This window comes from Ornithodoros turicata, unplaced genomic scaffold (assembly GCF_037126465.1).
Source record: "Ornithodoros turicata isolate Travis unplaced genomic scaffold, ASM3712646v1 Chromosome25, whole genome shotgun sequence".
Taxonomy (NCBI): Eukaryota; Metazoa; Arthropoda; class Arachnida; order Ixodida; family Argasidae; genus Ornithodoros; species Ornithodoros turicata.
Window position 1 is genome coordinate 965,041 of NW_026999346.1, and position 72,089 is coordinate 1,037,129.

Sequence of the window (72,089 nt, forward strand, 5' to 3'; positions counted from 1 at the left end):
AAGAATTGCGTGTTTATGTGCAACGTTTTATGCAAGGTTTTCACAGGCATAGGGACGTCTTGCAGTCAAAACAGTCGTGCTGTGACAATAGCATTTCAGGGTAGTCTATAGTCAAGAAGTACGAAATAGATCGCGTGCGTCTACAGCACGGGTCGGCTTGGGTATATCAGTACTAGAGCTTTTTAGGGCTCATATCCGGTAGGGTACCGCTACAATGTGGCCGACCTTCCCCTTTGCCGATGAGCTGGAAAACTCCTCCGTTCATCTTCTTTGCTCTTCCCTCTTGTGCACCTCTCCCAGCTTCTCTTTTAATCTCTTTCCTTGTGGTTTCTATGCTGGGCGTTTACGATGCTAGCGTTGCAAGGAGCGGTAACGAATTGTTGTAGGTTTCCTCTTCCGGAAGCAGTCGAGAAGATTGATCTTGGTTCTAGCCTGCCTTACTGACGTGGCGCACAATTTTCGTTTCCGTTCACAGTAACGACTTCCCGCGACGGTTTCCGGCAACAAGTACATGCGTGTGCATGTGTGTTGCGTCTGTTCATCTATCACGACCTATCTTGTTAAAAACAACTTATTCACGACGCACAAGAATGATGACGAAAAGTGTACGACAGCGACATGTTGTTTGGGGTGTCAAAGTACCAAAATAAATGTGAACTCGTTACGCAGTAGTTAAACAATATACTGTAAAACCCACTAAAGTGCCACTATACCAAGTGAATCTTGTGTCTTCAGTATGCAATCTTACCGAATTTATTTTTATTTGTATTTTTTTATTTCTGCACATATAGTGATGGAGCCCGGAGCAAAAAGCTAGATTCTAGATTGGCCAAGGCCTCGGACATATTATATTACATTGGAACCCTGACTGTATTCTGACACTGACCCTGAGTCACTGAGTCTGTATAGTCTCTTAAAATGTTATGTCTGTATGTGAAGTGGAATTATCATGAAATTAACTTCTAGTATTGAGAAGTATGACGTCATGTGGGGCCCAATCTACCCGGGCGTCTGGCAACAGTGTTTCTCGAAGGTTGATTTCCGTCTCCTCGCCACAGCTGCTGGCAGACTTCCAGGATTGGACCAAGAGCGGAGACACTGGTGCAGTTCCTAGGAGAAAGACTCCTACTCTCGACGACGTCACGTGCTCTTGGAGAATCCGAAACCATGAAGCTTTGCAGCTTCTTTCGAAATTTCTGGGAAACGCGTCATCTTCACTGATGCAAGTTATATTTCACGTACCGCGTCTTGACTACTGTGTAGTGCGTTCTGACTAGCGTTCGGAATCCCGAGCCGTTTCTGTAATCCCGGGATCTCGGGATTTTTAAATGTGAATATTGGGATCCTGGGACGAAATCGGGATTTTTTTTTTCACTGTCCCCAGGTTGCAGTATAGGACTTTATTCACCTGCTCATTCATGGTATGATATAGATAGTTACCAATGCGCCAATCAAAATACGAATTATCGTCATCATCATCATTCATGCTATGACAAATTGCGATACAGTGCACGTTTCCTGTCATCCCCAGGGAAGCTTCTAGTGGAAGAGAACGCACCAAAAAGAGAAGAAAAAAAAGTGCTCACCAGGCACAAGTTTCGCCGCGTGTCATATTGGACATTCGCACCGTGCCGGGATATCGACTTCACGTTGGCATGCGTCCCTTCTTGTCGCCTGCTACGGAATATCTCGTGGCTGCACCTCAGGATATTTATCGCGGTTAACGGTGCACGAGGAAATATGACGTTCAGCACTTGTGTTTTCTTTTAAATTCCGTGTTAGCGCCACGAAGCAACTGTGGCTATGTGTGGCGTACAGACATGGACAGATGTAGAGAGGACAGCAGTTAGGAGAGGGGGACAGGGGTGACAGCACGTGTACTTACGTGGCAGCTAAAATCGATGGCAGTAAAACGTCCATTTGGGCCTATTGGTATAATGCTCGCATTCTAGCAGCTCAGCAGCTTAGAATAAAATTAATAGATTTTTTTTTTAGTCCGTGGTGGCACTTCAATTGCTCTTCGCGTATTTTTCATGAATCGGGCGCATGGCACATATCCGGCAACCCCGAACTCCGCCAATCTAATTGCTAAACTTCGAGGTTTGATTGCCATGTACTTTGTGATACACCGGAGGTTGGCCTTGCACCGCAGCTAAATTTAACTCTGGGGGCTTTGCACATGACGGAGCGGCTAAGCAGTTCAAATGCTTACTAGCAACCAACTAGTGAAAATGAACATCAGAGAACTGATGTTCTGAGGCTGGAACAACATAGAAGGGACAATCACATACAAGGCGTGTTAGCTTAGCTCAATTGGTAGAGCCCTGGATCGGTAATCCACAAGATGTGGGTTCGAGTCCTACAGCTGGCTAACCTTTTCAGTGACTTTCGTCTTTCATAGTGAAAATGAAGTTTGCGATTGTATTCCAAGTGCCGATTCTTGTTCGAAATTTTCCCGCGTCCCTAAAATCTCGAAAATTAGGGATGCGCGAACACTAAGAGTTTTGCAGTGTTTCTGAGCAGTATACGTTGTCGGGCTAGTTGGTGCATTGCAGTACAGAAGATAGCGGTAAGAACAGACGACCACTCAGAAGAAGTCCCGTCTACGTCTTCTGAGTGGTCGTCTGTTCTTAGCGCTGTCTTCTGTCTGTTTTGGCGCACTATAGCCTTATTGGCTCGCGTGCCATAAAAACTGCAGTCATCATCATCAGCTGTCCTCTGTATTACAGTGTTTCTTTGGACTGAGGACACACACGATTGAACTCCTGCTTTCCGACTTAAAAAAAAAAACTCAAACATGTCGGTTCCCTATGAAATGAACCCAGCCACCCGATGCCCTCTACACCCGGTGGTGGTGACGCGACTGCCTTCCCATTGTTGGCCTCATAATTGTCACAAGGCGGTAGTGGTGGTGATGGGACTGACACAAAAAGGTGTACGCCCCACGTTTTGCACAAATCAGGAGTGATAACGATATAATTATGTGCAACGGTTGGCCTTCACCGTGCTATGTGCTGAAGTTCTGTTTTGCGACTGCGGATGACTGTTGCAGCAAAGTTTGCACAGCGCCATTTCGTGCCCAAGCGGCCACGGATCCAAACAGTAGGGGGTTCCATCAGCGGGCCCTGTGTGGTGGTTCAAGCGGTATGGGTCAAAGGCTGTAAGAAATCCACAGAAAAAGCGGTGCATCTTGCCAAGCGCGGAACAACTCGAGACTATGTATTTGAAAGTGTCACGTCGTGTGCTACCGCACGTTGCATATTTTGGGGCGCTGACGTTGCTGCTCACTCGCGCCACCTGGCCCACAGAAACAGGCCTATAGCAACGTGGGGTTATATGGGTATGCACACGACCGGGCAATAAGACCCCTCCCAACGAATCAACCTACAGCCAGTTGAAACATTACAACTCGGGTCATCCGCTCTAATGTGATTGGAGAGATTTGCACCGCCAATGCACAGCTGTCTTGCATGACGTCACATAGCACGTCGCGCTGAAATCACAAACGATGTCAAGCAAGCATTATTTGAAACCTCCGCGACTTACGAACGTTTACTATGGTACTTGACATGGGACATGCTTTCATTATATCAAAATTCATGTAACAGCGTGTGCGAGCCATCTAAAAAGAGTGCGACGTCAGCTATTCATAAGTTGAAAATATGCTTTGCCGGCATGTGGTTCTGCGCCGCAGTGCACGTGGGGTGCTTGCATAATTGAAGCGCTTACAATGCGGGCCTATCGCATGCACGACTGAGCAGATCCCCGCATGAAATTATGCTGCTGATTATGTAAAGTCACGGGCTCATGAGCGCCATAATTTTCTTTTAAATGTTTCAATGTGTCCGCAAGTGCAAGGCTAGCGTTGACATTTTACGTTCCAGTCGTGTTTTAACAAGTTTCTCCCGTCTTGTTTGCTCAAGCGCATTCCTCCTTTCTTTTCGTTGTACTTTTATTTACTTATTTGTCGTTCATACGTTGCATATAGACCCGTAATGGCCGTACAACGTAACGAACGCGTCCACGAGAAATCGACTGCGACACAACTATATACAATGAACACTCGTTATTATGACCATGGTCGTTCCCGAAAAGTTTGGTCATAATGCGGAATTGTCATATTAACGGGGGGATTTGCAGAGGATTCACTGCATCCCCAGGAGTATGGTCCTAAAGCGCGTATATCATATTATCGGGGGTCGTATTAACCAGGGTTCACTGTACTATACAAAGGCAGCGATATAATAAGCCAATATAAGCTACGACGTGTGAGTCATTACTTCTTCTTCCGATGAAGTAGGAGCTTCCACCGAAGCGTGTGCTGGTAACTGCGCTTTTGCATGAACTAATTACGCACCCCTTTTTAAATTAACAACACATTACTAACGTTCTATAATTTCCCCTATAAACGTCTTTCAATGTCTCACTTATGTATCCATTGTCTCATATATACGGCGTACGTATGTATGTTCATCACACATTATGACATCACCTGTGCATTTCACTGAATAGCATTCTGGACCTGGTGGTAAAACTTCCGGCTGGTGCGACCTTCCCGATCATGACGTCATTTGACAATTCGTTTCCCCCACTTCCAACCCCCTACCGTACTCCCTGTGTGAGCTTTTGCTGTTGTTATGCACATCAACCGTAGCGTGGCGCATTATGGCCACAGTTGCTCTTGAGCAAAAACAAGCGGAATCATCGTTGTCATTGTCATCACCTTGTGTTTGTGCGTCGTGTCTTATACCTTTCGTCATTTTACGATTTTTGTTACTTTTTGTGCTCTCTTTCGCTTACTACATGTGTATTCCACTGTGTGGTCAATTTTTTCACCTGATTAAATGCAGATTCTGCACGAAAGCTCATTAATGAAACTGGATACTCCTTGCCGTTCGAACTCTATTCTTACCACCTCCTTCGTTTGTTAACATTTAAAAGCACTAAGTGATAATTGTAAGTTTTTGTCCTGAATATGGCGGAGCCCCATCGACAATTTGGACACTCCCTGTTAACCAACCTCCCCCTAAACTTACTTCTCTGTCTTAATAGTTCAACTTACTTTCCCTACTACTGTTTTCCATATCTAATTTCTTTTCTACCTACCTATTGACACAGGCCTCTGCTCCACCTGCGGTGTCGTGGCGACCGCCCAGCACATTCTTGTGGAATGTGCACTCTACTGCCCGCAAAGGCGGATATTGTGCGGTGAGCTTGACCTCATCAGAGAGACGCCGCTCACCTTAGCTGCACTCATTGGCCCCTATGAAGATCCTGTGCTCCACCGTCGGGTTCTTCACCTGTTCATGGACTTCCTGTCGTCCATACTGGATTGCTCCAGACGCTTTAGTTCTTTCTCGTACTTTCATCCTTCCTTCATCACCTTCACACAATGTTCCACGTGCAATTGGGTAGGGTACCACACCACCGCGGTGAAACACTCCATCTCATCGTCATCATTTATTGTTGTTGTACCTACCTATTCACTTCAACATCATTTTGCTCCCTTTTATATAAACTTTTTACCACTCCACCCAACGCTTCTGCTGGGTGATGACAGTTTTGTTCCTTTTGAGAACGTGTATAGGTGTTTTAAAGATACTGGGTTTTTAAAAGATCTGCGATTTTGAATACTAATGTAACAGTTACGCCAGTTTTAGTCCTGCACGTGCTTTGACTAGCTAGTCTCCAGTGGTAATCGGAGCATTATGGCCTTAGTAGCTGATGCGCCACTAAAACCCGAATCAAATCAAACCTATCTGTTCACTACATAGACAAAACACACAAACTACAGAAAAGTAATCAGTAAATGACTCCCGCGTGGAGGTTACAGTAAAGAGAACAAAAGACGTTAGTATTTTATTAAATGAAAGAGCATAATTGAAAACTAGTAGGTTTATAAAGTCTTATCGACGTTTTCGATGAAGCATATTGGGGAGGTTGAAATACGTACATAGCGTAGCGTGATGGAAAATGGGAGACTGTATAGCAGTGTATAAAACAATGATAGAAGTTTCCAAAAATTAGAGGAACTATCCGGAGGCAATCCTGTAGGAGCTTTATGTTTTTTTGAAAGCTTGTAGCTTGGACGCGTCAGATACGTAATAGTTCTGTTGTTTGTTGAACACTTTTTGAGCAATCGAATTTCAAGGATTTCTGCGCAAAAGAAGCTAGCGGATTCCAGAAGCGCCCCAACCCTGACGCGACTCGCGCGCCATATATTGAGAACGCAAGCAACTAGACGAGGCGAGACCGTGCGTTTCTCGCGAGTGCAGTATGCATTTCATTGCGAAGGTGCACGGTTTGTGTATTCCGGAACACAAGAACGCAAACCAGTCATTCGTTTAAGTCACTTGGATGAGAGGTGTTGCAGACAGCAGAAATACAGCGAGCAGACGATGCAGAGAGAGAGAAAGGCCAACAGATGGCGCAGATCACCTCGCACTCGCAGGCACGGAACTCGCATGTTACAACGTTAACAGTTTCAACCGAACTTCGCAAGAGTTGCTCTTGTTCTTCAAAAAAAGAAAAAAAAGGAGTCTCATGGTAGATAATAAAGTGTCTCAAATGCGTTACATTGTATACTTCAATATCACGTGGTGTCTTTCCGCCAATCCGGGGCCGACTTCAACTTTGTTCTTTGCGAACGTTTAGGGTCGCCACTTTTCAGTTTCTAAAAGTGTTCAAAATTACTTAGTGCGAAAAGTATATACGCAGAACAGAGAGGTGATGGCATGTGTGTGTGTGTGATTGTGATCACACAGCCAAGTTCTACGTGATGGTACCTTGAAACTATGGGCGTACAGAGAGGGGGCAAGGGGGCCGTGCCCCTCCCCGTGGAACTCCAAGATCGCTTGTGAAAATAGTGCACTCTTTACTCATAGGTCGTAATGATTATTCCCGGATGTCCCAATAGGAACCTCTGAACACCCACACAGTGCCAACGTCCGCCTCCAGAAAAAGATGTGGTAGGGGGTGGGGTTTGCACTCTTGTTCCACACCCCCAGAAGCGCTTTGTTCCCCATTGGAAAAACTCCTGGGAACGCCCATGCTTGAAACATTGTGGTTATATTTCACTTTACAGTTCCTTTAATACCGACAGACAGCAAAGGACGACAAAAAGGAGCATCCCAGGGGTCGATCCCATTTCTCCCGTGCCTCTCGTGAAAAATATCGACTTGTCTGCATCTTTCCAGAACAACAACATTTTCTTCCACCGATAACGAGTCCACCTCGATAAATAAATAAAGCGCCACAGAAACAACCGTTTGTGGAAGATCGGGTGTGATTCGTCTGCGGACCTCTAAGTGCCTGCTTGGCTGGTATCGGCGTTCCAAGCGAGAGAGAGAGAGAGAGAGTTCAACGGTGGAGTCAAGATCGTCCCGTCTAGCCGCGAAATGCGAGCCTGACGGATGAGGGCGGCCGCCCGGCGTCCAGCACAATCCGGCCAAGCGATGGCTGGGTATCCGTCTTCCCGGAGCTCGGATATGTGAGGTGGGATTCCACGAATGCTGGCTGCCACTCGTTTCGAATGGATGCCCGACTTTTCTGGAAGAAAATTCTCCAGACTTCGCTCGATCAGCACGCGTGCCTCAGATTTTGGCTCGACTGGACCGAAATCGAACGTATTACTTTTTTTTTCTTCTTCCTTGGGTCGTCTCACTCTTTTTTAGTTACATTTCTCGTCCCAGTTTTCTGAAGAACAAGCTTTGCAGTACAGGAATTCTTCAAAGCTGGTATAGTGGCTTTTTTGTGCGAGTCCTTTTCAGTTCTTTCTTTCATTCTTTATTATTTTTTTTTTTACATAGTGACATATCGCGGAAGGTGACATCGGCTGCGGAACTAAGAAAGAGGACACAAATTCTACAACACCTTTTTTTTTTCTTTTTGTATTTATTTCACCGATCTACATCGTTGAAAAAATAGTGGAAACATATTTTCGAAGTCACTTGAACTCGTCGTTGATACTGATGACATTCAGGTCATCATTCGCTACAGAAATAAGAAGCGGCCTTTCAGATAGCGCCTCTCTTGTGCGTTTTGTGAGCCTCATACAGTATAGTGTAGCGTTATTTTTTTAGCGCTCAACCTAAACCCTTTTGCTGGGTGATGAGGCTCTTCTACCATTTGAACGGGTTTTTAGCTTCTTTGAAGACATTAGTCTTTTAAACACATTGTAGTTTTAGCTATTTGATTTTTATGTCCTTTGATACTCTAACTGTAAAGTTTTATCTTAACTGAATCACTATACTTTGAACTAGTACTTTCCTTACCATTGTCTTGGCGCATTATGGCCTCCGTTGCTTATGCCTCAAGAATACCTGAATCATCATCATCAGCTAAACTTCGCCGAAAGATTGCGAAACTTGGAATGCCGGCAGAGGCAGATCTAGGATTTTTCTGGGGGGGGGGGGGGGGTCCGGTCTTGAACAACACCATACCACACTATACCTAATGTCAATTCGAACTCTATGCAACGGCAGAAATTGAGCGGGGAGTCAGGACATCCGAGCCTCCCCCTCATACTCCTCGCACTGACAACCTTCGTTCCTGCAACGGCACCTACAGGGTGTCTTCCGGCCGTCAGTATAGATGCAACCAAGAATAACGCGTCATAACTTTAACAAATGAGGAAGCGCGCGTCGCAAACATGTGCATAACGTCGTTGGGTAAGCGTAACGCGTAACGGTAAATTTGCGTATGCCGAACGACGACTGTTCTTAGAATAGTAAGCGCTTGGAGAAGTGCAGCCACAGTAAGTGGACCATCGGCATTTCTAGAACTCATTGTAGTTGAATCATGCACATTGATCGATCAATCAATTGGTCATTTCGAACCCATCACAATGGTTTTTGAGCACTGGTACGATGAACGCGCCCAGCTTAGACTTTCCTACTTTCATGACCGCTGCCGTAAACTAGGAAATACTGGAAAAATGGCGGTCAGCTTTCGGCTTAGGACACTCTAGGCTTAACGTACTGGTAAATACGTCCCCCCGGATGAACGTGTCATGTTTCAACAAACAAACAAACATCAACTTCCAGACTAGGTACCCCAATAATTTTCAGCGAATGACGTCCTCATCGCGCTCGCCTACTCCAAAGCCGATGCTTTCAGAAGGCCGCAGCTTGACAACGAGCACCATATAATTTGATCGATGGTCCACCACCAATTCCATCGAGAAGCTGCGAGGGACCAAATCCGTCTTAGGCACGTTTCCGGATTTTCTGTTCGCCCGAGGATTAGGTTCGACCAGAAGCAAAAATGCGACTCGGCCGGAAGGATTTCTTCTACATCCCTAGAAGCCGGGAGGAAACGTAGACTTTCGCTTCGCCGAATGTCAACGCCGGCCTCGCAACTAAAAATATGTTACCGTGTATGGAGCAAGTTTTTATGCGGAGGTAAAATTATTGAGGCGGCTTGGCTGCTGCTGCTGCTTTATGCGAGGTTTATATGGCGTTATCGGAACGGGAGCAGGGAACTGCGAACTCTCCCTTTTACTCGTGGAAAAAGTGGGTAAAAGAGACGAGAAGACGCTCCGCGTTAAACAAATTCAAGTGTGTCTTCCTTTATTTCTGGCTATTTTTGTTTATGCGTGTGTCGTTATTTACTGACCGAAGTTCACGTGTTTCTAGGTCTTTGTGTCAGTCGGATTCCTAGAATACCAGCGGCATGGTCAAGCCAGGTTAAAACGTCAGCTCGTTGGTGATAGAGTCACTAAATAAGCTGCGCTTCAGAGTAGCGGCACTGAGGCAAAAGGGCGCCATGTTGTTTCCGTTTGACCTCCAGCGCCATCCTTAGAGCGCTCTTTGAAGTGCTGCCTTCTTCCACTGCCGAACTTCATCTTCATATATTTCTACTGCCAAAGTAGACGTTGGGCTTGAGGTCAACGGAAACAACATGGCGGCTCGAACTCGCCCGTTTGCCTCGTTGACTGCGCCCTGAAATGTAGCTTAGTTAGTGACTAGTTGGTGATAGCCAAGGTCGTGCTGAAGACTAGGAGGTAGTGGGTTCGAATCCTACCTCCGTGCCCTTCTGAGGTCTTCCCCAGGGTTTTCCGGCGGCTTCCCGGACGAATGCCGGCACAGATCCCATTGAAGTCAGCCCAGGACGCATACAAACCCCCTGTCCCCCGACTCCTTCCTACTATCCTCTCTCCATCGGCCCATGTCTGTACGCCGCTCGTAGCCGCACTTGGTTCGCGGCGCTAATCAAAATAATCAAAAAATTCGTACCGCGGCTGCGTAGCCACAGCGTCCAATCAGCAAAAGGTCACGACAAAAAAGGGAGGTGGCGGGGTCGTCGCATCTGTGGCGGCCCGTGGACGACGACGACGCGCCTCTGCTGCCACGAGCTACTGTGCCTGGCAGCCAGTTCTACCGGCACCGTCCTAGCGTGCGGCCACGCATATCTGCCCGCTGGGACAAGCACCCAACCACTCAGTACTCACACTTCATATCTGGAACCCGCCCGGATCGCAGCGCTCTTGTTCCCGCCATCCCGCTGCTGCTGCATCAACTGACACAATCACAAGCCGTGTGTCCAGTCGTCCACATTTTCCTCTTCATGGTATCGACGCGACCTCAACCGCATGCACCGTTCCGTGTCTGAGGGGGGAGTGATGTGGCGGCCCGTGGACGACGACGTCGCGCCTCTGCTGCCACGAGCTACTGCGCCTGGCAGCCAGTTGTACAGGCACCGTCCTAGCGTGTGGCCACGCACATCTGCTCGCTGGGACAAGCACCCAACCACTCAGCACTCACACCTCATCTCTGGAACCCGCCCGGATCGCAGCGCTCTTGTTCCCGCCATCCCGCTGCTGCTGCATCAACTGACACAATCACAAGCCGTGTGTCCAGTCGTCCACCATCCACGAGTCGTCCTCATTTTCCTCTTCATGGTATCGACGCGACCTCAACCGCATGCACCGTTCCGTGTCTGAGGGGGGAGTGGTGTGGCGGCCCGTGGACGACGACGACGCGCCTCTGCTGCCACGAGCTACTGCGCCTGGCAGCCAGTTGTACAGGCACCGTCCTAGCGTGTGGCCACGCACATCTGCTCGCTGGGACAAGCACCCAACCACTCAGCACTCACACCTCATCTCTGGAACCCGCCCGGATCGCAGCGCTCTTGTTCCCGCCATCCCGCTGCTGCTGCATCAACTGACACAATCACAAGCCGTGTGTGAAGGTTGTGGTGTTTAATGGAATGTTATTTTTAATAGTTTGAACCGCACCGGCTATCAACAAACATAACAAAAATACAGTTAACGTTTCGGGTCCCATTCGAGTCCCATCATCAGAATGACGCTGTCCTGGTCGTCACCGGGTATTTACGCAGAAGAGGAGCGTAGCATTCTGGGAGGGGGCCTGGTTGTCGATTGATAGCTTTATAAGGAAGCAGGAGACGTCCGTAAGGATCGGTGGCAAAGCTTTTAATGACAGTAATGGCGGAAGAGAAGATCGAGGGCGGAAGCTCACGAGCTCCCGTGTTCCTGCAATCCTGTCGTCTTCCTTAACGCTCCCCGGCGCGGAAGTACAAGTCAATCAGCTTCCAATTTGTAGAGAAGTTGTACTGCCCGGCTTACGGTTTTCCCTCCTGGCAAGTTGATTCTACAGGATCTAACCCTTCCATCTGGGCTCTGTGTTACGTGACTCACATGTCCTAGAGGCCACGATGTTCGCGGCCTTGACTCTGCAGCAATGAGTACTAGGTCCCCGACGGCGACGCTGTGTGATGGTACGGGCTTGCAGACGTTGGCCGATCTCAGGAGGAGGATGTACGTTTTAACCCCCTTCTTCCAGCATTGATGAGTCAATTCTTCCCGATACATCCACCGTCGTCTCAACTGTTGCGCTGTAGATGTTGTTCCTGCTTCGGGTTCGCGACACGGAAGCGCGGTGAGCCTTTGCCCAATCAGAAAGTGTGACGGCAGAAAGGTCGTCTGGATCTTCGGACAGGTACGTCAGAGGCCGAGAATTCATCACCGCCTCCACCTCTGTGAGAACGGTAGAGAGTTCTTCGTAGCGGAGGGCGCTTCGACCCAGGACTGTACGCAGGCAAGTTTTGGTACTGCGAATCAGGCGTTCCCAAAACCAACCCCACCATGCTCCTAGCTCCACTATGAATTTCTAGGTGATCCGTCGTGCAGTCAAGAGTACGTTTACCTGAGCGTTTTGTGACAACCAGGCAGGGGTGAGTTCGCGACTGGCTCGCTTAAATGTCCGAAAATTGTCTGAATATATAGTGGCGGGTACGCCCCGCCCCGTCTTGATACGAACCTTCTAAGAGCCATTAGGAAATCCTCGGTAGACATAGACTTCGTCAGCTTTGGGTGAACAGCCCTAGTGACGGCACAGGTAAAAATCTGGAGGTAGCACTCTCTTCCGCCGCCTTTTGAACACTTGTAGTACAGTGGACCCGCAAAATCGGTGCCTGTCACTTCAAATGGTGCGGACTGTGACAAGCGGTCTCGTGGTAGCGGAGCGGTAACTTCTGTGCACGCCTGAACCTTTGCTCGTCGGCAAGTGCGACATCCATTTAGGATCCTCTTCACAGCCTGACGACCACGGAGAACCCAGTACTCTTCCCGAAGCGCGGCGAGTGTCTCCTGAACTCCAGCATGCAGAAGCCTGACATGAGCCCGGAAAACTAAAAGAGCGGTGAACGGGTGGTCAGCGGGAATGACGATGGGATGCCTCTGGTTTCTTCAAAATCGCTGTACTGAAGGCGGCCCGTCAAACGGAGAACGCCATCGTCATCATGGAAGACAGACACATTTTGTAAGGACTTGTGCACCGCGGGATAAGAACCGAAATTTTGCCGCTGTGCCGCTGTGACCCAGTATGTTTCCGCTGCAACTACCTCGGCGGCCGTCAAAGGTCCCCTCCGTTCGGCTGTGGTATGCCTACAGTTGTGCAGGAATCTTGACACCCAAGCGGTAACTCTCAGCAGCCGGTGGAGCGAACTGTATTTGGCAACATCCATTAGGGTAGTAGTTGCCAAGATGGGTACGCAGCACGCCGTCTGGGCCTTTGTTTCGTTTCGTGCCTCGACGCAGGGTTCATCCGGAGTACGCCACGCTGGAGGCCAAGACTCCTGATCCATAAGCCACGAGGGCCCCTGCCACCATGCACTGTTGTTCAGCAATTGGAGGCATGAAGTGCCTCTTGTGAGAAGATCAGCGGGATTTTCTTTGCCGGGGCAGTGGCGCCACTGACTAGGCTCCGTACCAGCCCGTATCTCCGACACCCGGTTCTGTACAAAAGGTTTCCAGTCGTTCGTCGATCCGTAAATCCAGTAGAGTGTTATCTCAGAGTCCGTCCATAACACAGTGGGTACGGTGGACAGAGATAACGTCGTCTGTAAGAACCTCATAAGCCTGGTCGCGATGACGGCACCCATTAACTCGAGTCTCGGTAAGGAGACCGTGTTGACCGGGGCCACCCGAGACTTTGCCAAAAGAAGATCCGCACTGTAATGACCGTCCCTGTCGAGCGTCACCAGGTATGCGGCCGCACCGTATGCTCGCGGACTCGCGTCGCAAAACATATGCAGCGCGATGCTGCCCTCCGACATCTTCCCGCCGAGCCGCCGTGGTAACTAGACGCGAGACAATAAAGGCACCTGCTGGCACCAAGACGACCACACTCCCATCAGGTCTTCTGGTAGTTCTTCGTCTCAACTCGTCTTGGAGAGCCAAATCCGTTGTAGCAAAATCTTGGCTGTCAACACGAAAGGCGCCACATAGCCCAAGGGATCATAAATGAGAGCCACTGCTTGCAGTACATACCGTTTTGTATTCGACCGTTGCTCCAGGAACTCCGATATTGACTTCAACGGATACCGAATTTCATCTGTCTCGATATCCCAAACAATTCCTAGGACCTTCCTTAGTGGCGACGTGGTCGAACTTCCTGTCCCATCGGCGTCAAAGGTAGGCCGGAGCTGAGCATTATTGCTCGTCCACTTAACCAGTTTCATGCCCGCGTCGCGGAAGATTTGCCGCGACTCGTGGTAAACAGTAAGTTCCTCTTCCGGCGATGGCATACCAACAACGAGGTCGTCCACATAGAAATGGCTGGAAAGTAAGGACGCCGTGCGTGGGTATGTCTCTTCTGCTGCTCTCATGTGGTGACGTATAGTGGCAACGAGAAGAAAGGGACTGGACTTGGCTCCAAAAGGCACTCGTGTCATGCGTCAAATTTCTACTGGGGGCAACGGTTCGCCTCCCCGTGGCGTCGTGGCATACCACAGAAAACGCAAACAATCTCGGTCAGCACTGTCCAGCACGATCTGTAAAAACGCCTTCTCTATATCCGCTGTCAGAGCCACATGATAAGATCGAAACCGCAACAGCAATTGCAGCACGTCAGGGTTAAGGTTAGGGCCGGCGTGAAGAGCTTCGTTGAGAGAGAGAGAACCTTGAGCCTTCGACGAGGCATCAAACACAATTCGAACCTTTGTTGTCTCACGGTCCCTTCGGATGACTGCGTGCTGCGGCATATAATAGAGAGGCCCGGCCACCAACTCCGGTTGTAGGACCCGTTCAGCGTGTTGAAGACGCAAATACTGACGTATGGTGGAATCATATTCTTCCAGCAACGTTTGGTCTCTCCGTAATCGTTTGATCGTACTATCCAGCCTCTGGACCGCCAGCTTCTTGTTGTCACCCAATGCTTCAGGCGCTTCCGACTTCCAAGGCAAACGCACGGTGTAACGACCGTTTAACAACTGCGCTGTGGACCGGAACTGTCGCAGGACAGTGTCACCGTCGGAGTCGGACTGGTGCGATCAATGATGCCCAAATGCTCTAACTCTCAAAAGGCGGAGATTTGCTGGTCGATGACGTTGGTATCTTCCTGGTGCACCTCAACATGGAGAACATGAACCGACAGGATGTGACAGTGACCACCGCTGGCACCTGCCTGAGCCTTGAATCGTCCACCCAAACAGAGTTTCAACTGCCACCAGGTAATCTGATAAACGGGCGGTTGCTCCAGTCACAACTCCCCAATAAAAGTCCGCTCCAATCAATAATGAAATATCGGTGGGAGATGAGGGCCCGTCAGCAAGCTGTAGACCCATATTCTTGACGTGTTGCGCTGAGTGCGAATCGAGAACAGGCAATCCATCGGAGCAGGTGTCGGGGTATTCAACCGCCTCGATTGCCATACATGATGCCGAAAATTGGCTGCGCAAGACAACCCGCACGCATCGATACTTCGTGCAGCTTGACGCCGTGTTTCCAAGGGCCCCAACATGCAAATCTTCGGATCGAAGCAGTGTACATCCGAGCTTCGTCGACATATCCTGTCGAATAAAACTGCGTTGGCTGCCGCCATCCAGAAGTATGCGTGCGAGACTTCTCCGGCCATCAGTTCCTTCAATCCGCACATTGGCTGTTTGCAGAAGGACCGCCACGCCTGGCAAAACGGCAGAGGATGAAGAAAGAGACGTCACAACAGTTCCCGTGGACGCATGCACCGTCGACGGCTCTTGTGCTGTAGACTGAGACGACTGCGGGGACTGCTCAGTGCTGGATGAGTTGACTCCGGGGCACAGCTGAGTAAGATGACGTCTATGGCAGCGATCACACTGCAAGACCCGCCTTACCCTGCAATCCTTCGATATGTGCGACCGCGACAGTAGAAGTCCATTTCGAGGTCTCTAGGAATCTTCTTCAAGATGACCTGCCGAAGCGGAATTGCGTATTGTGCTGTCGTAACATTTAGGCTCTTCAGGTTTCTGATGCGCACTGTAACAGTCTCGTGGAGCTCACGCAACCCCTTTACGTCGGTGCTGGACCGAACAGTCCTGAGCTCGAAAAGGCGCCCCATGTTTTCGGTCACAAGAAGGTCGTTCTTCCCAAATCGCTTCTGAAGTATGTCCACGGCAGTCGTGTAGTTCTCATCGCTTGTGTTCAAGAGGGTGCCCCGAACCATAATGTAGGACGTGACCTGTGTCGCACGGTTTTCTGTAAACCGAGGTCTTCAAGTTTCCGCACGGGTCTCTTTGCACGAGGACATCCAAGAAGGCGATCTTTTTCTCTTTCTCCTCCTCGCACGTGAACTGGATGTTAGGATGAATGCTGTTCAGGTTGTCAAAGAATGCGTTGGTGAAATTCTTCTTAATAATCACAAATGTGTAGTCAACATAACGTCTGTAAAAGGTGACGAATTGTCCTGCGTCCTCTAAGGCCTTGTCTTCAACAAATTCCATGACTAAGTTGGCAATGGTCGTTGAAATTGGGCTGCCCATGGGGCATCCTCTTGAACACAAGCGATCGGTTGTTCGTTCCCTGCTTTCACGTGCCATGAAGATCCCTTCAGATCATGAGAAAAGACATGAAGAAATAACAAAGGCCAAAGCGGATCTACGAAGAAGGGCATACCCCGAGCAGTTTATCTGTGATACATACCGCCGAATGATGAATACACGCCCGGAACAGGCGGAAAGTACTCAAGAAAGACCCATGTACGTTACCATCCCCTACCTGAAGGGTGTGTCAGAACCAGTTAGACGGGTGCTCTCCCAGGTGAACATTAAAACTGCATTTAAGCCCACGACAACGCTGAGGAACGTACTAAGCCACCCCAAGGACAGAACGCCACCGGAAAAAGGACGAGGCGTGGTATACAAGGTATCTTGTCAAGATTGCCCTGCCGTGTACATCGGAGAAACAGGAAGGAAGACACGAACAAGAATGAAGGAACACAAGAGAGATATCGAGAAATCAGCAACAAACCCCCCATGGTACATAAAGAAAACAAAAGAAGCTTGTTAAGGAAGACGACAGGATTGCAGGAACACGGGAGCTCGTGAGCTTCCGCCCTCGATCTTCTCTTCCGCCATTACTGTCATTAAAAGCTTTGCCACCGATCCTTACGGACGTCTCCTGCTTCCTTATACACTGGTGCCGAAACCCTGGACCCGCTGGGTCAGCTTACGACTAGGAAGCATTGAGGATGCTATAAGGACGCACCGACTCTCATCGCTGGTAAGGAAATGGAGGATCTTGATCGCATAAGGAAATTTCGAAGTCAGGCTAGGTCGTCGATAACCCGAACGGTGAACGATCTGAAGACGCTTTTGACTACGACCCCTCTTCCTGGTGTGTGGGTGGTGTTTGGTGAGTGGCGCCACCACGGACCCCAGCCCCCAGTCCTAAGGTGTTATCCGTACCGTGCCGAGGGGATCCAAGGTGAAGGGTCAGAAACCTTGAACGGTGGCGGTCGGGGTCTTGGTCAAGCTCCGGCCGATGGGTTTTCCTTAAAACTCCGGGACCTTTCCACATGTATGAATGTGAAGTGTGGGTGACCAATGGGAACATTCATTTTCTTACACCTCATATGGTTAAAAATTCTATTTCCTCCTCGATCGCGGGCAGCAAGCGCCCGCGGACCGAAGTCTTCAAACAGGCGTTCGACGCCTTTCAAGCAAAATACGTTGTCATTAGCAGTGCAAGCACTAATAGTGAACAGAACACTCCACTTGGAAAAATGTCACCGTTTTTCATTGAGAAGGCGGTGGCATCGCTGTCAAAAAATGTGACTGAAATTAAGCGCCCCAGATCAGGTGACTTATTGCTTAAATGTACCTCGGAAGCCGACTGTGAGCGAATTCTGAACACACAGCAGATGCTCGGTATCAAAATATCAACTTTACATAGGACTCTGAATACCTCCCGTGGTGTTGTGTCGTTAGCTGAACTCATTGATGTTCCGTCAGAAGAGATTCTTGAAAATCTGAAAAGCCAAAAGGTGATCGACGTAAGAAAAATCAAAATCAGGAAGAACAATGAGTACATAACGACACGCAACACAATCCTCACATTTGACTGCCCGACTTTACCAGAAAGGCTGAAGGTAGGGTATCTGACCGCAGAGGTGCGGCCATATATCCCTAATCCACTCAGATGCTTCAAGTGTAACCGCTTTGGCCATCCTTCCGATGCTTCCAGAGGTTCTGCGTGCTGTGCCCGCTGCAGCAAGCAGGACCACGACTCTAAGGAGTGCAGAGGGCCGGATCATTGCGTCAACTGCGCAGGTGACCACCCTTCATACTCTAGGTCTTGTCCAAAGTGGAAGTTTGAGAAAGAGGTTATGCACATCAAAGTTACACAGAAACTAAGTTACCCAGAAGCAAGGAAGAAGGCATCTCCCTTCCTGTTCCAGAAATCCTTTTCATCTGTCGTTAAAGAGAAACCAAAGATGATTTCATGTGCAACGCAGACAGAAAAGTCAACACAAAGTGAAGAAACACATACACCTCTTTCTCAAACACCACCTCCCGTAACAGTGACAAAAGTTTCGCAATCCTCTTCTGTGGGGTCATTTTCACAGACGCCGCCGTCATCATCGCAAACTGTGGAGGCAAGCTCCATGGAATGCGATGATGACACGAGCTCGCAAGGCTCATTCACGAGCGTGAGCTTGCAATCTCAAAGGAAGCCTAAGGGAGATGTTTCACGAAGTGGCTCACTTCCTGATATATCTCCAAAAGAACTAGCGGCTGCTCGGAAGAAAACTCCGAGACAGCCAATAATGGCCCCAAAGAAAAAACAATGAAACTTTCCTCAAACAGTACACTGTTCTTCATACTGCAGACATGTCTTGTACATATCTCCCTAATTTTCTTTATTATGGCGATCCTTCAGTGGAATTGTCGAGGGCTGCTCTCCAATTTTGACGATTTCAATGATCTTTCGGACAGGTACGATGCACTCTGTTTTGCATTACAAGAGACCTATCTGAATCCACAACACACACAAACATTCCGGCGATGGAACCTGTTCCGAAAAGATCGAGTAGGCGCAACACGTGCATCTGGAGGTGTTGCTATTCTCACATCAAAGACCATCCCTGCAAAACACCTTCCACTGAAAACAACACTTGAGGCAGTTGCTGTTCAGATATGTCTTCATGGGATCCTAACCATATGTTCCTTATATCTACCGCCGTCAGGCCTGGTAGGACAAAAACAAATCGAAAGTCTGTTAGATGAGCTCCCACCACCCTTTCTTTTATTGGGAGATTTCAATGCCCATAACTACTTATGGGGCAGTACAAGGGCGGATAGTCGTGGCAAAATGTTAGAACGGCTATTACTCTCAAGGCCAGTGTGTCTACTCAATACTGGTACACCAACATATGTGAACGCTGCTACACAGACATTCTCTGCAATAGATCTCTCTCTGTGTAGCCCATCCATTTTCCAAATGCTAGACTGGGTAGTGGATGAAAATCCTCGTGGAATTGACCACTTCCCAGTTACCTTAAAATTACACCTGCCCTCAAATACCCTTGCAACACGTCCACCTCATTGGAAATTATCAGAGGCAGATTGGGGCATGTTTCAGAGAGAAGCCGATCTTTCACTGTCTTCTACTCAAGGTATGGCTGTTGAACAAATGAGCAACATGATTACAGACACGATCATAAGGGCAGCCACTAATTCCATTCCGCAAACATCCGGTCGTCTCCCCAAGTGCCCAAAGCCTTGCTGGACGAGTGATTGCGAGGTAGCTCGTAAAGAACAAAACCGTGCATGGGGTACCTTTCGAAGGTACCCTACAACAACAAATATAATTATATTTAAAAAAGCCAGGGCAAAAGCAAGGCGGATACGAAGAGAAGCAAAACGTGAATCGTGGAGAAATTTTGTATCCTCTTTAAGTACGAAGACTCCCACAAAAACTGTATGGGACAGACTCAGGAAAATCAAGGGTGAATATGCCAGCTTTACTGTCCCATTGTTACAAATAAATGGCACAACGTGTCAGAACATGGATGAACAGGCCAATGCTCTTGGTGAGCATTTTCAGGGGGTTTCGAGCTCCTTGCATTATAGTAGCGACTTCTTAAAAATCAAACAACAGAAGGAGAAACAGAATTTTCCTAGTGGAGCTTACGACAAGTATTCTTACAATATGCCTTTTACAATGATAGAATTGTTAAGGGCAATGTCATCATCAAAAATCACAGCGCCTGGACCAGATCGAATAACTTACTCCATGCTACAGCATTTGTCAAACACTTCTCTGGAAAGTCTTCTTGATTTCGTTAATACTGTATGGCAAAGGGGACATATCCCTTCTCGCTGGAAGGTTGCAACAGTTATCCCGCTTTTAAAACCAGGAAAAGATGCATAAAATCCATCAAGCTAAGGCCTGTAGCACTCACAAGTTGTCTCGGGAAGACTTTTGAGCGAATGGTGAATAACCGTCTCATACACCCTCTTGAGGAAAATGAGTGCATTGACCAATATCAGTGCGGATTTCGGACAGGGTGTTCCACTACGGATCATCTTGTTCGTTTAGAAACATTCATACGCGAAGCCTTTGTACGAAAACAACATTGTGTGTCTGTTTTCATTTTTCGACCTTGAAAAGGCCTATGATACCGCATGGCGATATGGAATCTTGCTTGATTTGCATTCATGTGGAATACGTGGTCGTGTGTTCCACTGCATCGCCGACTTCCTTCAAGGAAGATCATTCAGGGTCCAACTCGGCACAACCCTTTCGCGTCCTTTTGTACAGGAGAATGGTGTCCCACAAGGATCTGTCTTGAGCGTTACTCTATTTATTCTTAAAATGAACACTATCGCTAAGCTTATACCCACTTCAGTCAAGTACTCGCTCTATGTTGATGATGTCCAAATATCTTATTCTTCCTGCAACCTAGCCATGTGCGAAAGACAGCTGCAGCTCACAATTAACAGGCTAACTAAATGGTCCAGTGAAAATGGCTTTAAATTCTCCCCAGACAAGACCGTATGTGTGCCATTTTCAAGAGTTCGAGGAATGTCTCCCGAGCCATCACTTAAAGTGAACGGCAGTGATCTTGTTGTAGGGACAGAATGTAAATTTCTAGGTCTAGTCTTTGACAAAAAGCTTACCTTCCTTCCCCACATAAAAATATTGAAGGCTAAATGTGTGAAATCTTTAAACCTTTTAAAAGTTCTGTCTCACAGGTCTAGGGGGGCAGACAGAGAAACATTGTACAAGATCTACATGTCTACAGTTCGGTCCAGGCTGGACTACGGATGTGCAGTTTATGGATCGGCAGGGCAATCTGTCCTAAAGTGCTTAGATCCTATACATCATCAGGGCTTGCGACTGGTCCTCGGAGCATTCCGAACGTCACCCGTTCAAAGCTTATACGTCGAGTGCAATGAGTGGTCACTAGCAATGCGACGAGCTTATCTTAGTGTCATGTACGCACTGAACTTCGTACTTATCCACAACATCACCGAACAGTGCTTAGGAGAGCCATGCTATCGTTATGGCAGGAGAGCTGGAATAAAGAAACCAAGAACAAGTTACACATGATTAAACCAGCAGTTAATGAATGGGGTAGCAGTTACAACAAAAACAGATTTTATGAAGTTACATTTGCAAGACTTCGGATTGGACATACCAACATGACGCATCTGCACTTACTGTTAGGTGAAGAACAGCCAGAATGCCATCATTGTTGCGAACCTTTGACAGTAATACATATTCTTCTGACATGTCCTTTATATGAACATCATCGCCGCACATACTTCTCGACGTTTTATCGGTATCACATCCCTTATCACCGTTCTCTCCTGCTGAGTGAGGAACCAGTTGTGCCACACATAAATGTCATCAAATTTTTAGAGACTACTAAGCTTATGAGTAGCCTGTAAAAGCTTGGTTCATTTAACAGTTTTTAGAGCATCTATTTTATGACGTGTTAAACAGTAATTTTATTAATCCATCCATACCCATTAATTCACAATTCATTGATTTGGCGCTTTTTGGCCTTAGTTGCCCTCGCGCCACTAAACTTCCAACTACACACACACATCCACAACATGCGGCTCTCTCATGCGTTACACGGACGTCTTTTGAACAACTGTTCCTAAGCAAGTCTTCAGTCGTTCCTCCTTTTAGCATGCGAGTTTTACGAGAAGTTGAATTTTATGGTTTTACCCACTACAACACTCCGCTTTTGCAATCTGGTGGGAGCCTGCCTCCATGGCAACCACCCCCACATTCCAACTCTTCACTGACCAAGTACAGAAAAAGCGACACTTCCACGGCTGTGCTGCAGCTGGAGTTCGAGGGTTTAAGAGAAAGCTTTGGAAAGCATGTGGCGTTTTGCACGGACGAATCGAAGACAAATGCTGGTGTATCTTGCGCCATGGTAACTGGGACAGTCACAATAACTCACCGTTTACACAAAGTCATGTCGATATTCAGTGCAGAGGTTTATGCGATCATCATTACACTCAACTACATTTTACAACATTGCATTGTGTCATCAGTCATCTATACAGATTCCCTCAGCTCTTTGCAGGCAATATGTTCAGTCAAAAAAAAAAAAATTCTTGTGCAGCGAGCACGACGTCTAGCTAATACAATAACTAACAAGGGCTATCGTTTAACCCTTTGCCGGGTGCCAAGCCACGTGGGCATACAGGGTAACGAAAATGCGGATCGTGCAGCTGCCACAGCACTTTCAGCTGACATAACAGTCTTTGGTGTCCCTGTTCAAGACCTCAGGTTATTTTTGATGAATGCTATCAACATAAAATGGCAGAAGTTTTGGAGCACACAAGAGCAGAATAAGCTACACCTGGTGAAGCCTCAAACAGGAAATCGCTCACAAAGTCTTGAAAACAGGCTACACGATGTCTTAAGGTGCAGGTTAAGGGTTGGACACACATACATGACTCACGGGTTTTTGCTGCGTGGGGAGGACCCACCTGAGTGCGTGCGCTGCAGAGAGCCCCTTTCGGTCCAACACATTCTAATTACATGCCCATTACATGAAAGTTATCGTCAGCGTCACTTCACTGAATTTTATCGTTACTCTTTACCTCTTCATCCAGCTCTTTTGCTGGGTGATTTAGGCTATTGTTCCTTTTACTGCAGTACATATTTTTTTGAAATATATATTGGATATCTTGACAAACTGTGAAGTTTACAGTGAGCTCTTTTCTTACCCTTTCATGTGTTTTTAAGCCACCACTAGCCAAGTTATTTTAATATGAGCATTTCAATTTTTAACTGGGTTCATCACATTACCTTGTTGTTTGGCGCATTATAGCCCTAGTAGCTAATGCGCCAAAAAAAACCCAAATCGTCATCATCATCATACCTTTCATACCTTCTGTGCGAAGCCGTCCCATCGATCCAAACGGCATTCTGTGAGATGACTAGGGGAGTGCTTGTGTGCTGTGCTGTGTTTTATGGTGGCTAGTCGAAAGAGAAACAGTTGAGATATGGTGCACTACCAAGGCTCTGCCTTCTCGGCGAACACACACACACACACACACACACACACACACACACACACACACACACACACACACACACACACACACACACACACACACACACACACACACACACACACACACACACACACACACACACACACACACACACACACACACACACACACACACACACACACACACACACACACACACACACACACACACACACACACACACACACACACACACACACACACACACACACACACACACACACACACACACACACACACACACACACACACACACACACACACACACACACACACACACACACACACACACACACACACACACACACACACACACACACACACACACACACACACACACACACACACACACACACACACACACACACACACACACACACACACACACACACACACACACACACACACACACACACACACACACACACACACACACACACACACACACACACACACACACACACACACACACACACACACACACACACACACACACACACACACACACACACACACACACACACACACACACACACACACACACACACACACACACACACACACACACACACACACACACACACACACACACACACACACACACACACACACACACACACACACACACACACACACACACACACACACACATACATACATACATACATACATACATACATACATACATACATACATACATACATACATACATACATACATACATACATACATACATACATACATACATACATACATACATACATACATACATACATACATACATAAACGGGATGATGATGAGCTGGGTCATTCTCCGCGGTTATGGCGGTACACTGCCCCATTGCGCTTGTGGAAGGGATGAGAAAGTTATGATGATGGAAAGGTGTCCGGTTAGAGTTCGTCCTTAGTCTTAGTCCATTAGAGTTCGTCTCTCCGTAGACGTTCCAACGTTTAGTAACAGCGGAGTCTCGCACTTTACCAGAAAAAAGCCTCATCATTGTCCATTCGTGTGCCATATTGGCACAGTATCGGCTTCTGTCGCCTCACACTGTAAAATGCAGCCAGTTCGTACGCCTGCTGAGGCAGTTGTCTTCGACGCACCGTGCCATGTGACTAAATTTGCGACTTTTATGAGGACACCCACAGTGCGTCTGCGGGTGCGTCTGCCTGTTAGGCAGTCTCGATTATATACAGTACAAAAACACAAATGAAACACTTCTTGTGAGTCTTCAAAAACTAAGGGGCTACCACATCACATAACTGGAAAAAGGGAGAAATAATAATTACAACACCCGTACTTTGCTTAATGGACGCCATGTACATAAGTCATAAACAATGACGATGTGAACGAGAAAAAAAAAAGAGAAGGAAAAAGAAAGAAAAAGACGCTATGGCTCTGCCAGAAGCATTAACTTTAAGTTCTGTTTAAATGAAAACGTGGTATTTATTTTTATGCTATTTAATACGTAAACCGAAACCAGTTAATTACCCTAAAAGTCACTGAGTGTGGACGCGGTTTTTTCTCTGGAACATTTTTCGCTGAAGGTTCCGGTCGGTAAAACAAAGCTTTCGAAAGCGTCCGAAGTAAAATTTAAAAGTTAGGATGAAAGATGAAAGTCACTGGAAAGGTTAGCCAGCTGTAGGACTCGAACCCACATCTTCTGGATCGCCGGTCCAGGGTTCTACCAGTTGCGCTAAGCTAACGCACCTCCCCAGCGACTTCTAAGGGTGCGTCATCTGAAGGGACAAACCAGCCACTCTCTCTCACTCATCCTCCTTTCACTCTTACATTTTTGCTCACTCATACACAGATTCAGGTGATGGGACCGACGCAAGCGGCAACTGTTGAACATGAGGGAACTGATGTTCTGAGGCTGAAACAACATAGAATTGAGGCTTTGTATGTATTTGTCCCTTCTATGTTGTTCCAGCCTCAGGACGTCAGTTCTCTCATGTTAAAAACTATGAGTTTTACTTAATTAATGAGTGTATCAAAATGAACCGCTAAGTGCTCAGTTCTTGGCCGATGTCTCACGGATGCTCACTGACAAGGAAGTTCTTCGATAGCGCCACCTCCTTACGAATTATTCAGCCGGAGGACCTTCGTGAAATACCCCGTATAAGGAATGCGACGGCATTCAAGGATCAATGGTAACATTAGAGAAGGTTGCTGATGGATGGCCTGCAGTATATCACCGCGGCATCTTATTGACTACGGAAGACAGTACCAATATCGGCCCACCGATTGACCGATCGCTTCGGTGGTCACCGTCCTTCGAGGGCACGGCACAAGGGCGTCCATAGTGTCCACGTCGGAAACGCGTTGTGTTTGTCAGGCGTTCAGAGCGCGCGGGCGGATCATCGAAAGATGGCAGTATCCCAGTAGCTTAATTACTGTTACATTATAGGGTTATATTTTAGGGTCACTTTCACCAAAAGTAGCAACCATTCACAGTTACAAGTCACCTCCTCAGGAAGGTAAGTACAGCTACTGTAACTAGTTAATGAATAGATCATGATTCGGTGTGATAGACTCCTTAGAGCAGTGTTTCTCAAACTGCGCGTCATGACCACCAAACGGGTCATGAGCCTTTTTTTGGGGGTCATGGAGGGGCCAAGCAGTCAAGCGATATCTCTTGAGCCACACATAACAACATATGGGTTTGCTTGTATCACGAAAGCAAGTACATCCTTCTCATTAAAATACATGATTCAGTCAATCCCTGTTTAAAAAAAAACATAAATATGCATTTTTGGTAGGTCTCTCTGTGGTTAATATCTTTTAAATAAATTATACAATGTAACTGTATCTGCGTCATTGAAAAAAGTCAATTTTCGTAAGGCTTAAAGGTAGGGGTCATGGTAGGTTTAGTCAGTGATGGCCACTAACTACTTTTACAGTAGTTTAACTATAACTACTAACTGCTTTGCGATGGAGTAGTTTAACTAGTAGCTCAACTACTTTTCAGGAGAGTAGTTAAAACTACTTCTTTAACTACTTAACGTTGTCCATCAACACCAATCCCTTGTAGTGTTGTTGGACACCAAAATGTGAATCACAAGCAGTGATAATGATATTTAAAATATACTCTTGTGCCTACGTTGCTTAATTCACATACTGTCGTAAAATCCGCGGCACAATTGCTCTGCACCTCCGTTCTCATCAAACAAGTAGCTCAAGGTAAAAGTCGGAAGCACAATCGTGCCGTAAAGCCTGCGGCAAAATCGGAAGTAGTTGGCGCCTGCAGTAACCTAACTACTGTAGTTAACTCCTCGAAATAGTATAACTGGTAGCTGCCACTACATTTCTGCAAGTAGTTGATAAGTACTTTTTAACTACAATCAGGTAGTTTAACTATATGTAGTTAACTACTGGCCATCACTGGGTTTAGTACTGAAAGTACTGGAAACGTTTGAGGAACACTTGTTTAGAAGTACCGTACATCATGAGTCCATGACTAACAAATCGGAAAATTGTGGTTCCTCATCAAGTACGTCACATGCCACTCCTGAACAGAACGCTGCTGCCAACGTCGCTTTTCTTTTACGAAGCGTACACGTTAATAAAGTAAGTAACCGTGCAAAAGAAAAGCAAAAATCCTCTCAACGAAAATAAAAAAGACGGAGAGAGAGAGAGGAACCTACGACGTCGTGCTCCAAAAACAGTTGCACCATCAACCAGCGAAGTCCCCTCCACTAAAGTCTAGGCTTAAGGCTCGACTGGTCGTTACTTTGCCAGAGAAGGAAACTCTGCCGCAAACGCGGCGCGTATTTTACGTACGATGACGGGTTTGTGCTCAAGGCGGGTGTCATAAAAATCGAAACAGGGGTTAACAGCAGGAGCTCCGAGCTTCGCGCAGAGGAAAATACTAGTAGTAAAAGAATAATACGACTTAGCGAGCAACATGACACCTTCCTCCTCTCTCACCCCCCCCCTGTTACCCCCAATTTTGCAATTTGCACCCCCACCCAATTTTTTAAATTTTTTTCGATTTTTCACTTAAAATCGCTCATACACGCATAAGAATGCGATAATAGAGCGTAGAATATAATTTTCAATTAATAAATTCAATTACTATTCATTCCAACGAGAGAGAGGAGGAAAATATCAAATTATCGTTAAGTCGTGTTATTCTATAATGAGACACACGAAAAGAAGCGCACATACGCATAAATGCACTTTCTAAACTCATTTAATAATTCAAGTCATTACTATACACATTCAATTCATTAATGTGTCAGTCCAGGTTCGGTAACAGCATCAGCCCATGGGCGCCGCCATTTGCAAAGCGTCACACCAGGCAGGTCGGAAAGCATCACGTCAGGTGGCAGCACCGCTGTCATCATGGGGACTTCCGTGGAATGCAGAAAAAAACAAAAAAGTGCTAACGAGGGGAAAACACGCGCGAAAACAGGCACACACAAAATTTTCACCATCGCGAATATGTGCGGGCATGCACCGACGAGAATAGCAACAAGGGTCATTGACAGAATGGCGTACAAGGGAATTGCGAACATGTTTGGGCATGCACGGACAAGAATAATAACAACAAGGGGAAGACTTTCTGCTAATCGCAACAAGGTAAATCGACAAACATACACTACTCCAATACACGCTGACAAGTAATCGCAGTTAGGGGGTAGGTAAACGCGTCAACAGAAGAAGTATTAAAACGACAACTCACCGACATCCAAGCATATCTGTGTGCACACACACCGCCCTCCATCTTCTTTACATGACTAAAGAGTTCACCAGCACATCAACGGTCACGATACGAGCGACGCGCCAGACGTCCGCACCCGACGAGAGGCAAACAGAAAACTGAATCTGGCGCCCTCTCCGCGGAGCATAAGTCACACGCGCGCGCGCTCGCAGCGCCACCACGTCGCCGTCGGACGTTTCGGTTTTGGTCTCGTCGCCCTTCACGTCTCGCGCGCTCGCAGCGCCACCACATCTGCCGTCGGACGTTTCGGTTTTGGTCTCGTCGCCCTTCACGTCTCGCGCATGCGCTTCGAGCACGGTGGTGGTGGTGGAGGATTCGCTTTCGTTCTGACGCCCATTTCTTTACGTTTTTTATTTGGAAGCGCCGTATAAAGGGAGAGCGCGCTATCCGCGCGTTATCATCCAGACCAATACTTGGAAATGTTCAGTTACCACGCTTTGCAAACTTGTCCTCGTATCCACGCTTCTTGGGAAGAGCTGGAGAATGACTGTTTCAGCAAGGAGAGTCCCCGAAACGAGCTTGTCATCTCTGCTTTTCGCTACGTCATAGACATGGTGGCTTTTGGCAATATAGGAAAGATATCCCCAGGCCCCCTACAGGAAATGGTGCGTCGGATATACGCCCGTTACAAGAACGTCTCTATAAGCGTTCTGGATGGACCCTTCGGAGTGATCAGTGAATTTTTGAAGTCGACGAACATCGAATTCAACTACGTGTCTGCAGACATCGTGGACCTCCTCGCTCGCGCCGTTGCTCATATTAAGTATTCACTGCGGAACCAACATCATCTGCAAGCAGTCTACATTGTCAATTTTGTCACTGATTTATTGAAATACCGTTTAGTCATCGAAATGGAACGCATTAAACAGTCTGAATAACTTTGACGAGACTCTGTTGTTTTTTTCATTGAAACATCTTTATTGAATCTAAACATATACTCTTCCCTTGAGCACGTCGATAGATGCTCGCACTCTCCCTGACTTGCTCGATCCACACGAATAGAACATTACGAGAAGATCGGACATGCCAAAAAAGGTACGGGTAATCTTCATCGCAGCGACGTCATTGCGCGGGTCACTGAACCAGCACGATGTCGGAATGGTCATTCTTTTTATACATCCATTCCGCCACCACACTGCCACGATGACCCGTGCTCCTCCTGTCTTCGTCTTTTTATCGCAGTGTCGACTTTACGCTTGACTACCGGGCTAGAGTGATGGTGCAATAGACAGTCGTTTATACGTCAATTTCACCACCACCACCACCACCACCACCAACCACCTCCTCTTCCTGCGTTCGCGCGCGCGCGAAAGACAGAAGCTATATTTCTGAGCTACAATTTTATTATTTTTTAGACTCTCTCGATTATTATGACAACGCGTGCACAGACTTGGTCCTTTGTTGTATTACTCAATCCCCGATGACGTTCGAGGGCTCTCTTCCTGGTTTTCCGGTGCTGCAAAAACGAGAGTGTTTTGTTACAATGCATTGAGACACACAGAGCGGAAATTACCCTCGTATTCGCAGCTGCCGTAAGGAAAGGAACGTACGGCGTCGACCAGATAGCGCTTGTCATCGTAGGGGACCAAGCTCTTCTTGACTCTCGAAATGGTGTACATTGTTTGCTTTATGCTCTGGATGGTGCACTGCTTCTGAGAGACTGTCCTTTCATTGAATAGAGAATCTCGGTACACTTCGTGCAATAAGTGTCTCCTCACCACGTCTTTCTTAACTCCTTTCGCTCTCGCAATCTGTTTGTGTGTTCCGGCCAAGAGAATGCTGTACATTTTGGCTCGGATGGCTACGACTTCCTGAATAACTCCTCCTCCCGTTTCGTCTTTGAAGTACCCCATCTGGTTCGCGTGCTCGGCGTTGAAAAGTGGATGGTCCGGTGGATAGGAGGAGAGATCTAGCTCGTGCTGAATTTTCATCAGCTGCTCTACGAGGCTCTCGCACGTGAGAGCAAAAGTTATACTGTCCGTATCTCCATAGATCAACTGCACTGGACAGGTTAAGCGAGAAAAGAGCGACTCGTAAATGAAGCTGTACATTCGGACTTTGGATATCTCTAAAACGGCAAAGCCCACGTAAAGGGGGTGCGTGCATTTGATACGACGCTGTTTCATCTCGTACAAGATGCACTTGTCACTCAGGATGTGGAAATGCTGGAAGTCGACGGAACTAGCTTTTCTGAGCGCGCTTTCTTTGTCGTAGGCTATGGTGTACCTCTTCATGCGTCTCACATTTTGAATCGTTTTCCCGAACGTGCTATTTGTTATGGTCTTATACTGTAAACGCTCGAATTTCGTGGTTGAGGCATTCCCCAATGCGAGGTTTCTATGCACGAAGGCGGACAAAAAATTCTCTTGGCGGAACGAGAGGATGGCGTGAATGTGTTTTATTTTCATGCACAACCTCACGTAGAGAGCGAGCAGATAATAGTGCACGACGTAACTTTCTTTGTCGTAACATGTCAGTAACAATTTCCTCGTGGGTGGCGCGTTCAGTGCCAATGCCTCCTTCAAGTGAGCCAATGCCTCCTTCCCTCGTGAGCGCGTGCAGTTCTTCGGGATAGGACAGGTCTACCACGTACACGTATCCCACTTCTGAATCGTGAGGAATTTTGAGAAAATCGATATCGCCCCAGCTGCAAGGATCGACCCACTCAAAACCACCTGTCGGAAGATGGAAAGTCATGGCATAAGCGTACAAACTGTTTACATCTCAGTACTGAATAAATTTTTTCTCTTGTTGAGGGTCGTAATCGTCGCATCCCTCGTGATTAGCCCGACAATATCTGTGGAAGCTGTTACAAATGCCTCCCCTGATTCCCTTTTCGATCGTTTCGTACATTTCACGATCGCTCATGAGCTCGAGTTTGACTTTGGTGAGCTTCAGTGCGCTGCTCCACGCGTAACTGGCGAGGGATACGGTGCGTAAGATATCTATCCCATCCGTCTCTAGCGTAATCTTCCGGAAATACAGCACGACGTCGCAGAGCTGACAGGTGTCGAGCGTGACGTACAGACGCGTGTAATCGCCAAGGTTGCTACATTCAAAATATTCAAAAATATCACGGGCGTACTGATAGTCCTCGTCCGAGATATCTTCATCGTTCAGGTCATTTTTGAAAGCTTCCTTTGGCGGTAGCGCGGGCAAATCGTACGCTTCGAAACTGTCGACGAAGGTGTACGGATAAACGCCTTTCCTTAGGAGACAGCGGAAACGGTCATCAAACATTTGGCGCGTACAAAGGAAGGCGCTTTCGCCACCGCTGGTAAGTAGCGTTTCCACCAGGTTCGACAAGGAGAGGTTGAAAAACTGTGTAGTATCGCGGAAATGGAGATCCCCAATGTTGAACCCTCTTATCTTTTCCGAACTCAAAGCTAAGATCCACGGTTCACCCAGATTTAGAACGTGCATGTGGCGGAGAAGGGAGCTCAAATCGTATTGCAGGTTGTGCACTAACACGACGAGTTCTTTGGTGTTACGACACGTAAGGTTACACGTATCACACAGCGTCGCGACAAAATTTGAGGATCCGGGCTCTACGAAACGGTGTGGTCGTGATGCGAGACCTTCCGCGTCTGACGGTTAAATTCTACCCCACAATATTTACAGTGTGTTGCGCATTGGTGACAAAGGTGGTCTTCCGGACTCATGACCAACGGAGAGGGGAGGCGGTTCAGCCTATCGATTTGTTCGCTAAATCCCTTGAGCGCGAGCAAGCATCTGGCGTAATAGTATCGCTTACGGGAAACCGCCATTTTCTCGTTCAATATGACGCGCGCGCGCGCGCGCAAATTCAAATGTTAATAAAACAGTTGTTATCGTTGCTTCCAAATGATGGTTCTGACCGCTGTTTCCAAACATGTCCCAACACGTTCAAGGACGATAGAGAGAGAGGGAATAAACGTTAGTATAAATTTCGAAGCAGTAGCGACAGTTTGAGCAATCGTATAGAAAACCATGCTCAGCTTGGAAGATCCTCGTAAGTGATGCCCGTTTTGAGAAAAAAAGTTTGTTTGAAGTGTTTCGTTTTCAGTTTTCAACAACTTTGCGGCTCGTGAAGTCGGTTTCTTCCCACCTCACGCGTTTCGGGAGATTGGCAGCGCACGCTTCTTCTGCACCAACTGCGGTGGTTTGTGGTCCAAAGGTACGCTTCCTCGTTATTTTTTTTTTAATGCGTTCTATAACCAGTCACATTTTTTCAGAGCAAAAGCATTGGACGGACCGATTGATTCGACCGTTTCTCGGCTGTCGGACGGTACCGTTCGACGTGCATTGTAAAGGAATTCGTCTCGTAAAGCAACAAGAACAAGAAGAAGAAGAAGATGGAGGAGATGGATCATCAGTGTCACTCTGTGACTGAAGAAGACTGTGCGTGTATCTGTTTTTTTTTTTTTTTTTAATACGTGCTTCTTACACTCCTTTCGTGCAGATTACGAATGGCTACTGACGGGAGATCTGCCCTTGGTCCTGACCTTCAAGCCTCCTCCGAAGACGTTCTTTTTGCGGATTGGTGATCAGCTGAGAACCTGTCGTTGCGGTGGACTTTGGTCGAGAAACCCCAGCCATTGGTTAGACTCGAGCCTTCGCCCGTATTTGGGCTGTCTTCCCGGCTACGAAACCAAAGCTGGAGGCTAACTCTCTCTCTCTCATGTAACCTCTCACGACAAATAAAAAAAAAAAAACGGTTGCCTACTCTCATTCATGTCTCAGTCATGACGCCCGAGCAGCGGTTTGCAACCTTTGTGCAAATGCGAATGTATCGGGACTTGCTACGATTACGCGATTATATTCACGGTGATGGCTGCGAGGGTGACTTTCGCTCGATTCTCAAGACGATACCCTTACGTCTGTTCAGCACCAGTGGGAGGATTACAAAGAAAATGAAGCGATTCGTAGATTACAAGCTCGAGCTGTTGGAAAAGTATAAACGAGGACTGTCAATTGACCCGTGTCTCATCAACGCGGGTTTCAACCGACCTATCGTCCGTCGCTACTGGCTTCTCCACACATCCCTCGACGTCACGGTGACCGGCAACGGCGAGCGACGGGTCAGCACGTTGGAAGATCGTCTCGCAAGGGTCTTGTGTATGTCGTGAATAAATAAATAGACTATTTTACGAAACGAGTTCGCTCACGAGGAGACGTTTTATTGTTTCGTCATTCTCTTCGAGGTTACAGGAAAATATGGATACACAATTTTCCAAGCTGTAGCGTTTCGACATGCGCGTGGCTACGTAGATACAAAAAAGCCCGCAGTAAGGCGAAAAGGGTGATTGAATACACTGGTCGTTATACTCGTCCACTAGTAAAGTCCTTCGAAGGTTTGCTTCGATGGGGGGAATCCGTAGCTGTCGAAAAACACTGCAGACCCGTCGTAGTTTTTCATGCAAAGCACCCAGTGCTGCCTGCGATTTCTTCGCTCTTCGGTATTGATGATTAAATAGCCGGGCTTGCGTAAAACGAAGGCTTCGTCGGAAGCGCAAATGCCTCTCAGCATGGAGGAAGCGAGGGGGTTCAGGGACACGAGTTCCAAGATGTCGCTCTCGTACATTTGTTCTATGGGAAGGTGACCGTGCGGTCCTTGTCGACGCACATGAGCTTGGGACACTCGGAAATCAAGAGGACGGTGACCGCGTGTGGAAGGGCTTTAGCGAAACGTAATTGCAGGCGGACGTTTCCTTTTCGCCACTCGTTCAAATGCGAAGGAGAAGAACACTTGTCCACGTCCAAGTTGAAGTAGAGAAGGAACCCGTTCGTTTTAAATCGGTCGTAGCTATACTTGAAATGTTTCTCTCCCAGTTCTTGCAAGAAGTTAAAGTAGGGAATTTTGACGAGGTCGTTCTTAAAGTCGTACTCGGCTCGCACTTGCTGACCGTCCACGGAGAGCATCGAATGAGACAGGTCGTAACGGCGGAATTTGTAGGGGTTCGACTGGATGTCTCCGAGAAAGTCGGACGTGGCGAGCAGGACGACGCATAATTTGGAAGGCACCCTTTCGGGATAAACATTTTCAAAGTGAGCGTCCAAGCTCCCGGCACTCAAACTCCGCACTTTGGTTTCCAATCCGCGTAAGACGTAGATAGCAGGTGTGCTCTGAAGGCGCCGCTCGTATTCCAAAAAGAGGGAAGGTGCCAGCGTCACCTTTTTCAAGTGTAACGTCATCTCTTTGATGTCCACCTCGTAATTGTACGTCTTCTTGTCGTTGGGCGCCGACATGAGTTTAAATTCGTCGTTGTTTAACAGGAAAATGATGCGAATTTCGACGGCAGGTAGCATCAGTCGCGTCTGTTGGAACAGGTCGGTATTGATCTGACCGACCAGGTTAAAGTATTTTCCACCCTTCGTCGCTTCGTAACGTTGTTTCGGACCGCGAGACGAGACGTCGTAATCGTTCTTTAAATGTTCGTCGTCCTCGACATAGAGTCCAGCCGCGTGCACTGTTTCTTGAGCCATAGGCGTGGAATGTAGCACGACGTCCAAAATACTCCTGTAGGCGTACAACTCGTTGGAACTGACGAGCTTGTTGTTCGCATAAACGGTGACCGTCTTAAACATGCCGCTCAACAGATGGTTTATTGGGAAAACGACATCTTTCTCGTCCATTTCTTCCCCGTCGTCGCGAACAATGCGCACGGTCAAAGACACAAAGCTACCGTAGAGATCCAAGTGTGCCCTTTGTAAATTTTGAATACGAAACTCGATCACGGAATTATTTACTCCGTTGACCGGATAAAAAAGTTGGTACGAAGTATCTTCCACTCCGTATTGAACAGAAGGGGGGTCGAACATCATCACGTCACTCGTAAGACAATGCGGTGACCGTTGAGTCTGTATTTTTCCTTTCGTTGACGTCATGACGGGAGCGAAGTGGATATGTGACCCTCTCGCTCAAAAAGAACCAAAGATGTCTGCAGGTGCTTCGACAGGTGTGGCTTTTTGGTGTCTTTTGCGGCGTATCCTCCCATTGTTCTTCCCCGTGCCCTGCATGGAATCCAACACGTCTCTCCCCGTCGCAATTGCTGTTTTTTTTACTGCGCGCGATATTCCTTCGCCGTCGGCCAAATTTCGCGCCAAGCGCTTCAACGTTTTCTTGGCGATAGGTTTTATTCGTTGCCAGATGGGTACAATAAATTTGGATATGTTGCTCAACACACCACCACCGCGTTGAAAAAGGGGACCCGTATACACGGGGATTATTTTTGAAGAATTACGGTACATATTTGAAATGCAACGTTAGATTGGTTCTACCTTTAGATCGCAACGGTAAACGTCTTCCCGTTTTGTCTGCGAGAACGATTGTCACTGAGGGAATTTCGAATTGAGACAGGTTAAAATACTGGATGTTATCTAACGTGTAGGTAATGACATGCTTGTCTTTCTCGAAATAAAAGGGTAGTATTTTTAATATCGTTTTTTTTCCGCTCCCCACGTAGGTGGGTTCTACGATATCCGTGTAGACGATTATGTTGTGAAATGGGGGTTCCAGGAGTACCTCGACTGAGCTCGTGGCATCCTCCTCCTCCTCTTCCCATGTGAACAGGGTGCGCGATTCGAAACCCAAAAGCACGGCCAGGTACTCGGAAAGTCTCAATGTGGTGGTTCCCTCGGAAAGCCGAATTTTACATTCCTGTACGGCTCGATCGAAGCTGAAGTGCACGCGTTCACCAACGCGTTGGTTAATCGCATCCAGAAGTGCTTGGGGCGTAGCATAATAGCCGGGAGGTAGATGTACTTGCAATGATCGAGGAATTTTCGTCTTGATCACGAAAGAAAATTGACGCGTTGCAGGGAGCGAGGTGCGCAGAGTTCCTTCTTGCCCCTCGACGGGTGTGAACTGTAGCAGCTTTAAAAAAGGTTCTGGAATGTTGAACTCTTTCGGTGTTTTCAGAGAGTGGACGTTATCCGCGAATTCTAGCGTTGCTTCCATGTTGTGCGTCTGGAAATACTTGTTGAGTGTGTTCCGTAGGGACGTGGTTTCCGAATTGAAAGTGACGTCTCCGAAAGCGACGGGTGCGGCGTGCTCCAATAAGATGGAGGTGGCTTCGCGCTCGCTCATTTTGAGAGGCTTCACCGCACGACCCGATTCGCGTGATGCCAGTAACGAGTCGAGCGCCTGTGCGAGCCGAGGGTCCAATTCCACGGCTTTCACGTCTTCGGGTAATACAAAGTCGTATCGCGATTTATTGTACACGAAAGAAACGTTAAATTTCGAAAGGGCTTTTCCCAAATCCCTCTCGAGATCCGAGGTGACGCAAAAAGTTCTCCCGGCTTCGACCGTGTCCTCGAAAGAAACCTCGATTTTTGCATCTTGCTTTTCGTATCCGATATTTAAAAAATCGTTACTTATGCTGAGATCCATCAGGCCGACTTTATAGCGATCCGAGAGTTGAAGGGGAGTATCGAAAGCTACCGTGAAGGCATTGAGTTTATTCGAAGGAAACTTATCCGTGCTGGCGTTCGAGAGGAGGTGGACGTAGATGTCTGACGTCATTTCCCAATCTTGACCACGTCGCTGCTCGGAACCCAACTGTCGTGTTCTTTGTCGTAACCGAACCAGCGAACCAAGGAGAAGCTCTGACCGTTCACTTGCTTCTTTCTCAGCACTTTCGTTACTGGCCAAGGCTGATTGGCGTCGCGGGTTACGACGAGTACCTCCTCCGGGTAGAAAGATCCGTCCACTTCCTTACCCCGGTAATCTTCCAGGTGTACGACGGGAGGAGAGGTGTCTCTCAGGCGGGAGACGGTGAAAATCTGAGGCGACCAACTCCCTTCCGAGCTCTTATGAAAACCTTTTCTATGTAGTAGGACCCTCACTTGATCCCCCAGTTTGAGCTTCGTTTTCACGGAGGGTACGACGGGCTTCCCATTTATCTTATTGAACAGCTCCAATTCGTTTTCGGGTGTGACTTCGGACGGGCTGATGCCCAAAGTCCTGTGTTTGGTGTTGTTGTAGTCGCGCACGATCTTGGGAAGCGCGGAAACGAAGTGGTATTTTCCCGTTACTCTAAAATAACGGAATATTCTGTCGCGTAAAGTGCGTATGACGCGTTCTGCCTGCGATGCTTTGATTACTGGAGAGAAGGTCGAATACATGTGTACCTTCTTTCGTGAGAGATACTCCTTGACGGTCTTGTTGTAGAATTCCCCTCCAATGTCGCAAAAGATGTGTGTAGGCACGTTACCACCCCGAAAAAGTCGCATCATGGCCTTTTTCATTTCGGCGGGGCGTTTCGTCTTTAGCGGGAGTGTGCGCAGGAAACGGGAGAAGGAATCAATCGCCACGAGAATGTAGCGGTAGCCACCGTTGAATCTCTTGTATTTTGAAAAGTCGGCGAGATCCATTTGCCACACGTCGTTGACCTTGAGCGCGATGATGCGTCTCCTATTAAACTTTCTTCTCACCGGATGGTGAAGGGTGTAGGCGTCCAGCTTTCTGAGAATAGCAAGAGCCTTCTTTTTGCTCAAGTGATGCGCTTTTCTCTAGCGGTCCACGCCCCCCAAACCACCCTCTGGTTTCTCATATCCCTCCATAAGTCGTCCACGCAATTGAGGCTTGCTGCTGCTGCTGCTGAGACTCGCGAAGTTTGGGAAGGGAAATCAGGCGCAATAGTTTCGAGACTTTGGGGAACCAGGAAGGTTTCTTCCCCGTCTTACGTTGTAGCAAATAATTAACGAGTTCGTAAACGGAGGAGTGCCTGATGGGCTTGCCCGACACGGAGACACAACCCTCGCTATCCCAGCAAATAACTTTTTTTAATTCCGAGACGACTCTTTCCGCTTCTTCTTCGTCAACCTCTGGAGAGAGGAGCGAATAGTCAAAGTCATTTGTAGCGTCGGACGTCTTGTTTTTATTGTCGTAGGGATCGAATCCGTACTGCTTGAGTATGCGGTACAGTGCCTGCAGTATGAGTTTCACTTTGACGTCGTCACTCTCCTTAGAAGAAAGAATATTTCCGATAGACCTGGTCACTTCAATTCTCTTGGCCATTGTCGAAAAGGTTCAACACGGCGGAAAGCAGGAGAGGAACCACCGACGAAAGAACGCCCTGCCCTCGCTGCTGAGACAGATAGTGCTTCAAACGTTGCGGATTCTTGTGAATCTTTTTGTATGCGAGCCGGCGTAAGAAGCGTTTGTGCTTCTTCAAACGCGCGAACGTATCTGGAGCCAACGACACTTTTCCGTTCAATACATTGAGACAAATTTCGGAGAGGTGTTTCATGTCGGAGGAGGAAGAACGTCTCAAGACGTGACGACGGCGCGGAGGGGGTAAAGTGGAAAGTACTTTGAGTAAAGTGAGATGAGGACGGAGATTCATTTCGGAGCGTAGATATATTGATGTTCTCCCGGAAAAATATTGCTACGCAACCTGTGGTCCTCGTGCGTATAGTTATGAAGATCCACGAGTAAATAAGCGTGGGGTGACGACATCGCTTGTTTACATGCGTCCAGAAAATACTCTAATCTTTTTCTACCGAATAGCTGTTGGCCGAAATGTTCCATCTGGTGCACGCTGCGCACGCTGCGCCACAGGACGACGTAACTGGCGTTGTAGGATATAGTTCTAAAATGGCTACTGTTGAAAAAGATGTTTTGTACGAGTAAGAAGATCGACGCGTTGGCGTGGTGAGAACCCCGAATGAAAAGATCGGTCACCTCCTTCAAGGAATTGGCGTCGGTCATATGATCGTCGACGATGATGAGCGTGGCGCGCGACGTATCCCACTCGAGAGGTAGCTCCTTGGTAAATTTTACGGAGTCCCCAAATTCGTCCTGCATGCTCGGTGACGCATATTTCTGCACGTAGAATATTTGCGGGGGAGGCTTGTCCACGACGTTGTTCAGGTTCCTCAACACGTTCGTTACGAATGTGGATTTACCGCACATGGAGGGGCCACTTAAAATACAACGAAAAGGATGGCGGAAACGAAAAGGTTCGGGGTTAGACATGACGTGTGTGCACACGTTGCGCGAAGAAAAAGAAGAGACTGAGACTCGTAGAGAAATACATCTCTTTTATTTACACGACGTCGTCGTCCTCTAGGTCCGAACTGCGTTCCCAATACAGATTATCCAGACTAAAGGTGGACTTTTTTCTCGTCAGTCTGTCCGCCGCTAAGATGCGGTCGAGCGTCTTCATCTTGTCCTGACACATTTCTTGACGTGCTTGCAACCATTCCAGGCGGTGGACTTGAAAAGCTTCCTCCACGATGCCGCGAATAAATTCGCGAAGTTCTTCGTTTTTTGTCTTTTCCTGGCGACGGCGAGAAACGCAGGAGAATAAACCACACATGGTGTTTTCCAAGTATTGGTCTGAATGATAACGCGCGGATAGCGCGCTCTCCCTTTATACGGCGCTTCCAAATAAAAAACGTAAAGAAATGGGCGTCAGAACGAAAGCGAATCCTCCACCACCACCACCGTGCTCGAAGCGCATGCGCGAGACGTGAAGGGCGACGAGACCAAAACCGAAACGTCCGACGGCAGACGTGGTGGCGCTGCGAGCGCGCGAGACGTGAAGGGCGACGAGACCAAAACCGAAACGTCCGACGGCAGACGTGGTGGCGCTGCGAGCGCGCGCGCGTGTGACTTATGCTCCGCGGAGAGGGCGCCAGATTCAGTTTTCTGTTTGCCTCTCGTCGGGTGCGGACGTCTGGCGCGTCGCTCGTATCGTGACCGTTGATGTGCTGGTGAACTCTTTAGTCATGTAAAGAAGATGGAGGGCGGTGTGTGTGCACACAGATATGCTTGGATGTCGGTGAGTTGTCGTTTTAATACGTCTTCTGTTGACGCGTTTACCTACCCCCTAACTGCGATTACTTGTCAGCGTGTATTGGAGTAGTGTATGTTTGTCGATTTACCTTGTTGCGATTAGCAGAAAGTCTTCCCCTTGTTGCTATTATTCTTGTCCGTGCATGCCCAAACATGTTCGCAATTCCCTTGTACGCCATTCTGTCAATGACCCTTGTTGCTATTCTCGTCGGTGCATGCCCGCACATATTCGCAATGGTGAAAATTTTGTGTGTGCCTGTTTTCGCGCGTGTTTTCCCCTCGTTAGCACTTTTTTTGTTTTGTTTCTTTCTGCATACCACGGAAGTCCCCATGATGACAACGGTGCTGCCACCTGACGTGATGCTTTCTGACCTGCCTGGTGTGACGCTTTGCAAATGGCGGCGCCCATGGGCTGATGCTGTTACCGAACCTGGACTGACACATTAATGAATTGAATGTGTATAGTAATGACTTGAATTATTAAATGAGTTTAGAAAGTGCATTTATGCGTATGTGCGCTTCTTTTCTTGTGTCTCATTATAGAATAGCACGACTTAACGATAATTTGATATTTTCCTCCTCTCTCTCTCTCGTTGGAATGAATAGTAATTGAATTTATTAATTGAAAATTATATTCTACGCTCTATTATCGCACTCTTATGCTTGTATGAGCGATTTTAAGTGAAAAATCGAAAAAAATAAAAAAAAAAAATTGGGTGGGGGTGCAAATTGGAAAATTTAGGGTGAGAGAGGAGGAAGGTGTCATGTTGCTCGCTAAGTCGTATTATTCTTTTACTACTAATACTCACGCATGTACGATGAAGAGTTTAAAAAGACGACGAAGGAGGAGAGACAAGACAGGGGGAAGTACCGATTTTGAAACGAAAATTAAAAATTACGCTAGGAGGAGATACGACTTATGGGCATTCTAACTGTACACTCTAGCCTTACACATTTACACTTAATGAAATGAAAATCAGTGGCGTGACTATTTAGGCAAGGAATTCGAATGGCCGTAGCCTTCGGTTTTGTTAATCTCCATTGTAAAATGTCGATAACCCCGCACTGCGTTCAAAATGAACATAAATCGTTTGAAATGTAACTCGAAACTAATCGCAATTTCCACTGTTATTATTTTTTTCGATGTGTACTTGACGTGAGATGACTTTAGACGAACATTTCTGTACAACGCTGCTTTAGGTGATCATAAAAAAAAAACTACTTTCGGTGATCACACTCCTGCGAAGTGCACCTACCAAGCCTTGCAAAGAGCAGAAAAACTGCTCTGTTATAATATCTACCTACATGTTCACGTAAATTAACAGTGTTTCACGAAACGTGTCATGACATTTTGTTGAAAACCTAGCTATCCGGAAATTATGTGGCCAAAGATGTTGATCTTGTGGGAGCTTTTGCCACGACTTCGTTGCTGTCTTATCAATTTTAATTCACGAGAAATTGAATTGTCTGAATTGACCTCTGAAACTTGTCCAGTCAACGTCACAGTGCTTCTTCTTCTTGTTTTTTTTTTTTTTTTTTTTTTTTGCCATACACAGAAAGCGCATTCTGGATTTACTCCCCATTTACTAACACTTTGGCAAAAGCCGTAAAAAAATTAAAAATGCGAAGACCTTCCTTTCGAGGCGCGCAAATTCCGACCTCCGCGCTCAGACCTCTGAAAGCGATGCGAGGAGGGCCATATGGAAGTGCCCTTTCACTTTTCGTTTTCCATGCTTCTGCTGATCACTGCAGCAATGTTGCAATGCACAGTTATCTGAACAGGAGCAGTGCGCGGAGCATCGGCGCCATGTCTCGAATCGTTCTTGAATACACCGGGGCAACATTTGGATTCCAGTTTGTGAACGGTATCGACCTATCCGGAAATGCACAGCGATCGACTCTGTCTTTACTCATGGAGTCAATACCACTCAGTAGCCTGTGATGAGGAAAGGATCCAGACCAACCGAAGGTTATGCCAACCGAAAACCGTTTGACATCTGGCAATGGAATCTGGTGAACATGGAATGTCGCTCTCGCGAGGCTGGAACAGCTCTCACCAACTCCCCATAGAGCCCATAGTATAGCTAAATTCACACAACACTGGGCACACGACCAATAAGAGTGCAGCGATTGTTCCCTCAATCCTCCAATCAGAAGTCTTTCCGTCTGGCTCGCAGCCCGACCGGTTCTGGCTGTTACTGACTTCTGCTTTCCATACCATGAGGGGTAGCCTGTACCGGCTACCCCTCACCTCTAAGTCTACTAGCTTTCATGCACGTCGTAAAGTTATTCCGTGATTCCCAAACAACTGTGAAAAGTGTCGTAATGAACAGAAATTTATTTATACTGACACAATCGGCAGGTTGACACATATACATGCACTGAGCCTACTGAGTCCATTGCGTAGCGCTTCCTAGCACACTGGAACAAAGTTCAAACTTGCAAAACACGCATATCGACACAGCTTATTCCCAGCAACGAACAACTGTCACATACTTGCGCACAATTGCTTGATCATCATGTCCTTGCCTGCCCGTCAAACATAAATTGCTGCTTCATGAATCGTATTTTTTTGTTACCGCTATGCAGATCTGACGGCGCTCGAACATGTTCATCGAGCCAGAATTCACGACAACACTTCAGTTTGAAATCCGATTGGCTGTTCGTAGACCGATGCTTGTGGCGAGAAACAGTACAACACGATCAAAGACACCATAACATACGGATAAAACGGCGATCGGCGAATGCACTTGCCTCCCAACGAAAGGCACCGCCAACGCGGCGCCCACCGTTCAGGTTTCAAATGAAACCGCCGAAGGAGAACGCAGCACGCAGGCGAGGAAGCGCGAAGTGCCGTTTTCAAATTCCGGCAACCAATCCGGACACGCTTGTGGCGTCCGACCAATAGAGAGGCACGGATTGCTCCGTGCGCAGTAACACGAATTTTGATACAGATTTTGCGAGAGCTGTGGGGGGCTGGCTGGAACACACGAACAGACGAATACGACATCAGACTGAAGGTGCCTAAAATCATGACGATCGAAACATGGCAGTCGTCCAAATGTGTTCTGCGATGTACCTTAGCGGTAACGTCCACCTGTTGGGCGAAAAAAAAAATAAGAAGCCAAGCCACGTAATATGGGTAATAATATGTAATTGGAGTATAGATTTACACGTGGTAGTGGTGGTGGTGATGAGGGTGAAAGGACTCTCCTTTGTCGGCCTCACAGAGGTGGGCAACGTGCTCGTGTAACATAACACGCTTTGGGTAACCCCATAATCACCCACTCAACGTCGTCGTCCTCTCTATTATGCAACGGCCTGTACTACGTTGACTATGAGCGGAAAAAGTGAAGAACCGCAGCAGCATTCGAAGCTGAATTAAAAACAAAATATTCACAAGTTACAAACATGTGCGCGCGTATTTTTTTTGGCGTGGAACGTAATAACAGCTTTTGTATTCTGCCAGTAGTTACAACGAAAATCAGTGGGATTCAACTGTTACATTTCATTTGTACCTACAAACCATTGCGTAGTGCTTTTATTATTATTATTATCCGCGTAATCTCTCAGTAGTTCAGCGAATAGACCTCTACCTGTTTGTAAACAAATGACGTCTTAATGTTCGACAGCGCCACGAATTTGGTAGAGTTGAACTACGTTCAAAGCTAGTGGCGAACAAGGTCACACCAGAAAGCCACCGTCTTGAGGGGATTACGATGGTCTCTGAAAAGAACGCGACCTTCGGTCCTACTTTTCTTTCAATGGGAGGCAGCGAACAATTGCCCATTCGTGGAACCCAGCTCTCCCCTTCCGATCTGTTTTGGTTTCGGTGTGTCTACCAACGTCATGATGACGTTTCTCAGGTAGAGGTTTATTAGCAGCAATGCTGTCGCATTACGGCTCGTGGAATCTACAGATAAGCCGCCAGTGTTTCTTTTTCCAGACGTCACTCACTTTTCTTTGAAGTGCGGCGGTAACACGTAACGGACCTCCAGTGTACTCGCAGCCACAACCAGATAAGAGAAAAAAGCTGAGAAGAACGACATGTCCGACAAAAAAACAAAACAGAAAAAACTCCCTAATGTAAACGGATACCTTCCATAGGACTGGACTGACCTGGCAAACAGTAATCCCCATTCGCAAGGAGCTCGAACTGTATATCCATGTCATGATGGACGGCTTGCTCGTTGGTCACCCGCCGACGCGTTGCCTAAGCCTTCTCCCCAGGGAACGCAGAAACTGTATACCTCTATAACCCTATCTCTTCGCCATCTGAGGGCCTCAAATCCTGCTCGCCCATCATTTCTGTCCTCTGCCTTTGGCCCTCCTCAATATTAGAGCATCGAAAAGTCCCCACGGCGCGCTACATTTTCTTTGATAGCGTCCTAACTCACTGCTGTTTGCTTCTATATAGGCCGCACATCTGGCAGGGAATCTAGTAGAGGGGAAAAAAAAGGAGGGATGTACCTGAAAAGGCGGGTGATCGTAGTATCGTGAGCGTTGTTCTTGTCTACGATAGGGAGAGATGTGTCGAATGAGGGAAAAAAGGGGTGCTGGTAGCGCTGTCGTTGTTGGACTTGTAGGGAATGTATGATAGAGGGAACAGGGAAACGTACCTGGAAAGAGGGAAAATGATTGGTGACGTATTGTCGAGGGAGCTATGATCATGAGAATTTCTGACTTTAAGCCGCGAGACGGGTTCAGGGAGGAGTGGAGTAAAGTTGATATTGATATATAATTATGCACTTATGATAGGGTTGGAGTGGATTGGAAAGAGAAATTATATGGAGGTTCCATTTCCACAAACGCGGAGCTAGTCGCACAAGGTCGCACGTATCAACTGCACAAGGACCACATGGGGTTGGTGGCGTTGATGATGGAGTGAGAGGAACGAAAATGCACGTGATAAAAAAAAAGGCCGTTCGTGCTGTCTCGAACACATGTTTCCTCACACACACACCACACTTATTTAGAAACCTAAACATTGTGCCTGTTACTACCCTGTATGAATTCAGACTACTTGACTAGTAAGACTACTAGACTTGTAAAGCTCCCTGATTCTCGTTTCACTAACACATTGCTATCCTTATCACAACTTGAAAGGACCGAACGAGCCTTTCAAACTCGTGCTACGGAAGGGTGGAAAATTCCACGTTGTAGAACGGCATATGTGTCTTGCATGCTTCGCTGCCAGCTTCCCACGTTACTAAACGAACACATACTCCTTTTCGAAAGCCCGGAGTTCAATATAGGATCACTAAGAAACGGCTACGCATGTACTGGACAATGCACGTAGAGGCTTAAATTGTGTTATTGTGTTGTTATTACTGCTAGTGTTACTATTTTTTAGGTCAGCGCTTCCATACGTTTCTACATGTGAATCCTATTTATAGTGTTATTCATGCTCAGTGTTAGAAAGTGCTTTTCCTTTTTTGTCCTCTCTGATGTACCATATTGCTGCAAAACATGTTTATCACCATCACTGCCATGCGATATTGCGGACCCCAGGTGTTCTCAAGCTACAGAAATGTAGCTTGTTTTCCTGGGGCCACCGCCATCTTGTAGATGGGTAACGGACAATAAAGAGGGGAAAAAAATGAACGCGTGAAGGAGAAAATAGCGCGTAATGTCTCATGTGTGTTGGAGGGTACCATGTACGACCGCAAAGCTCATCTTTCTTGAACACGGGCCATGCTTCCAGCGCTGCAGCCCATAGCGAATATGGGCGTACGTGGTACGCTGCCTGCAGCAGCGACTCGACGAAACTCGGCGCGTACCCAGACGACGTGGGCCACATCACGATACACGCGCTGTGCAGATACTGAGCGACCAGCGGGATGACTGAGTGGGTGAATGCTTCTGCTCGGTGGTGGTAGCCATGGTCGTGCTGAAGCCTGGGAGCTGGAGGATTCGGATTCTTACCACGCAGAGGCTGTGCTGTCTGAGGTGAGGGCCCATCAGGGTTTGCGGAGTCGCCACTTCGTAGTTGGAATGATTCCGGAATTATTCCAGATTTATCAGAGCCTGGAATGGAATTGGAATGGAATGGCGGAAACATGTCCTAGGAATGGAATGGGAATGGAAGTAGGCAGTTTTTCGCAGGGATGGAATTGGAATGGAATGGTCTGGGCGCCCCGCGGTAGCTGCTGGGCCAGCCAGTTACCGGTCCCTTTTCTTTTATTGATGGAGTTAACGGAATGAAATGGGGGTTGCCAAGCACATTCCAGGAATGGGAATTGGCCATACCTTGAATGGAATTGGAATGGAATTGGTGGCCCCATTCCGCAATCCTGGTGCCCATAGCGATCCCTCTCCGTCTCCACGTCGGGGCCCGAAAAGGGGTGTTAAAGAAATGCTGTCACATTTTGAACAGGTTGAAAAGGCGTGGAAAGTGCCACGGTTCTGCCCGACCTACTTTCTTTCTTTCTAGTGTAGGCCGAAATGCTGTGGAGAGATCCAACGGACGGTTGCTATACGCTGTGCAAGTGCGTCTCTGCGCATGAGAGGAGGTAGTGAGAGGGAAGAGAGAGGGCACCGCCTTAGCCAATGGGACTTCCCGAGTGGAGTAACCGGGAGAGGAGATATGCGCAGAACGCTCGGTTACTTGCAGTGCGTATAGCCGCAACGTTGATCGAAAGCTTGCTTTCCAAGCGGCCAGAAAAGAAAAGGAGACGCTTGAACTCCTTTTGCTTTCATTGTGCGAAATAACATTCAGGACAGACAACACAATAGCACCGTTGGAACCTCGCGTTCCCACGCTGTCTTATACCCTGCCACACGGGCAGTTTTCAATGATCATTGAATTTAATGGGCATTGAACACGCGCGTGGCGCCACCAAGCGTGTAACGTGTCAACCTCGCAAAAAGCATTGGATCCAATCTTCCCTGAAAGGTTGACACGTTACACCCTAGATGGCGCCATGCGCGTGTTCAATTACGTTTCTTTTCAATGATCATTGAAGAGTGAGCGTGTGGCAGGGGTATCAGGCATTCAGTACAAGAAGACGGCACCGAGGGCGACGTCATTCTGAACCTACCAGAGGACCTGGGAAGGACTTGATTATTCGATTTGTTGAACGGGGTATTTCGTTTTGTGGATGTGGGAGTGAGGGGCTGCCTGGGGGCACAACGCGTTCTGATAACCGCCCGCACTGATAACCAGCCGGTCATGAGGGGTCATTGCCGGTTGAGATTAGGCTCTTTATCTGCGGGACCTCGACAACGAGAGGACTGGCGTGGAAAGTAGCTTGTGGACATTGTGAAAAGCGTCCCCTGGTGCTTCAATAAAGGTCTTGTAAAATGTTAGCATTGTTATGTTTGTTTCTAAAAAGTAGAACATGTATCCTCCTTATCATATTTAGATTTCCACGAGGCCATGTGGTAGAACTGTGCAACCGATGGAGGTTGAACTGGGATGAGGGGACTAAAGTACCTTGTGGGGCCTGTGAGAAAACCTGCAGAAGGGAAGGCGTGCTCACAATCCCTCCGTTAGCGGAGGACGACAGGCTCTTCCGTGACCTAGAGCCAGCATAAGACAAAGTCGGCACGGGAGAGGAAAGGTTTTACTGTTTAGTAAGTGGACTGGCGGGAGCGTAAGGTTGGGGTGGTGCTTTGGGAGGATCAAGCCGGACGCCGCAGGGCCAGGTATGGGGACCAAGTCCAGAACTGAGTAAACGGAGGCAGGGACTGCTGTTGTGGAAGAATTCCGGGGCAGCGCACCGAGATCCGGGACGAGCTGTCGATGCGACGTTGCGCAAGCCCAAGTGTAAGGAAGGAGCCACCAGTGAAAAGCCTCCAACGAGTCTCCAGGATCGATGTTGCCGTTCCGTCACGAGCCAGACCACCGCTGTCGACCTCGCAGAGGTGGGCAACGTCACGGCTAACGCTCTCGGGGAATGTGCGTCCTGGACCGACTTCTAAAGGAAGTGTGCCGACATATGTCTGGCAGCGTCTGAGGAAAACCCAGGAAAAACCTCGACTGGTTGCTCTCGCTAAACAGATCATTGTCGCTGGTCAAAGGTGCTCTGTGACCTGACGCAATTTTCTCGGTAAATTCGCACTTCTCAAATGAAATATTTTGCGTGATGCTTCCTGAAGGTAGTACGTTCATATTATGCAGTAGAAAAATATGTGTTCCAAGTGATTTCAATGCCCCTTTAAAAAAAATGAGTGGTCGAAATTATCGCAGTCGTATATATACTCTGAGGCGTGTGCAGTATGTTTCCACGCATATGTAGGCTGAATCACTTAACAGCTTGAAGGCGGGTTATGTATGCCCTCTAGAGATACTTTCGATAAACAAATAACAGGATCATGTATTCGAATGTGAACTCGATAAATGTCTTCTACTTGCGAGTACGATGGTTCCACCCGTCTGGCTCTTCTGTATGACTTTCCGCGTCACTGACGCACATGCGTTGCCATTTGGAGAGTAGCGACTCAACTGCTCCATGAAGAGCCGCCATTTCAATTGCTTTGGAGCAGCCTTAAGCGCGCACTAATACACCCGCCGTGTCCCCATCATCTTTCTTCGGCGGATCGCCGTTACCTCGTCCCAAGCCTCACCGGCCCAAGATGCACTCACAGTGGCAACATGACATCACCACCCGCTCTCTGCTTTCCTCCGTTGACCCGGTACTGTCCCTTACTCTCCCCCGCCGAATGCCACGTTTCTTTACCACAGGCTTCCATCGCATGAGACTTAATGTGGCTGTTACACAGGCTTTCAAACATCGCCTCGGTGTCGGCGCGTCCATCCTCTGTTCCACGTGTGGTGTGCGCGGGGACCTCCATCGCACTCTCCTGGTCTGCGGGCAGTACGATCGCTCCCTCATGGAAACTGCTCTGCAACGCGTCGATCAACGCCAGTTCGACTTAGCCAAAATTCTGGGCCTATGGTCGCACCCCTCACATCTGACGCAAAACCTACGAGTTGTTGCTGAGTTCCTCTCCAGCACTGGACTAATGGACGACCTCTGATAGGACGCTTTTCCATCATCATCCCTTTCTCATCCCTTCCGCCATAGCGGCGGTGAATTCCCCACCACCACATCATCATCATCAGTTATGTGTGTCTTCCCCTCAGTCACTTTGAAGTCTCATCTGCATTCGACCTCCCGCAGATCTTTACATGTGTATGTAACGCAAGTTTTTATCAGCCGTGCCGTGTGCTCAGAGGTGAGGGCCCCGTTTAAGAATCCTTAGTGCCCAGGCCGCCCACTGTGGGGTCACTTAAGATCATACTTGTCTCGCGACGTGAAGTCACGATATATCAATTATGATTGTCTTATCTGCACCCAGTAATGGCTGTGCACGCCATGTGGAACCCATCCAGCTTTTATAGGTCACTATGGTGTCGGTCACGCAAGTAATGGCCATAATGTTTCGAGAAACGTTTGCAGATGTAACCTCGACACAGTTCGCGCTCGTTACCTCACTCTCCTATGCAAAGACACCCCACCAGAATCATTCACGTTATCCACTGACCAGGTTAAGCTCTCTCTTCTCCTGTCACTCGATCGTCACAAATCCCCCTTGTATGAAAAAAGAAAGAAAGAGAGAAAAACCCTACCTTCTCTCAATTTTTGTAGCTCTCAATCGAAAGTACCACATTCCCAGATGACGACCCTGGGTTCTCCCGTGGTTATCGACGGACGCCGCCAGGAGAGTCGCTTACAGATTCCTGCCGTTGTTGTTAGGTCCCTTCCGCTCCAAAACTGACCGTGTCGAGCGCACATGGCTGTTCTTTTTTTTTTCCTTTTTTCGCCTCGCCTTCCGCCTTCTTCAAGTGCAGCGACGACGAACAGCAAAATTTTATCCACCGGCTGCCGTCGGCGATGAGAAAATCAATGGCAATGAGCTGGGGGTGAGTTCTTTCGGGGGCGAATTCGCCGTTGCTATAGCGATCCTTGACAGCGAAGACCATGCATAACTGAATTACCCATTGTATTGTAATATAGTTTACTTGTCTTGATTGTTAATTTTCACAGTGTTTGCTTTTTATTTCATGAGCGTCACAAGCAACGAAAAGTACGCACTGTGCGCTAACGGTACCGAACAATTTATAATCGAGGATCAGACATCATTTTCAGACTGAATAATTTCGCTTTGGTGATGCCATAACGTACTCTGTGTACGAAGAAGCGATCAAGAAGTCGCTCACTTGATAGGGTAAACGTAATAATTTGCTCGAGCATGAGGAGGTGGTAGGGACTGAGACATAAAACACAACTGGACAGAGCTTAGAGGAGGAGCAGCACGAATGAAGCAGCTTTCCAGCATTTCATTGTTCCTTTAGCAGTGTAGTGAATAACGCTCGACCATCTGTAATAACTCCTCTTTGGGCTTTCGAATGCGCAACGATTAGTGAAGGAGCTGTTTATTCTGTATTTTTTGCATAATCTTTTGTGTCTCAGCTGCTTGTATCTGCTTTTGTTTGCTTGATAGCTTTTGGGAATAGCAAGCCTACACCGTGGCTAAACTTTCCCTTGCCATTTTTTGTTATTTTGCATTAAACATATTCCCCTCCCCCCCTCCTCTTTGGGCTGGTGGGTGGCTTTTAAGGGGTACTTAACTGCTGGCCAGAGTTTGTCTATACACACAGTGAAAGAAGGGGTACATACAGGGGTACACAAGGGGTACGCACACATCAATCCGAACAATTCTCAAGTGCAATAAAGCGGCATGCAGAGCCACCAATGAGTAAAGTTTAAAGTGCATGGAGCAACGCATGTCTGAGACAGGCGGCGTCGAGCAAAATATTTCTCGTCTTGCCCCGTGTCTCATATTGCCCCACCTTATCCTATGTAGTAACCTCATTGGTGTTTCCTTTCAATAAATATGTATCCCCCCCCCTCATTGGTGTCGCGAAACGAATGTGCGTCACTAAGAATATAGACAATACGTTGTGCATCCACTCACACACAGCAGAGAAAAAGCTCGAACTCTTCGTACGCGCAAACCACGCACGTTTTGGTCGTAGAGACTTGCCCACTCATTCTTGACTGCCATCCGTGGGAGCATGTTGGTCGGAACTGTAGATCATGCTGCTGTGGAGCCGAACCCTAAACTGCTTGACTAAGCAGCCAGAGGGCCACACCGCAGGATTGTGAAGGAGGTCGAAAGCAGCGTCGTCAGTTGAGATGTGGAACGAGGCGTAGGTTTTGAAACGTGATTTTAGCTTATGCACTTGATCGACGAGGAGTCAGTTTTCTGTGCGACGAATGCAGTGATGTCGTCTACAGTTGTCGCACGAAGGAGCTTGGTGACGAATAGTGCCTTGTTCGTGCGGCGCGGTTCCACGGCACGGAGGCCTTCCTCCCTTTTTTTATTATAATAAGGCATTTTATTATAATAATAATAATAATAATAAAAAGTAGAAGAAGCCAACTGCGACGCCCACGTGATCTTGCTCTGGCAATGCAAAAGGGCGTAACAAATAACACATCACGTACAGACTTTCCAAAAGAATAACGAAAATGCCAAAAACAACATATTTTATCTTTCTTTCTCGTTTGCACAGAGAAACGACAACTTCGCCATTATCCGTTTCACAAAATGTTCTCTAATGTTCAAAACTTTTCCTGATACACCTGAACTCGTCCTTATAAGAGTAAAACGGGAGGCACTACCACATGAGGGTTGAAGCTGGATCATAAATTTTATGCGCTCAGCTATTTCTTTCGCTAATAAAGCACAGGCGAAACCCTTGCGCGTGCGTTTCAAAACGCATTCGCTGTCATACCGGAAAAGAGAATGTGTATATCACCTTTGCATGTGAGGGTGCTTCCATCTGCATATTGCTCTGTTGTCCATCGCTTTTTATATTTTCACGTCTCTTGTTGTGTTTTTTGCTGTTGCGTTTCGTGATTAAAAGCGGTTCCAGAACATGGCGTAGTCTTGCGTATTAATGAGATGTTTTCACGAAATTGTTTAGCAACTACACTCTTAAAAAAGGGTGTACTTTAACTCCTTTTTTTTGCCACATATATAACACCCTTTTGGAGACTACAATTACTCTCAAAAGGGAGTAGCATAACACCTTTCTCCCTACTGGAGAGTAATATTACTCTCCGGCAGGCGGACGGTGTTACGCTACTCCCTTTAGGGAGTGAGGAGACACCCTTTTGAGAGTAATTGTACTCTCCAAAAGGGTGTTATATATGTGGCAAGGAAAGGAGTTAAAGTACACCCTTTTTTTAAGAGTGTACCTGTAGTAGGCATGTGCGAACAACAACTACTTTAAAACCGAACCGAACGCGAAGCTGATAGATAGATAACCAAAGCAAATACTAAGCTAATAGCTATCAAACTCAACCGAATACGAAGAATAAGAAGTAGTTGTATAACCGAAACGCATACACATATGCAGCACATTTTCGGGAAAGGGGGGTGACGCGTGAGGATTTACGGATCAGGGCATGAAGTGGCGCTCACTCTACTTCAACTCACTCCATTTATAACTCATGATACTTCAGCCTTCAAGGGCATCATGAAGGGCATACCAGCTCTCCGTCCCAATGTATTTCCTATGGAACAGTTTTTATGCTTTCTCTCGGTAACCGCCGCGCAGATTTTGACGCGGGTGCTTTCATCATAAAGAGGAAGACGAGATGAAGAGAATTACGCTACAGGATTTCTCATATATGTCGTATGTATTTTACGGCGACGACACGAATGCGAAAAAAATACACAATTTTTCTCCTCCCTCTTTGAAAAGGTTTTATTAAACTTCTATAGCCATTTCGAAAAAAAACTTTTCCATTACTCTCTCTGGAACTATTTCAGGAATCGATGTACATCAAATTTATATGTCTACCACTTATAGTTTTTATAAAAAAGCATGAAACGTGAGTACGCAAAATCGCCCACTCAAAGCCCCGTGAACGGCGTCATTCTGTGTTGCCATCTGGTGACGCGACAGCAAAACCGCGCGGATCGTATCCTTCCGCCGAGCAAGCGTGCGCGTGCGCACCTGACCGTCCTGTTGGCTCCTCTGTCCTCTTTACTTTCCCGGACCGCTGACTTAGGGCATGACCTTGGAGACCAGAACAAAAGCTTACTTAGCTGCTCGTAAAGGGATTATTGCCTGAGCCTGAGGCATTGTCGCCAACAACCAGAGACCAACAGCCGTCTTCTTTTTTCGGTGCGCGTATAGAGAATTGAGATGAGTTTATTAGCTTCACATGAAACATCAATTTGCCCGATTTTGACGTTTCGGGTTTGTGCTTACTCAGTCAACTGTCTCATAAGGCTAACGAGAATCTGTCGTATTTACGATTAGTGGAAGGCCGACTTTACAAACATTCCAGTGACGTTCAACAGGACTGCCCTGTAATGTTCGTAATGTTGAAACAGCGATCAAGCGGATTACACACAGATAAATGTTCCTCAGGATAACTGCATTTAGAACTGCAGCTCTCTTTGTTCTTCTCTTTCTTTTATTGATCGATTTATTTTTATGTTTATCTTATTATTTTCTTTTTTTTTCGTCAACGCTCCACGTGAACCAATAAGAAAAATCGATCAAGCGACTGCTGCACAATTATTTCCGCCCACGCAATGGGCAACCGTCTTTTCCGGAACCCAAATTCACGTTCGCGAAAAAAGGAAAACCAATGACAATGCTCGATTGCTTCGAACGGTGATATGCCATGTTTAAAAGTCCGACATCACTATTTACCACACAAACTCAACAAATTCCGATGAAAAAATGGCTAGGAAGCAAGCGGGCTGCTGAAGATGATGCATGATGTCAAACCCCGAGACTAGGGAGCACGAAGGGACAGACACGAACAGGTGTCTTTGAGACTTCGTGTTTGTGTCTGTCCCTTCGTGTTGCCTAGTCTCGGGGTTTTACATCATGCATCAAATTTCGCTATCTGTCCAAGTCATTTTAGCGAACGAGATCCACATTTTTGGCTCTTAGGCTTAGCGGGGCGGACGCGACGGAACAGCACGTTAGGTAGTTAATTAATTATTAGGTTAGTAAAAGTTCGGTGTTTGCATTTTCATGTTCATGTTGTTTATTTTTCAACGGCGACTTCGATCACGTTATTTTGAGATACGGCCAATTTTTCGATACCTGTTCCCTGGATTTTCCATCTTTCGACACTTCTTGCTGGTTGCGCGTTGGATGACCCAAAACCTGTACCCGTCGTTCTTTGCACCGCAAACAAAGGGAAGCCTTCTGAGGAAGATAAGGAACTCCGGGTCACTGGGGATTCTCAACTGAACTAGTGACGAAACTAGTAACGAAAGGTCTGGTGTAATGTGAAGTACCCTGTGAAAACCAAGGAGTGTCTAACAATATAGTACTGAAGTTTCCGGGTAATAATCAGTTCATTATGAGACGTAATTTGTGCTCCGAGACCTCCTCGCGTACATAAAGACGGAGTTCAAAGAGTTTTAGGAGCTTCCCTTCTCCTTTTCTTATTTCTTTTTTTTTCTAAATAGCTGTTGCTAAATGCAATGCATTTATTTAGGCTGACTGAGTGTAAGTATTGAGCCTATCAAAAGGCCGAAAATCATAACGTCGAACTATCAGAAGGCCGGAAGCCAAAAGACCAAAAAATCATAACGTCGAACTGTCAGAAGGCCGAAAATAAGAAGGCTGAAAATGGAAAGGCCAAAGAGACACGGGGTGAGCACTCCAGTGAATGACCACTGAATGGGATGATGTTGATTATGAAAAAGTTTTGTGGCTATTGTATTAGAAATCAAATAACTGGAATGCATAGCATTTGGTGGTCGCAAATAGATTAGCCAGCGAAGATGAAAAACAATAAACTACAACTTGTTTACTACGAAAAGAAAGTGTGTGGTGGGTAAAGTGCGGATAATGGTGCACTCAAAGCCCCTGAAATATAGATGCAAGTAAGAACTGAAATCTAGATAGCCAATGAAGCACATCACAGCCGACCGAGTGTTATCGTTCGCTTTGCGGATTTGTTGAAATTGGGAGACATAGGGTTCTTTTTTCTTTTTTTCACGTGTTAATGAATAATTAGATCTACATTCCATTCAACGAACAACATAAAATGGATATATAGTTCGCTGCATTAGTTCGCTAGCGATATCGTTCGCTGGATGCTAGTATTTCTCTACTGTCGATCAGACACAGGTTATACAGTTGTCCTTACATCTTTTTCTGTGCCGATGTTTGTGGGTTATAAAAGCTCTACGCCCACTTATTCAGTTGTTTCACTGCCCTTACAACTCCGCTTGTGCTGAAAGTACGGTACATCAGCATAGAAAGTATTAGAGAACAACTACAACATCATTGTCTGACCACCACCACCAACAAAAAAGAACTATATATGAAAATACTAGTATTCCGGTCCGGTTGAGTTGGGAACTAAATCCGACGATACTAAGTCAGAGCCTCAGGATAGTGGGCATATGCGTTTCATTTCATTGGTACGAATACAGAAGGTCATTGCGCTCAGTATTCTGTAGCACTCCCCTTTATAAAAGAACACGGCTACCATTTTTCCAACATATCTGCCAGAAATACGTAGAAGGTAGCAGAACCTTGGAAAATCACCAGTGATAAATCACATCGTGGCATAGTCAAGATTTATTTGTTGACGGAGAATCGCTTTCTAATCTTACCGCGTTGTCTGTACTCAGCAAACTTTGCGAGAGAGGAACAGTAATTTAAACAAGTACCACCCAATTTAAACAAGTAATGTGATAGCGCTTGATCGGCTATGATCTGTTTCCTCAGCTGTTCACAACGGCGCTCCTCTAATTTCCGGGATACGGAGAAATCATCCCAGAAGAAATCGTCCCCGGTGGGAACTTTCATTCAATATTATTACTTCTACGGCTATATGTAGACCATATTGCCCAGTTGCATCCAATATTATTTTGTCGACGGATATATGTAAACAATATTATCAATTTTTGAGCCAATATTCCTTGGTTGACGGCTATATGTAGACCATATTGCGCACTTTCATCCAATATTATTTGTTCTACGGCTATACGAGTATGTGGGTAATATTGCCCAGTTGCATCGAGTATTACGTATTTGGTCGACGGCAATATGTAGACCATATTACCAGTTGTCAGCAAATATTCGTTGGTCGGTGGCTATATGTAGACCATATTCCCCGTTTTCATCCAATATTGTTCGGTCGCTGGCAATATGTAGACCATATTTCCAACTTTCATGGAATATTGTTTGACCGACGGCTATATGTAAACAATATTGCCAGTTTGCGGCCAATATTCCTTGGCTGACGGCTATATGTAGATTATATTGCTCATTTTCATCCAATATTGTTCGTTCACCGTCCGTTGACAGTCCACCGTCCACAGTCCATCGAATCGTCCTCATCACATTATAACCGAAATTATATTCCGAAATCCTAAGCTGTTATTTGAAGAAAAGTAATTGATAACAGTACAAACATGAGTAAGAAACATCATAAACAGCATAACAGCATTTGATCGAACGCCGTTTGGTCGAAAGCCGTTTGATCGCAAGCCGGTTGATCGACGCCGTTTGTTCGAAAGATGTTTCTTCGAAGGGAGTTCGAAGCTCGCAGCGTGTCCTTAGCACCTCTTTTTCTGTAACTTTTGACTCGAACATATGGAGCAGGCAATCAGTGTCCTCTCCTTTTTTGTTTGTTTGTTTCTTGCTTCTTTTTTTTCAGCTAAAGACCCCACTGGTTATTTGCAGACCTTTGTCATTCACGAACAGCACAGCCTTCTGGCTTTTTACCCTCTCCCATCTGAAAATAAAATAAAATTGAATAGAACAATGTGGAAGTATCCCGCGAAATTGTAACGGGACCCATTACTTCAATCCCCCGGCGATGAACTCCCTACCCATCATCCTGAAATAAAGTTGTTGTTGTATCCCGCAAACCAGTGGGACACATACCGAAGAAAATGTCTTCACGATCGTACGATCGTATGGTTTCTTTTTTTTTCTTCTTTTTTTTTGGGGGTAGCAGAATTCGCTTGCGCGAATTCAACCTCCCCTTGTTATTTATTTATGTAACCAACCAACAACAACAACAACAACAAAATGTCTTCAAGTTGGGAGCAGCCAATAGTCTGTGCTTCTTCTGGGCATGGCACGAAAAACTGTCCGAAAACTGGCCGAACCGAAATCGGGACCGAACTTTTTCTGTGCATCACCGCGTGCTACCGAAATGCACCCCAAAATTTCGGCCGAAGACTTCTGGCCTTGGGGAACATCGCCTTTCAACAATCCAGCTCAATGAGATAATCCCTGTATTCATAGAAGTAGAAATCGCACACACGGCAACAGTCGACCCGACTGCTACGTCATCGTTGCTATGGTTCTCCTTCCGGCTGAATAGCCATTGGATGCTTCTCCTTTTTCGGTTGGCGTCACTTCCCATTTCGGAGGAGAAATCTGGCTTGGTCAGATCGGGCCGCCTTCGGCCCGAAATTCTGTTCCCCGAAAAAAGTCCGGTCCCGAATTCGGTTCGGAAAGAATTCGGACGCTTTTCGGGCCATGTGGTTCACGCTAAATGGGATAGTGATATGTGCACGAAAGGCACTCGAAGTCTGAATGCTAAGAAGGAAACGAACCAATAAAAAATCAAACGACCGCTGCCGTTTCGATCAAACGGTGTTCGATCAATTGGCTTTCGACCAAATGTCCCGCGTTCGATCAAGCTGCTTTCGTTCTTGCGGAGGACGTTTCTCTAGGGGACATTTTTTTTTCTGGGGATGGTTCTTCCCGGGGACATTTTTTCCGGGGAGGAAAATCCGGCATCTCGGGCGAGCTTTGAATATATGAAACGGCTTCTCCGTGACCATTCCTTCATTTGGCAACTAGCGCTCATATTCATCTCTGGAAACGTCAGTTTTGTAATTGCATCTGTGTTGCCCAACAAGAATAGTGATTTTCCTGTCCCACATGATAAGGAGACCGAGCTGCACTTTTTGCAACACTCAAACAAGAACCTGTTATGTTGTCAGGTGACCATTGTTAATATTTTTCTATTGTGTGCCCTTTTATTTTTTGTCGAATCGTTCCTCTTGGCGTCCAGAAAAAAAAGTATATGTTGGGAATATCGCGACTCCCGCTGCGAGGTCTCGCCGCTCGACCTTTCCGTATCTTCCTTGGTTGGGTCGACCCGAAGCCTTTATCGCCCTTCATGTTCTTTGTACGGTTTTGCAAAGTGGCACACCAAGGCGAGAAGAAGGGAGTCTTCTGTCACTGGGGGTTGTCGACCGACATCATTTTTCTGAGCCGATGTGAAAGAAAAAGGAGAGGGAACATGGGGGAAAGGATTACTGTAGTTTTCTGGTAAAGAAGTCTATTCTGCGATGAAAATTTTGAAAAGTATTTTGCACCAACGCCTTGTAAATGAAGTCAAATATTTGATAATGTTTACTTACCAGAAATATACATACCAAAATGTCATTTTTGCATGAATAATAGAGTTATTATCAAGGTAAATTGCGTGTAAACGTGTGCAGAAAAAAAAAGAAAAAGGGAATACTGTTTTGAGCACTAGATTTTCCTGACTGGCATTGTAAGCGCTGTGTGTTTATAGCCTAATTTACAGTACATCCAGTTGAGAGCCTCCGTGATACCGACATCTCGGGCGAGCTTTGATAGCATATGAGGTTACCTTTCCTTGGCCATTTCCTGATTTCTTAATTGGCAATCGCCTTGTGCTCAGACTCACTGCTGGCAACATTCGTTTATAATACCATCTGTGTGTGTGCCCATATTGCCATCCATACTATCCGATCACACCTATACGTCGGCATACACTAAGTATGCACTAGTAAAACAATACGAAGAGCAACTAAAAATTACATAATATCAGTCAGTACAGACAACAAACACAACAACAAACAACAACAAAATAAAAATAACAAAGTACTCATATAGCAATAGGAGACAAGCAAAAAGACGTGAATGTCTCGAATCGAACTGCAGACCTTTCGTGTCAAAGTCCGACACTTTACCTCTCGACAAACAGCGCAGAGGGTGCGGGCCGCCTTAAACTTGCGAGGTCAACCATGCACAATGGGGATTATTTCGGGAGTCGGAGGCGAACGGCGTGATAAGGACGGCGGGCGTGGCGCCATCTAGAATCGGGAAAATCGTGAATCGGAGTTGCTCCCCGACTGGTATGGCCTTCATGATAGCCTTCAATTTTATAGCCTTCCTCCCTACTGCGCAATAAAAATACTAATCATCATCATCATCATCATCAATTGTCTTCAACTCTGCCTTATCATACCATTTTTAACCAGTAACGCTTTTAAAATCGTTTTGGCGCATTATAGCCTTCGTCACTGCTGCGCCATAAAAATACTAATCATCAACATCATCATCATCATCTTCTTCAACTCTGTTTTGTGTCATCTCTTGAGGCGACCTTACGGGTGCATTTGCGGAACCATTTCAATATATAACGTTGGCAACATGTTCCTCACCTTTGGGGAAGAACAAAAGACAAAACACAAAAAACTAACAGCACACTGTTGTTTTTGTTTGTTTGTGTGTGTGTGTCTGTCCTTGTGTTTTTGTCCTTCCTCCAAGCTCGGGGACATGTTGCCAACGTCAAGTATACATTTTGCCTTTTAGTTCTATGTTCAACATTCGATTATTCGCGATTCGAGCGAAGCCGTAGCCACCTGACGGCGATTTCGAAAAGCTGCGAGTGGAGGTCCGAGCGCGCGTCCGGACAGGGAAGCGGTACATGTTTCTCTTGCTTATGGACAGAAAGCCGGAAAGAACGAATGTATCGAAATCGAAAAGATTAATGTTGCATTACTAGTTTCTTCTCAGACTGTTGGAAATACCGCGCGCTTTCTTTTAATAGTCTTACTAATCAAGAAGAACGGAACGGAAGACCCATATATGTCGACCCATCGCACGAGTTTCCTGATTAGCTCTGTCACCACAAATTTATCTTAATATTAATCTTAGTAACACAAAAAGAGCAACCGGAATTTCTTTGTCACGTTGACATGTGCATTTTCACACCTCAGGCAAAGTAAACAATATCACCGTACTAATGTGGCATAGCCGATCATCCACTATGGATGGTCTCTGGGAGAGACAGCTTCTGTCAGGCGTCTCACACGTATCAACGAATGACTCGCAAAGATAAAAATAACACACCAAGTTGTGTTTGAATACCAAGAGCAGTGCAGAAAACGAATACTTCAATTTGCCAAAGCATCTCTTGCAGCACTCAGATGTTCGCCGCAGACCATATGACATATATGTTGAATAGTTACACATGCATGGTGTTAAGGCAGGGCGGTCAGGTATACGCATGACTGCCAAGGGTTTTCAAAATATGGGTTATTCACGTATAACGTTGACATACAGTCACAGAGTTCTGCGAACGTCGGGGTGAAAGCTAACATCACATGAGCACGTTTTGTCACGACCACACCAAACAAAGAAGTGTTCTCTTGAGCTGTTGCAAATGCCCATGTAAACATTAACTTGTGCATTACAATTTTTTATGATTACGTTTGTCGCAAAGGTCCAACAAGAGGTACCTCATTCCTAGAAACACTACGCTTCCATTCGAAACTGTTACTGCCTTGCAACGCTCACATGTAAATACTACGGGACTATCGAAAGAGAAATTCAAACATGTATTGCCTTGCAGAATACTAATCCACATTCCAAAACACGTGCTATGTCAGTCTTCTCAGCAACTAATCCCTGCTTTACCTTCTTAGATTCTAAAATGTCTCATCTGTTCGCTCGAGTCCCGACGTATGTAAACAAACTCCGACGACGGAAACTGTTTGCCTATATTTCATAGTTGAGCTGCACAGTATGAGATAACTTGCAGACAAAATTGATTCCGCCTTCATGAAACATGTCAATTTGTGGGTATTAAACCTGAAAGAGATTAACATAATTCGGCTGACACCGCATTCCCTACGCTGGCTTTGCTCGGAGACCTCCTTTCGTCCGCCATCTTGGATGTTCGGAGCGCCACCTGTAGTTCATTGGAATCGCGAATACTTGGTTTGGAAGAAACAATAATATGATTCGAAATTCGAAAAAAAAAATTCTGTATTCCATTTAATCGATTCGGAAATCGAATTCGATACAGAATTATTAGATTCCAATATTCGCGCAAATTCGAATATTCGCGCATGCCTAAAGAGTAGCAACTTCTAGAAGTGTAATGCCGAATTAGTGTATGTTAATGCTTGGTGAACTGTCTTTGATGTATTTGTTAATCACTATGGAGAACCCTTTAACAGGGATTTTGTTTCCCACTGGGTTCTCCACCTGTATGTAAATATGTATGTATTTTCTAATAGAGTTGACTAATAAATATATTGAAATATTGAAACTAAGAGGCAACGCCATTTTTATTTTCATTTTCAGTAAATTTGTTTCTAAACGTGTGTAGTTCCGCACGTCTCCCCACATCGATAACTTCGTGCATCTTCTGTGCATTTCGCTATCGTTTGCCTGTTGACTCGTAGTGTCTAACTTGTAAATTTCCAGCACTTTACCGGTTGACATTATTTTATCTGTCCTATATACTGTCTTCTTCACACACTGTTTATGTGTGGCACACGGTATACCGAAACGACATACTTCTCCACGCCAAAATACCACGGCGCAGTGACAGTAATCTCTGTGCTCCCTTAGTTATCTCTGGTGTGATCGTAATGTTTTCATTCCTGAAGTATGTTAGGATTTCCCGGAACATTGCAGAACAAAACGAATCCGTAAAACGCGCGCCCCAGCTGGGATTATCCCAGCTGTCATAATATTGAAACGCAGCATTGTGCGAGCGCCTGTCGGGCATTACCAATTTTCTCCGCGGCTTAGAACTACCTAATGAATTCGTAATCTCCAACACGCAAACCTCTATTCTACAACTCGTGCTGCCAGAAATAGTTTAATTACAGGGTGCTTTCGATGTATCCGTAGCGCTATGTTCCGTCAATTTGAACAGCGCGCCTGCTACAAAAATTTAACGTCATCCGCTATTGATTACATGGTGCAACAACAACAACAACAATAAATGAAGAAGTGATGATGACATGGGATGTTTCCCTGTGGTAGCCACAGGACACTACCCATGGTGCAAAGCGGTTGTACAACATGCGAAATCTCGCATTATCCGAGCTAATATATAACCACACGGAGCCTACTCTTTACTGACAATATGTTGTAAAATTCACGTCCTAATGAGAATGAAAACTATAATCCGTGCTTTTACGTCGCGAGACATTTATGATGCACTGCCGCATGCTCCGTGCATGCTCCCGGCATGCGTGCACGGCGTGCATTTATGATGACGCCGACATCTTCGACAGTGTCAACCGCCTGTCAACATTGGTCGCAAACTCGTTCACTTCTTGAAAAGCACTGGGACATCATGCTTCAGTCGGGGCGCGGAATTGCTAGAGGAATGGAGCACTCACCTATTCTTGTACTGCAGGTTCTGCTTGTTGCCTCTTCTATATCGGATCCACCAAGCCTCGTATCAGACATTCCCTCAGCCGTTGCGTGGGATTGTGGAATCACGAACTTCCGCCTGATTTCGTCAACCATGACGCCGACATCTTCGACAGTGTCAACCGCCTGTCAACATTGGTCGCAAACTCGTTCACTTCTTGAAAAGGACTGGGACATCATGCTTCAGTCGGGGCATGGAATTGCTAGAGGAATGGAGCACTCACCTATTCTTGTACTGCAGGTTCTGCTTGTTGCCTCTTCGTTATCGGATCCACCAAGCCTCGTATCAGACATTCCCTCAGCCGTTGCGTGGGATTGTGGAATCACGGTCTTCCGTCTGATTTCGTCAAGCATGACGCCGACATCTTCGACAGTGTCAACCGCCTGTCAACATTGGACGCAAACTCGTTCACTTATTGAAAAGGACTGGGACATCATGCTTCAGTCGGGGCACGGAATTGCTAGAGGAATGTAGCACTCAGCTATTCTTGTACTGCAGGTTCTGCTTGTTGCCTCTTCTTTATCGGATCCACCAAGCCTCGTATCAGACATTCCCTCAGCCGTTGCGTGGGATTGTGGAATCACGGTCTTCCGTCTGATTTCGTCAAGCATGACGCCGACATCTTCGACAGTGTCAACCGCCTGTCAACATTGGTCGCAAACTCGTTCACTTCTTCAAAAGGACTGGGACATCATGCTTCAGTCGGGGCACGGAATTGCTAGAGGAATGGAGCACTCACCTATTCTTGTGCTGCAGGTTCTGCTTGTTGCCTCTTCTTTATCGGATCCACCAAGCCTCGTATCAGACATTCCCTCAGCCGTTGCGTGGGATTGTGGAATCACGGTCTTCCGTCTGATTTCGTCAAGCATGACGCCGACATCTTCGACAGTGTCAACCGCCTGTCAACATTGGACGCAAACTCGTTCACTTCTTGAAAAGGACTGGGACATCATGCTTCAGTCGGGGCACGGAATTGCTAGAGGAATGGAGCACTCACCTATTCTTGTACTGCAGGTTCTGCTTGTTGCCTCTTCGTTATCGGATCCATCAAGCCTCGTATCAGACATTCCGTCAGCTGGTGCGTGGGATTGTGGAATCACGATCTTCCATCTGATTTCGTCAAGCATGACGCCGACATCTTCGACAGTGTCAACCGCCTGTCAACATTGGTCGCAAACTCGTTCACTTCTTGAAAAGGACTGGGACATCATGCTTCAGTCGGGGCACGGAATTGCTAGAGGAATGGAGCACTCACCTATTCTTGTACTGCAGGTTCTGCTTGTTGCCTCTTTTTTATCGGATCCACCAAGCCTCGTATCAGAGATTCCCTCAGCCGTTGCGTGGGATTGTGGAATCACGATCTTCCGTCTGATTTCGTCAAGCATGGCGCCGACATCTTCGACAGTGTCAACCGCCTGTCAACATTGGTCGCAAACTCGTTCACTTCTTGAAAAGCACTGGGACATCATGCTTCAGTCGGGGCACGGAATTGCTAGAGGAATGGAGCACTCACCTATTCTTGTACTGCAGATTCTGCTTGTTGCCTCTTCTTTATCGGATCCACCAAGCCTCGTATCAGACATTCCCTCAGCCGTTGCGTGGGATTGTGGAATCACAAACTTCCGTCTGACTTCGTCAAGCATGACGCCGACATCTTCGACAGTGTCAACCGCCTGTCAACATTGGTCGCAAACTCGTTCACTTCTTGAAAAGCACTGGGACATCATGCTTCCGTCGGGGCACGGAATTGCTAGAGGAATGGAGCACTCACCTATTCTAGTACTGCAGGTTCTGCTTGTTGCCTCTTCGTTATCGGATCCACCAAGCGTCGTATCAAACATTCCGTTAGCTGGTGCGTGGGATTGTGGAATCACGAACTCACGTCTGATTTCGTCAAGCATGACGCCCACATCTTCGACAGTGTCAACCGCCTGTCAAAATTGGTCGCAAACTCGTTCACTTCTTGAAAAGCACTGGGACATCATGCTTCAGTCGGGGCACGGAATTGCTAGAGGAATGGAGCACTCACCTATTCTAGTACTGCAGGTTCTGCTTGTTGCCTCTTCGTTATCGGATCCACCAAGCGTCGTATCAAACATTCCGTTAGCTGGTGCGTGGGATTGTGGAATCACGAACTCACGTCTGATTTCGTCAAGCATGACGCCGACATCTTCGACACTGTCAACCACCTGTCAAAATTGGTCGCAAACTCGTTCACTTCTTGAAAAGCACTGGGACATCATGCTTCAGTCGGGGCACGGAATTGCTAGAGGAATGGAGCACTCACCTATTCTAGTACTGCAGGTTCTGCTTGTTGCCTCTTCGTTATCGGATCCACCAAGCGTCGTATCAAACATTCCGTTAGCTGGTGCGTGGGATTGTGGAATCACGAACTCACGTCTGATTTCGTCAAGCATGACGCCGACATCTTCGACAGTGTCAACCGCCTGTCAAAATTGGTCGCAAACTCGTTCACTTCTTGAAAAGCACTGGGACATCATGCTTCAGTCGGGGCACGGAATTGCTAGAGGAATGGAGCACTCACCTATTCTAGTACTGCAGGTTCTGCTTGTTGCCTCTTCGTTATCGGATCCACCAAGCGTCGTATCAAACATTCCGTTAGCTGGTGCGTGGGATTGTGGAATCACGAACTCACGTCTGATTTCGTCAAGCATGACGCCGACATCTTCGACAGTGTCAACCGCCTGTCAAAATTGGTCGCAAACTCGTTCACTTCTTGAAAAGCACTGGGACATCATGCTTCAGTCGGGGCACGGAATTGCTAGAGGAATGGAGCACTCACCTATTCTAGTACTGCAGGTTCTGCTTGTTGCCTCTTCGTTATCGGATCCACCAAGCGTCGTATCAAACATTCCGTTAGCTGGTGCGTGGGATTGTGGAATCACGAACTCACGTCTGATTTTGTCAAGCATGACGCCGACATCTTCGACAGTGTCAACCGCCTGTCAAAATTGGTCGCAAACTCGTTCACTTCTTGAAAAGCACTGGGACATCATGCTTCAGTCGGGGCACGGAATTGCTAGAGGAATGGAGCACTCACCTATTCTAGTACTGCAGGTTCTGCTTGTTGCCTCTTCGTTATCGGATCCACCAAGCGTCGTATCAAACATTCCGTTAGCTGGTGCGTGGGATTGTGGAATCACGAACTCACGTCTGATTTCGTCAAGCATGACGCCCACATCTTCGACAGTGACAGCCACCTGTCAACATTGGTCGCAAGCTCGTTCACTTCTTCAAAAGGACTGGGGCATCGTGCTTCAGTTGGGGCACGAGTAGTAGACGGTAGAGGAGATTCCCTGTATCCCATGAAATAGGGAGATAGATTCGACCATCGCTACCCTCCTCGTCTGATATCGGAGGGTATTTGGAGCAGGATACTTTCCGCCTAGGAGGAGCGCGAGCCAAGACCGCCCCGCGTGTTTCGCTGCCGCGCGTCGCGTAGAGAGGGGTTTCCTTCGCACATTCGAGCATGCATGAACATGCAAAGTACATAACCACCAACCAAAATGTTATTGCCCGCCCATCTTATTCCCTCTCCGACCCAGTTCCACATACACTACATCCTCAGTGTGGAAGTCCACTCCATGGAAGAATGTTTAATCTCCCCATGCTTCCCATTAACATATCGTAACTTTCCTTCTCGCGCCCAGACATGCAAGCAACAGACATACATATTTGTACAAGTGAAAATATTTTATTAATCTAAAATACTAGCAATTAGCATAGAGAGGTGTAAAGTTGAAACGGACAATTTCTGCAGGCAGCATTCACATTCTACACACACACACAACAAATTTTATGATATTGTAATATCTGCAGTTAAACCAATTTAATATCAAATGGATAGATTCGATAACTCGAGCGGGCAGACAACCACTTCCCCAGAGTAGATAATATTTATTAAAGAACCTTCAGGAACACAACTTTTAATTAAGGAAGGGATTCTTAGTTCATACAATAATAATTAAAATTAAAATTTCTACCATAACAAGTCTGAGCTTCTTCTATGTGACCTCCATCTTCTTGTTGTAAATCAACATAAAAAAATCATATATGTAAATAATTAATTATTCCATGCTCAAATCATTTCAATGCTATTAAATACGAGTCTTTTCGATTGAAAAGCACAGCAGTGGGGACCCACCGCACCATCCAGGAAAGCACTAATTAAGCAAACAATAGTTAACACTGCAAGAGGGACATCATTAGCACAACTTTTAATTAAAGAAACTTTAACTTCGAAGCTTGCTATCAATACGACCTGAGCTAGGACGAATGCCGAGGAACGCGAACTATATAGGGAGGACAATTTTCATTGATATGAAAGATGATACAGCCCTCACGTTCTTGTGCATTCAGAATCATTACATATACACACATTAAATGCAATTCCGACACACATTTAAGCATTTTGTCGAACATTTCCATGAGAAGAACACAGTGACACACACATGCACACACACAAGCTCAGATAAACTTATTTCCTGACCCCAGTCCGCTAGAACCGGTTTCACCTCTCCTTTCACATATCCCTCTTTCACTCTTTCCTCGAAACGCGCGGGAGATCTCCCTCAACCCCAATCGACGATTCCCTCCCAAAGTCAAAATACATATTGGGTGCCATCATCATTAGAGTGAAGGTATCAAACCACAAGTAACACCATAAATGCAACGACTGATCTTGCTGTGATATGAAGGCGATATTTTTTTTATTATCCTAATTGAACAATATACAATTATCACAAATACTCTATATGTAAGCATCTTCAGGTTGGCCAATTCGAATTTTGTTGTAACTCACACCCCCGTTTTGTTTGTTTGTTTGTTTGTTTGTTTGTTTATCAGATCACCATCACAAATAGGTGTAAGGAAATAATAATTAACTGCTTATATTAATCGAAAGCTACCAAATACGAATCTTTCAAGTGAAGAGCAAAACGCAGGAACACGTGGATAGTTGGAGAAGTAGAATCACACAGACGATCACAGCAACAATTATCATTAGTGAACACTACAAATATTATGCTAAAAAGAGGAGCACATGTTAGGAACATGTATATAGATGGAGAAAGTCTGAAGCAGTAAGATCAGACGCACAGAATCGTAGCAACAATTAGCAATAGTCAATGCTTTAAGGAATAATAATAATGATCTACTTGCATTCATCGAAGGCTACCAAATACGAATCTATCAAGTGAAGAGAAAAAAACAGGAACATATAGACAGATGGAGGATTTATATCAAACACGCAGAATCGTAGCAACCATTATCGTTTGTCATTCCTTGGAGGAATAATAATTCTCAACTTATATTAATCGAAAGCTACCAAATACGAATCTGTCAAGTGAAGAGCAAAACACAGGAACATGTAGACATATGGAGAAAGTCTGGAGGAGTAGAATCAAACACACAGAATAGTAGCAACAATTATCAATAGTCAATGTTAGAAATAACATGCTAACAGGGGAACATCGAATAATCATTAATGGGATAGAATCACGGCGAGCAGTCATAGAGGTAATTAAAACGATCAATAGTCAGTGCTAGAAACTGTCAGAGGGATATTATTAACACAACCTTTAATTAAAGAAGAGTTAACTTTTATGCATGCCGTCATTGCGACCTGACCTAGGGCAAACACTAAGAAACACGAATTTCTATAGCAGGACAGTGTTCATCAATCTAAAAGAGGCCACAAAGCCTACATTCTTTTGCATTCGGGATCATTACATGTGCACAGATTAAACGCAATTTTTACCCACATTCTCGGATTTTGTTGAATATTTCCATGAGAAGGCCAAAATAGCATACACACAGAGACAAGTTCACTGTCCCCCTGTCCCTACAGAACCGGTCTTCCCCGTCTTTTCATTTGTTCCTCACCATTCTTTTCTGGAAACCTACGGGAGAGGTCCCCCACCGCAACCTACGGTTTCCTCATGGCCGAAATTCCTGTTGCATGGCAAATCAGTGGACTGAAGGATGACATCAACGCACAAGTAACGTCATAGATTTTTCAACAATACAACGGGTAAAAGCAAACGATGTGCTTTAATTGAACGTAGAATCCCCGAGTGAAGAAGTTGTAACACAAAGTAAACGTCATCGCTTTTCTTTGCTTTTTTCTCTCTGTAGCATTCATTGTCACTACAAATTTTAAATATACTCATACCGTTTTTTAACATTACGGATAAACAACCGCTTCACATGTATCGAATCATTATTCTCTCACTTACTCAGGAGCATAAATTTGAAAATGAAAGAACATATGATGATGATGAACACATAATACATCTATAAGCTTACTTTTATTTTTTATTTTTTTAGAAGTTTTCATGGCTTCGAAGACTATTTCAAGACAACTCCCAAAATAGTCCAATGCGTAATTGAAAGAATGAGCATGACCTCATTTATCAACATATAATGTAAGGATCACTGTCCCAAATTTACATCACATGACACAAATGCAACGAAAGCAGGTAAAATGAGAACAACGAACATGACCATTTAGTGATGGGAAGCTCTTTTTTGTATACTTAGACAGTCATAAACAGCCTATGTCAGGAACTGATTTTCTGGCGGTGAAATGACAAACCATATGCATATCTAAGCAAAAAACATGTATTTTTCATTGACCTACAAGAACGAGCTGGGCTGGAAATATTCCTACAAAGCACACGAGTTCTCTCAGGTATTCCTCGCTGCATGCAAGCAACCTTTTCTCAGTTGTGAGAAGGCACAGACAAAACCTTTCTAGCTGGCTACAACACAGTTGACCATAAGCTCCTCATCCCGTTAACAATAGAACGTGGAGATGTACGGTCTTTTTACGACTTCAAACGCCCCAAGGATGGAAGTAATTGATGTTGGGGGAGAATCGGTACACAGGATGACGATAAAATTCTCTCCACACACACCTCAAACCAACGCTTTTCTTCTTTACACATTACTATCATGTTTCAAACTTAACAAAATAACTCAATCGAAAATATTTACTGCTACTGCATTTGGCTACTATGGAAGAACTAAAATTGGTGTTTGCATCGTGAAATGAATTTGTGGGTATGCAAATAGGTTCCTATTCCTCCTTATTTGTCTCGTACAGATGTGCTAGAATAAAGCAGTAGACCACCACACACAGGTCACGCTTCAAATGAATATTGTTGCGAGATAAATGCTTCAACTTTTGTATAGTGCTTGCTTTGTTGCCGGTATCTAGGTGTCTCGACATAAATAAATATCTGTTTCGTGCCTTTTGTTGATCACTAAGTGACTGGAGACGTTTTCAAATTGCATTACCGGCTGCTGTAAAACAACCGATTGAGACTTTGCAAAATGAAATATCACATATCGGTGTTGAGCTGATGCTTCTGGTGAAATGATGGTTTGAATGTAACAAACACACGAGTGGGGTGTTTGTCCTGTCCCTCTAATGGTTACCCATGCTCAGGCTTTTCACATGAGGAATAATGGTCCTTGTAAGGTAAAACTAAAAAAAAATATAAAAAATTCGCGGCCCTAGAATTTTCTTGAATCGAGCAACAGGGATATATTCGTGGCGACTAAATTTCACTAAATTTCAGTGTGGAGCATTTTGACCTGTTACTTTCACACATCCAATCTTCCCGACCACACCTTTTCGTGGTATTGTCAAGCGTCCCTCCTCGACTCCCATCTTGGTACGTCCACCAGGACCAACGTGCCTTTATCCATGATACCAACTACAAAATCCAACTCCTGAACCAACATTTTTGGTACCTGTCGATTGTTAACAACCATGTAGGCTTCATCCGGCACTACACCTTGGATCAGTCCCCATGGGATCTACTTGCGTTGGACGGCCACCATCTGAATTCTCGAGGCGCGAAAGTCCTAGCTTCCCACTATAGGAGCGTAATCAGGCTGCATTTTCCTCCCACCGCTGACACCTCAGCAAGACCAAACCGCAACTTCAACAACTCCAGCGGCTTTCACCTCCGTCTCGAAGATTTCCCTCCCATCAGTCAGCCTTCTGCTGCCCCTGCTGCACCAAATGGGAGCTCCAACCCCAGTCAACCATCCCCAGAGGGTAACAGTGCAACGAGTACGAGGAACCGCCCAAACTCAGCAAGCCCACACCGCAACCTCAACAGCTCCAGCGGCTTCCACCTCGAAGAATCCCCCTCCATCGGGAACTGTCCTAATTTGCCACCTTCGCCATCACGGTCACCTACCCGGCGAAATGCTCCCCGTGATCATTGTGCTACCCAGTCCACATCCTGTGCCAACCCTGTGCACAGCCCTCAACCCCTTACGCCCAGAGTAGCCCCAAACAGAAGCCCACCGTGTTCACCTGGCAGCGCGGACGTCACCGTTCGGACTGACACCCCTATCGCCGCCACGACTCCCTCGGTGCGGACACGCCAGCCTAAGAAGCAACAACGTAGGACACGGAGGTACAACACAAGGAGCTCTCACTGACTATGTGCGGACAATGTAAACTCTACAACGTTCCTTAGGGCACGTAAGTTATTAGACAGAAAAACTAGATTTGTCTGCGATGAAAGATGAAAGTCACTGAAAAGGTTAGCCAGCTGTAGGGATCGAACCCACATCTTCTGGATTGCCGGTCCAGGGCTCAACCAATCTAGATTTGTTTCTCACTTCCATTTCTACTCTGATTGTATAGCACAGAATGTTGTACCTAAAGGTTTAATGGTCGACGTTCACCCAACATTCAATTTCCACTCACCGCGTAGTTCCAAGAGATGGCGTATCATATTAACGCATGCTTCTATAGAACTGATCAGAATTTTGCGAACAGAAAGTTCTTACATAATTAAAGACATAGACAACCAGCTCCGTCAACTAGCTCACGCTCTAACGCCAGAAGAATTGTTCACACTCAATCGTTTTTCTTCCGATAAGCTCGCCCAATTACAGCGTACGAAGTGTAAGAAAGTTTGTCGTGATAATATCCACCTTACAGACATCACCAGCCTTAATCTTTGTACTGTTTTATTAGACCACCCACGAACTTCTGTAGGTCCACCGCTAAATGTTGTTTTTAACCTATCAGGCGTTACGTTAGGCAAAGCTGAAACCAGCGTTTTATCCAAAGGACTGAGCTTTGTCCCCACTCCCCATGGTGTTGATGAATTTGAAATTCTAAATGATCTCCAAAATTTAGGTAGACGAATGCACTTGCAAACATCTTTTCACGGCAGTGCGCGCACTGAAGTAACGCCATTTAAGAAACCTTCCGTCTGGACCCCTGACTCATCAAAAACTAGCCCTATGATCGACAATTATATTAAAGCAGTATCCAATGACATCAAAGGCCTTCTTAACATTTCTGACAACCGGGGATCATTTAATTTATCTAAGCAAGAAAGGATTTTATCAGGCCCGCCTTTATCAGGCCCGCTGATAAAGGCGGAGGAATTGTCGTGATGAATACTTCAGACTACGTCAGCAAAGCAAATGAGCACCTCAGTGATGCTACCCAAGCAGCAAAATGCACTGAAAGTCGAGTGCAATAGGGGTGGACGGGTAGACGAAAGGCCTTGAACAGATTCATGAAACTACAGAACATTGATAAGACACATACCGTCCACCCCTAATGCACTCGACTTTCAGTACATTGTGCTGCTTGGGTAGGTTCTACAAGCCTCTTGACTCTGACCCCACCTCACTATTTTGTCGCACAATTAACCAAAAGATCAGCGCGCTAATCACTAACGACTCTATTCCACGTAACATTGCGGAGTTCATTAGACCCTAAAATGCTACTCGAGGTTCATTTTACCTATTGATT

At 46.4% G+C, this 72,089-nt stretch overlaps 2 protein-coding genes and 1 long non-coding RNA gene across 3 annotated transcripts; 1 reads left to right on the forward strand and 2 right to left on the reverse strand.

Moving 5' to 3' along the window:
- Window positions 1-12,651: 12,651 nt before the first annotated feature.
- On the reverse strand, window positions 12,652-13,578 carry LOC135373449 (uncharacterized). Its single transcript, XM_064606649.1, has one exon. It carries the CDS (start codon window positions 13,576-13,578, stop codon window positions 12,652-12,654), a length of 927 nt encoding a protein of 308 aa, XP_064462719.1.
- A 3,923-nt stretch (window positions 13,579-17,501) lies between these two features.
- Window positions 17,502-18,569, forward strand: LOC135373450 (uncharacterized). The gene has a single exon (XM_064606650.1). The coding sequence runs from the start codon at window positions 17,502-17,504 to the stop codon at window positions 18,567-18,569; it is 1,068 nt and encodes a 355-aa protein (XP_064462720.1).
- Window positions 18,570-27,481: 8,912 nt separating this feature from the next.
- Window positions 27,482-28,144, reverse strand: LOC135373484 (uncharacterized). Its single transcript, XR_010416488.1, has 2 exons — window positions 27,992-28,144; window positions 27,482-27,658 (listed from the first exon to the last, which is right to left on the reverse strand). It is a non-coding gene; the product is annotated as an uncharacterized LOC135373484 (long non-coding RNA).
- Window positions 28,145-72,089: the final 43,945 nt, after the last annotated feature.

What these genes read in the sequence shown, in the direction of transcription:
- LOC135373449 (XM_064606649.1), bottom strand. Translation starts at nt 13,578, where the DNA reads ATGTCGGAGGGCAGCATCGCGCTGCATATGTTTTGCGACGCGAGTCCG.
- LOC135373450 (XM_064606650.1), top strand. Translation starts at nt 17,502, where the DNA reads ATGTCACCGTTTTTCATTGAGAAGGCGGTGGCATCGCTGTCAAAAAAT.